Here is a 71089-nt window from a genome sequence, read left to right on the forward strand (position 1 = left end):
TGGGACATCATGTCTCACCAGTCTGGCATTTTTGAAGATGTAAACAAAAAGGTTGAAGGCAGAGCTGTAGACGTTGACTGTATGACTTTCAGCGAGGCATTTAATAAGATTCCCCATGGTAGGCTGCTCTGGAAAGTTAGATCGCCTAGAATCCTGTGATAGAAAATTGGCTTCATGGAAGGTACCAGAGGGTGAAAGTGTAAGGCTGACTTTCGAACTAGAGGCCTGTGACTATGGATGTACCTCAAGCATCCAAACAGCCTTTGCTGTTTGTGGTTTATATCAACCATTTGGATGAAAATGTACAAATCAGGATTATTAAATTTACAAATGACACTAAAGTGGGTGGTATTGTAGAGCGAAGCTGGCTATCAAAGATTTTGGGCAGTCATACCAGGGCAGGATCTTCACAGTGAATGGCAGGGCTGGAGTGATGTAGAGAAGAGTGATTGATGACTGCAGGTACATAGTTCATAGAAAGTGGAGTCACAGGTAGATAGGTAGTTAGGAAGGCTTTCGGCACATTCGTCTTCATCAGTCAGAGTATGGAGTAAAGAAGTTGGGATGTTATGTTACCATTTATAACATGTTGTTGAAGCCACATTTGGAATATTGTGTTCAGTTTTAGTCTTGCTATAGGAAAGATATTGTTAAGCTGGAAAGAGTGCAGAAAAGATTTACGAGAATATTGCCAGGACTTGAGGGCCTGAGCAAGAGGGAGAGGTTGGGCTGGGTATGACTTTATTCCTTGGAGCACACGAGGATGAGAGGTAATCTTATAGAAATGTGTAAGATTATGAGGGCGATAAATAGAGGAGGGGAATCAAGATTCAGAGGACATAGGTTTAATGTGAAGGAAAAGATTTAATCTTAATACGAGGCAATTTTCCCACAGAGAGGATGGTGGGTATATGGAATGAGCTGTCAGAAGTGGTAGTTGAGCCAGATATAATAACAGCATTTAAAATACATTGGAACAAGTACATAGACATGAAAGGTTTAGAGGGATAAGAGCCAAACACAGGCAGGTAGGACTAGTGTAGATGGGCCATCTTGGTCAGCATGGCAAAGTTGGGCAGAAGGGCCTGTTCCGCTGCTGTATGACTCTATGACTCTACGGGTGCCAGATAAAGATGAGTGAAATATAAAGCAAGAAGGATGGTATGGGTGGAAGGGGGCGAGAAAGGGGGAATTAGGGAGATAAAAGGAAAATTCCTTTTCGCCTCCAGAATTCATCACTTACTCCACCCATCTGCCAATCACCCCCCTCACCTGAATCCACCTACCATTTGCCAGACACTACAGCGCCTCCATCTCTCTTCCAGGTTGCTCCACCCTACCCCATCAGGATGGTCCTGACCTGAAATATTCTGGCCATTCCCTCCAGAGGCGCTGCTTCACCTGTTTAGTTCCTCCAGCACTTTGAGCTTTGTTCAACATTCCAGCATTTGTAGTTTCACATGTCTCCAAGGTTGTGAGAGAATTGGGACAGGAGAAGAATTGTCAAAGTACACTGTTGGTTGCAGTGGTCTTCTCAACAGGCACATTATATGCAGCAGTATAAAGGTAAGCTTTGGAAGAAATGTAAAGCACCCGGGTACATTGTCCCAACTACAAAGCTGCATGATAATTCCTTTGACACCCTTGAACTGAAAAACAGCTTAAATTGGAAATTAGCTGAGGAAAATGTACCATTTTTAGCCAGTAAAATTTCCTGCCATAAGGGAGAGCAAGACAATTGGATTCTGATGATCAGACCTAGACTGCCATCTGCTGGGAATTGTCTTAACTACTCAAGACCGATTACCTTGAAAAGAGTCAATATGAACCAAACAGACGTTACTGAATCTTGATCAGAGGCGGAAAACATGACTGTTTTTTTCGTTCCCTTGGTACCCATAAACTAACAAACAATCTAAGTTTTTTTACACTCTCATCTAGCTGAGATGACAGAGAACAGGTCAAACAGGTTTTCATCCATCCTGGAAGTGTGGTGAGTAATTCTCAATGTCAATCACTATCCTGAGATCTGTTCTAAGAAGACTATGTACATAGATAATGATTCTGCATGATGTTCTCTTCTTGGCTTGACACTCAGGTACAGCAGGCAGTGAAGAACGCTAATGGCATGTTGGCGTTCATAACAAGAGGATTTGAGTATAGGAGCAAAGAGGTCCTTCTGCAGTTGTAAAGGGCCCTGGTGAGACCACACCTGGAGTATTGTGTGCAGTTTTGGGCTCCAAATTTGAGGAAGGACATTCTTGCTATTGAGGGAGTGCAGCGTAATTTCACGAAGTTAATTCCCGGGATGGCGGGACTGTCATATCTTGAAAGAATGAAGCAACTGGGGTTGTATACACTAGAATTTAGGATGAGAGGGGATCTTATTGGAACATATAAGATTATTAAGAGATTGGACACGCTGGAGGCAGGAAACATGGTCCCAATGTTGGGGGAGTCCAGAACCAGGGGCCACAGATCAAGAATAAGGGGCAGGCCATTTAGAACGGAGACGAGGAAAAACTTTTTAACACATAGTTGTGAATTTGTGGAATTCTCTGCCTCAGAAGGTAGTGGAGGCCGATTCTCTGGATGCTTTCAAGAGTTAGATAGAGCTCTTAAAGATAGCGGAGTCAAGGGATATGGGGAGAAGGCAGGAACGGGGTATTGATTGTGGATGATAAACCATGATCACAGTGAATGGCGGTGCTGGCTCGAAGGGCCGAATGGCCTACTCCTGCACCTATTGTCTATTGTTGTCTGTGGCAATGAATTCCACAGATTCGCCGCCCTCTGGCTAAAATAATTCCTCATCTCCATTCTAAAGGCAAGTCCTTTTCAGATCCCGGTATCAGAGCGTTGGAAGCAAGAGCCAGAGGAGGCCATTCTAGCCTCCCCCCCCCCCCCCCACACCCCCCCCCCACACATACATCCCTTCCCCGCACCGTACACCATCTCTCGATCCCCTCAATGTTCAGGAGGGGCCTCCACATTGACAGACAATCCGCCATTAGCTCCCCGGTTTTGTGCTCAGCCCCCGCGGTAGGGTAAAGACGGTCCACGGTCGTCCGCCACTGAGGTGCCCGTGATGCAATCAGAAGTGAAGCATGGCTATAAAAACAATTTTATTCAATGACCATAAGAACAGCAGAGGGGGTGTCACAAAGTGGACCACAGTAATCAAAGTGTGGAATCTGCGAGTTCCACAAGCAGCAGCCGGAGCTGGAGACCAGAGCCTGGAGACCAGAGCCTGGAGACCAGAGCCTGGAGACCAGAGCCTGGAGACCAGAGCCTGGAGACCGGTGCTGATCACAGGAGCGAGTATGTTGGGGGAGAAACAAGCAGCAGGAAAGTCAATCTTCAACAGCGAGAAGCGGCAATGCGTTGCAGTTGGGCATCAGGCAGGACGGGTCTGTACTGAGGGAGGGGAGGACGCAGTGCTACACCGTCCCGGGAATGCCAGCGGCTCCCTGGTCCATATCTAGCCTAGGGAAGGACGGGGTAGAGTCCGGCCCCGACACCTGGGACAAGAGGGGTGGGGAAAGGCTCTGGATTCTGAGATGTTTGGCCGGTCGTTCTCCACTGACTTGTGGAGAATTTTCCCCATGGGGCTGGAGCTCGGCCACGGGGTACACTGCAGAACATCCGAGAGGGTGGACTACCAGCTGGGCGCTGAGCAGTGGCGCCGCGGGCCGACGGTGGGGGCCTGATGGACAGGGGAGGGCGCGGCTGGTGTCGTCTCACTGCCGAGCGGGCTGGCTACAGGCTGCCGAGAGGAACCCTGACCAGAGGCTTGGAACTGCGAGGGGATACAGCATTCCTACCACCCCCCCCCCCCCCTCTCCTCCTCCTCCTCATAGGTTCGGACTCGCTGCATTAGTTGGAATGAGGACATGGAGGGGGATTGAGGCGAGGTCAGAGGGTGGTCTACACTGTGGCAGACAGAGAGGGCGGGACCACCCGCTCCTCACTCACACAAGCAGCCACTGCCAAAGCCATAGTTCTGGCGCCGGGAGTGGGGGGGGGGGGGGGGGGTGGAGTGCTGATCACTGCACAGGACAATAGAGGGACAACAGAGTGGGCGCACACTCTCTCTGCGGACGGCGGTCAGAAGCGGGCCGATAAACCCTGACGTGCAAGAGAAGGGGGCGAGAGGGCAGGGAGCTCCGACTGTCCCTGGGGCGGGAGGTGTATGTGTGTGTCAGTGTGTCTGTCTGTGTCAGCATGCGTCTGTCAGTCCATGTGTGTCTGTGCACCTATGTATGTGTTTGCGTGTGCCTGTCTGCGTATGGGTCTGTGCCTGTCTGTGTATGTGTCTGGGTATGTGTTTGCGTGTCTGTCTGGGTATGTGTTCGCGTGTGTCTGTACGTGTGCGTCTGTGCCTGTCTGGGTATGTTTGCGTGTCTGTATGGGTATGTGTTTGCGTGTCTGTCTGACTGCATGTGCGTCTGTGCCTGCCTGCTTATGTGTTTTTGTGTCTGTCTGTCAGTGCGTCCGTGCCTGCCTAGGTGTCTGTGTATGTACGTCTGCTTGTCTGTATGTGTGACCCAGACCTGCCATATCCGTGATGTGGCAGTGAGTAGCCGGTGCTGCCACCTCACCGGTCAGTGGAAGACCGTCTGCTGCCACTGCTTGTCCCGCAGGAAGGGCCAGAGGCAGCGCCTCACACCCGCTCGGAACGCCGTCCTCTGTCCCAGCCCCATCCTCTCCAGACGCGAGCAGTCCAGGCAGCAATCCCGTGGCCGCGCCGTGCCCTGGGCTGGGGGCTCTGTCGCCTGGGGGCGGCAAGGGGGTGTGGGAGGTAAGGAGGGAAGGAGAGAGGTGGAGGGGAAGGGAGAGAGGGGAAGGGGAATGAGAGAGGGGGGACATAGGAGAGATGAATGGTCCATTAGAAATGAAAGCCTCAGGCAGCGGCTCAGTATCGCATGACACTGGGGTGAGAATGGGATGTCACCACCCCTCTCCTTCCTAAAACCACCACCAGGCAACCCATAAAGCAAGTGTGGCAACCGAATGGAAAGACGGAAGGAATTAGTGTAGGAAGAAAGTACAGATGCTGCTTTAAACCGAAGATAGACACAAAAATGCTGGTATAACTCAGCAGGTCAGGCAGCATCTCTGGAGAAAAGGAATGGGTGACGTTTGAGGTCGGAATCCTTCTTCAGACACTGTCTGAAGAAACATCACCTATTCCTTTTCTCCATAGATGCTGCCTAATCTGCTAAGTTACTCTAGCACTTTGTGTGTATCTTCGGTATAAACCTGCCTTTGCAGTTCCTTCCTACACACCCCATTCATGGTCGGGACAATTGACAATACTTTCCTCAAACATGTGCCCCACGCACCCTTTCCATGTCCCGCACCATTCTAAACTGGAAAGGAGATTTACAAGGATGTTGTTGGGTTTGGAGGCTTTCAGCCGTAAGAAGCGGATGCAGGGGCTGGGGTCTTTTTCCCTGGAGCCCATGAGACTGAGAGGTGTATAAAATCAATAGGAGAATAGATGCGGAGAAGGCAGGAGAATGGGGTTGGGAGGGGAAAGATAGATCAGCCATGATTGAATGGCAGAGTAGACTTGTTTGGCCAAATAGCCTAATTCTGCTCCTATAACATATGGACTTAAGGTTCATAGCTAGTCTTTTTCCCCAGGGGTAGGGAAGTCCAAAGCTAGATGGGCAGGTTTAGGGTGATGGGAAGAAAGATATAATAGGGACCTGAGGGGAAATTTTGTCATATGTCATTTTGTGGTGGGTATATGAAATGAGCTGCCAGAGGAGGTAGTTGAGGCAGATACAGTAACAACATTTAAAAGATATTTGGACAGGTACATAGATAGGAATGGTTAAGAGGGAATGTAATAATAAAACTGTAGATGCTGGTTGATAACAAAATGCTGGAGTAACTTAACGGCTCAGGCAGCATCCCTGGAGAATGTCTGATGAAGGATTCTGACCCCAAATGTTGCCTATCCATGTTCTCCAGAGATGCTGCCTGACCCGCTGAGTTCCTCCAGCATTTTGTGTCTATGTAAGGTCTAGAGGGATATAGACCAAACACAGGCAGGTGGGACTAGGGTAGATGGGGCATCTTGGTCAGCATGGAGGAATTGGGCTGAAAGGCCTGATTCTATGCTGTACAATTCCATAAGACAGGTACATGGATAGGAAAGGTTTAGAGGGATAAGGGCCAAACGTGGGCAGGTGGGACTAGTGTAAATGGGGCATGTTGGGCCTGTTTTTGGTGGTGTGTGACTCTATGACGCATCACGGCACTGCACGGGTGCAACACAGCAAGGTTTCCAGCGGGGAACACTGCAGGATGCGACACCAAACAACACCCACATACACTTACCGGGCGCAGGTGGGCATTGGGGAGTCTGAAGACGTCTGCCATGGTGCAAGCCATCTGGTACTTGGTCATCTGCTCAGTGCCAGACCAGTGGAAAACCCCACTGACCGAAGAGTCCTGTAGGGAGGTATTCCGCATCAGCAGAGGGACCGCACAGTAAAGCAAAGTAAGATTCCACCAATTGGCAACAGCTATAAATAGTTTACAGTCAACTCTTCTTCCTCTGCCCCTCTCTGCCCCTCTCTCCCCCACTCCCACCCTCCTCCCCTCCCTCTCCCCTGGGTGGGGGAGCGGGGGTAGGGGCCCTACTCACCCACAGATGGTGCTCGGACAGCTGCCAACACACCAGGGCATGTGGGTGGGGGTTGGGTGATGGGGTGGGGAGGGGTGAGTGATGGTATGGGGAGGGGAAGTGAATGATGGGGTGGGGTGGAAAGGGGTGGGAGGTGTGAGTGATGGAGAGGGGGACACTGACCTGTAGCCACCGCTCGGACAGCTGCCGGCACACCAGGGCCACATCGGCCACGTGGGTGGGGTAACGTTGCTGGCAGTGGTCTATGCTGGCCGTCCGCTCGTACCCCTGCACTGGCCCGAAGAGGACGGTCACGGCACTCTCGCCCAGCTCCTCCACCGGCCCGTACAGCACTGGCACTCGCAGCACCGCCGCACCTGCGGCAGGGAGAACGACAGTGAACCCCAGGAAAACGTACCCCAGTCTCCCCCAGACCCAGGCACCCCACGCTCTCCCCCAGCACCAGCAACACTGCCGGGCCGGGGCAGGCAGATTGGGAATGACCCCTGAGGCTCACCTACCCCATGCCTACCGACCCCAGTCCCACTCGCCCCAGGTCTCCCCCAGCTCCCCCGCCAGCCCGTCCAGCACTGGGACTCACAGCACCACTGCACCCGCAGAGGGGCAACACACTCCCTGACACACATACCCCACAATCTCCCCAGACCCATGCACCCCCCTCACAGCACTCCCCACATGGCAACCCACCCATAACCCCTGGGGGTCAGGACCCACTGCTACCGATAGTACTGCATAAGGCACTCCCATTTTGTTTGCTCGCCACCCTCCCCACACTGCACCACCCCCCTTCCACTGCAACACCCCCACCACTCCACTACACCTCCAATGCCCCTCCCCTGCACATTGGTAGCAGGGACCACGAGCCTCAGTTAGTGATGAACACTGCATAGGGCACTCCCCCCATTGCATGCACTTCTCCCCCCTACCCCACAGCGGTGCTGACAGCCAGGTCTGTCAGCTAATGATGAACACTGCACAAGACATTCCACTCACCCCACCCCCCCCCCTTCACAGCCCTCACCCTCCCACCACCCCCCCTCCCTCAACTGCTCCCCCTCCCCCCACTGCCCTCCCCCTCCTACCACTGCACCCCCCCCCCACTGCCCTCCCTCTCCCACCACCCTCCACTGCACCCCCCCCACTGCCCTCCCCCTCCCACCACCCTCCCTCCACAGTGGTGAGTGATGCCGAGTGCTTATGGTAACCACTGCACAAGACAGCTCTGCTCCTGCCTCACCGGGGTGATTGTGCAAAACCTCCCTCTCCCCTTCCAGCTTGGTTTTGCCGTAGAGGTTGAGGGGGTTCGGAGTGTCGCCTTCCCGGTAGGGAGGGTGTGATCCATCGAATATATAATCTGTGCTCAGGTATATCATGAAGGCTCCGATTTCAGCTGAAGGGACCAGAAAAATGCTTTAGTTAAAGTAACTATTTTTGACTAATTGGTTCTATTAACATAAACATTTGGTTTTAGAGTCAGAGTCTACTTCATCTGTAGTTCATGTTGCTTAGAGAGTGCAGCCAATATAATCCCTCCCACCGTGTCCACGTCGACCATCGATCACCCGTTCACACACGTTCTATCTTATTCCACTTTCCCATCCACTCCCCACACTCAATGCATTCACAACCCTCTGTGTAACAAAAATCTTGCTTTGTAAATCTCTTAAAACTTTCCACCTTTCACCTTAAAATCTATACTCCCCGGTATTTGACAATTTCATCCAAGGAAAAGACCCTATCTACCCTATCTATGCCTTTCATATTTTATATACATCCATCAGGTCTGCGCTCAACCTCATCAGAAAACAATTCAAGTTTGTCAAACCACTCCTTGTAGCTAAAACCCTCTAATCCAGGCATCATTCTGGTGAACCTCCTCTGCACCCTTTTCCAAAGCCTCCACATCCTGTAGTGGGACAACCTGAACTGCACACAATACTCCAAATGCACCCTAATCAAAGTCCTATAAAGTTGCGTCATGTCTTCCTGACTCTTATATTCAATGCCCTGACCAATGAAGATAAGCATACAGTACGCCTTCTTTACCGCTCTGTCTACTGGTGTTGCCACTTTCAGGGAGCTGTGGACTGTCACCGCCAAATGAGGATTTGTACATCATCAGAACAAGTTCCCAGTCAGTCAGTGGCTGACCAGTCAACATGGAGTAGCCGAGGCCACGAGCTGTACTACCTGCTTCCCTGGCGAGGCATCCCGAGCTGCTGACGTTCAGCTGCCTGGCGTAATCGGGCCGGTTTTCCACCACGTCCGGTCTTCGCTCTGCTGCGCAGTGAACGATAACCTGCGGCTGGAACCGATCAACACAAGAGGCCATGTCAGTGTCCAGACTGTCCCTTGTATACCCCCTGAAGTTGACCCTTCATGTTTAACTCTTATTTTATTCTTCAGGGAAAGTATTCAAGAGAATGAAGAGGGTCCCAACGCAAAACGTCACCTATCCATTCTCCCGAGATGCTGCCTGACCTACTGAGTTATTCCAGCACTATGTGTCTTTATTGGTAAACTAACATCTATATTCAAGAGACTTGCCCAGTAGCCTAGGCACACCATCCAGGAGCCGGGAGGTTATGATACAAGCTGGCCATTCGTGGGTCACGGTGCCAGGTTTGCTCCTGGGCCTGGCCAAGTTGGCCATTCATGCGTCACGGCACTAGGCAGAAGAGGGCTCCACCTGAGCCGACTGCCTGCCCCTTTTCTGGAGTTACATCCGTGCCCGGGTGTCCTTTGAAAAAGAACACAGGGTATCCACGGGCACCATGGGAGGTTTCCGAGACCACTGGGCACCTGATCCGCTGAGTTATCCAGCACTTTGTGTCTATCTTTGGTATAAACCAGCATCTGCAGTTCCTTGTTTCTGCGGCACTGCCACTATGCTTGCTGGTGTGAACTTCCTGTGGGCAAATTGGTCACTGCCTTCTCCAATCTACAACTGGCCCTGACGTGCTTCCTTATGTGAAATGCTTTGCAGAAACACACCCCTCTCCATGAGCTGAGAGAGCGGGCACATCCCCTGATCACCCACCAGCAGCCCTGCAGGAACAGACCAGTGCAATGGTGGAAGACTGGCCCTGTTCTGTACTTGCAGGTTCTGCACATGACGTGGGCTATCCCGCCATCCACAACAGCCTCTGCCCTTCTCTCTGTAAGCTCTCCAACTCCGCTCTGAGAGTCAGCACCCCCAAACAATGTCCACTCTCCCGAGCCCACAGACAGCAGGGATCTGCACCTTCCCTCCATCAGCCTCATGCACCTCTGTCCTCAGGACACCCAGCAGCCAGTAGAACCTCCAGGCCCCGCACCTTAACGTCTTGGATGATCCTCCGCACGGCCCCTGGGTCCAGCAGGTTCACTGTCTCGAACCGGGGCCGAGCCCTCCTGTACGCACAGCCCACTACATCCCAGTTGTTCTCCAGGAACTCCTTGTGCACGGCCCGGCCCAGTAGTCCGGAGGCTCCTGTGACCAGTACCCGCCGGTCAGGAATGTACACATCCTCCTTCAAAACAAGAATATGAAGGTCAGTCCCGGCTGCAAACAATGGGCAGGGGTGCTGTCGCCAGCAGTGACCCCCAGTCCCCACCAGCGAAATCCACCCCCAGCAAACATATCATCACAAGGGTGCGCGCACAAGATTTCAAACAGTGTATATACATTACACATGATCATAAGACATAGGAGCAGAATTAGGCCATTCAGCCCATCGCGTCTGCTCAGCCATTCCATCATAGAAACATAGAAATTAGTTTTAGGAGGAGGCCATTCGGCCCTTCGAGCCAGCACCGCCATTAATTGTGATCATGGCTGATCATCCACAATCAGTAATCTGTGCCCAACTTCTCCCCATATCCCTTGATTCCACTAGCCTTCAGAGCTCTATCTAACTCTTTTAAATTCATCTAGTGGATTTGGCCTCCACTGCCCTCTATGGCAGAGAATTCCACAAATTCACAACTCTCTGGGTGAAAAGGCTCCTTCTCACCTCAGTTTTAAATGGCCTCCCCTTTATTCTAAGACTGTGGGCCCTGGTTCTGGACTCCCACAACATTGGGAACATTTTTCCTGCATCTAGCTTGTCCAGTCCTTTTATAATTTTATATGTCTCTATAAGATCCCCTCTCATCCTTCTAAACTCCAGTGAATACAAGCCTAGTCTTTTCAATCTTTCCTCATATGACAGTCCCGCCATCCCATTGATCAATCTCGTGAACCTACGCTGCACTGCCTCAATTACAAGGATGTCCTTCCTCAAATTCGCAGACCAAAACTGTACACAATACTCCAGATGTGGTCTTACCAGGGCTCTGTGGGTTTCAGAGCCCACCACAGCACAGAGTCTGCCTTGTTGAAGGTACACAACGACCTGCTTCTCGCCATCGACACCAGCGACTGTGCAATCCTGCTCCTTCTCGACCTCAGCGCAGCGTTCGATACAGTGGACCACACCATCCTTATTGACCGTCTCCGGTACACGGTTGGCATTGATGGCACTGCCCTGAGCAGGTTCGCTTCGTACCTCAAAGATAGAAGTTTCGCCATCAACATAGGCAGTTATTCCTCTGCTCCAGCTAGCCTCTCCTGCGGAGTTTCACAAGGCTCCATCCTAGGCCCCATTCTCTTCTCTCTATACATGCTACCCCTTGGCCAAATCATTCAAAGACACGGCATTTCTTTCCACTGCTATGCCGATGACACTCAGCTTTACCTCCCCCTGAAACCCAACAACCAGTCAAATTTAAACAGCCTCTTACACTGCCTTGAGGACATAAAATGTTGGATTGCACAGAACTTCCTCCAATTAAATGAGAGCAAGTCTGAGGTCATCCTATTCGGCCCCCCCCCCGACTCCATCAAATCGATAACAGGCAGTCTTGGAAGTCTATCCTGCCTAGTCAAACCGCATGTCAAAAACCTCGGCATGATATTTGACTCTGCATTAAAATTTGATATGCAAGTCAACGCTGTGGTAAAAGCCAGCTTCTTCCAACTTCGAACCATAGCTAAAATCAAACCTTTCCTCCAATTCGACGACACAGAAAACATCATTCACGCTTTCATTTCCTCCCGCCTAGACTACTGCAACTCCCTATACACTGGGATCAGCCAATCTTCCCTGTCCCGCCTGCAACTGGTCCAAAACGCCGCAGCGAGACTCCTGACGGGTACCCGTAAAAGGGACCACATCACCCCGATTCTGGCCTCTCTCCACTGGCTCCCTGTACGGTACAGAATCAACTTCAAGCTCCTCCTATTCACGTATAAAGCCCTAAATGGACATTCCCCCCCCTACATCAAAAATCTTCTAACCCCCCTCTCTAACTCCAGGTCCCTCAGGTCGGCCGACTTGGGGCTACTCACTATCCCGCGGTCTAGGCTTAAGCTCAGGGGTGACCGCGCTTTTGCGGTTGCAGCTCCTAGACTGTGGAACAGCATCCCTCTCCCCATCAGAACTGCCCCCTCCATCGACTCCTTTAAGTCCAGACTCAAAACCTATTTCTACTCCCTAGCGTTTGAGGCTCATTGAGGAGGCGCTGTGAACTGTTTGCGTGCTACTGTATGTTTCATTTTTTTTCCATTGGAACCTAATCAGATGTACAGCACTTTGGTCAACGTGGGTTGTTTTTAAATGTGCTATACAAATAAAATTGACTTGACTTGACTTGACTATACAACTGCAGAAGAACCTCTTTACTTCTATACTGAAATCCTCTTGTTATGAAGGCCAACGTGCCATTAGCTTCCTTCACTGCCTGCTGTACCTGCACGCCAACTTTCAGTGACTGCTGTACAAAGATATCCAGGTCTCGCTGACCTAACCTGACACCATTGTGATAATAATCTACCTCCTTGTTTTTGTTGCTAAAATGGATAACCTCACATTTATCTATATTATACTGCATCTGCCATGCATCTGCCCACTCACTCAACCTGTCCAGGTCACCCTGCAACCTCCTAACATTCTCTTCGCAGTTCACACTGCCACCCAGCTTTGTGTCATCTTCAAACTTGCTAGTGTTACTTCTAATTCCTTCATCCAAATCATTAATATATATGGTAAACAGTTGCGGCCCCAACACCGAGCCTTGCGGCACTCCACTCGCCACTGCCTGCCATAATGAAAAGGACCCGTTTACTCCTACTCTTTGCTTCCTGTCTGCCAACCAATTCTCTATCCATGTCAACACCCTACCCCCAATACCACGTGCTCTAATTTTGCTCACCAATCTCCCGTGTGGGACCTTCTCAAAGGTTTTCTGAAAGTCTAGATACACTACATCCACTGGCTCCCCTTCATCCATTTTACTTGACACATCCTCAAAAAATTCCAGAAGATTAGTCAAGCATGATTTCCATTTCATAAATTCACGCTGACTTGGACTTATCCTTTTACTGCTATCCAAGCCTTATCAAACATTCCTAGTCACAGAGTGATACAGTGTGGAAACAGGCCCTTCGGCCCAACTTGCCCACACTGGCCAACATGTCCCAGGTACACAAGTCCCACCTGTCCGCATTTGGCCCATATCCCTCCAAACCTGTCCTATCGCTGTACCGGTCTAACTGTTTCTTAAACGTTGCAATAGTCCCTAACTCATCTACCTTCTCTGGCAGCTCGTTCCAAACACCTACCACCCTTTGAATGAAACAGTTACCCCCTCAGATTCCTATTAAACATTTTCCTCTACACCTTAAACCTATGTCCTCTGGTCCTCGATTCCTCTATTCCATGCAAGAGACTCTGTGCATCTACCTGATCTATTCCTCTCATGATTTTGTACACCTCTACAAGATCACCCCTCATCTTACTGCGCTCCAAGGAAAAGTCGCCACCTACTCAACCTCTCCATATAGCTCAGACCCTCGAGTCCTGGCAACATCCTTATAAATCTTCTCTGTACCCTTTCCAGCTTGATAACATCTTTCCTGTAACATGGTGCCCAGAACTGAACACAATACTCTAAATGCGGCTTCACCAACGTCTTGTATAACTGCAATATGACCTCCCAACTTCTATACTCAGTACTCTGATTGATGAAGGCTAATGTGCCAAAAGCCTTTCTGACCACCCTATCGACCTGTGACTCCACCTTCAAGGAACTATGTACCTGCACTCCTAGATCCCTCTGCTCTACAACACTCCCCAGAGCCCTACCATTCACCGTATAGACTTCACAAAATGCAACATATCACGTTTCAATGTGTTAAATTCCATCAACTATTCCCCAGCCCACCTGCCCAACCGATCAAGATCCTGCTGCAATTTTTCACAACCATCTTCACTACCTGCAATGCCACTCACTTTTGTATCATCTGCAAATGTGCTAATCTTGCCATGTACGTTCTCAGCCAAATCATTAATATAGATGACAAACATCCAGCACGGAACCCTGAGGCATACCACTAGCCACAGGTCTCCAGCCCGAGAAGGAACCTTCCACCATCCCCTCTGCTTCCTTACATGAAGCCAATTTTCTATACATTCAGCTAACTCTCCTTGGATCCCATGCGATCTAACCTTCCAGAGCCGCCTACCATGTGGAACCTTGTCGAATGCTTTGTTGAAGTCCATATCTACATATACAGATATATACACATCTACAGCTCTGCCTTCATCAACCTTTTTGGTCACATCTTCAAAAAACTCAGATTCGTGAGACAAAACCATGCCCCATACGATAACCCAATTATACCCCACATCTGCAACCTCTGAGTTCATGTTCATAAGTCATGGAGCAGAATGAGGCCATTTGGCCCATAAAGTACTCTGCCATTCAATCATGGCTGATCTATCTTTCCTTCTCAACTCCATTCTCCTGCCTTCTCCCCATAACCCCTGACACCGTTACTAATCTACGAGTTCACCCAGCTGATCGTACGTTGCTCCAAAATCTAGCATGCAGTTTCCCAAGTCTGGATTGAAAAATCTCCTGCAGCCCGTCTATAAGTATCCCAGCACGAGGGGGATGGATTACTTGTCCCAGAGGAGGAGAGCAATGCCAACAACAAGCGAGTAGGTCTCATGGTTAAAGTAATTGCAAGATATCCTGCCCCAGCACAATCACCACTGCTCCAGGATGCAGAGTGAGACTGTGCCACACTCCAGTGGCCAAAACAAGCTATCCCTGAGCCAGAGGCAGAGCTGGATATAGGTTCCAGAGACTGGGCATTTTCGGTAAAATATTTACATTTAATTCTGTACCCATCAATGGTAAACATTACCAGATGCTGCAGTGGGTGCGAATAAACTGCTTGACACATCTAATACAGTGACTACTGTTTAGACTTTAGAGATACAGCGTGTGAAATAGGCCCTTCACCCCACCATGTCCGAGCCGACCAGCGAGCAACCCATACATTAATACAATATTACACATTAGGGTCCATTTAAAATTTCACCAAAGTCAATGAACCTACAAACCTGCATGCCTTTGGGTTGTGGGAGGAAAGGGGAGCACCCGGTCACAGGGAAAACGTACAAACATCGGACAGACAACACCATAGTCAGGGCAGAACCCAAGTCTCTGGCATTATATCCATTGTACGTAAACAGATTCAGATGTGTGTGAGAGTAAACTGCTTGCCACTCTTATAATACAGTGACTACTTGTGTGAGGTACTTCAATGTGCCCATTCCTGCCAGACAGTGAGGTCCTGACCCTCTTGAAGTGGGGGTACGGTGGGAGTTGAGCTATGGGAGTGGTGGGCAAATGCCGTGGGGAGATGGTTGAAGAGGGAGCAATGGGCAAAGTTTCCAAAACTTAACAGCTAAACTACTTCAGTGCCGCCCCTCCCACAGTGCGGCGCTCCCTCACCGCCCCTCCCATAATGCGGCGCTCCCTCACCGCCCCTCCCACAGTGCGGCGCTCCCTCAGTATTGCCCCTCCCACAGTGCGGCGCTCCCTCACCACCCACCCCACTTTGCGGCGCTCCCTCAGTATTGCCCCTCCCACAATGCGGCGTTCCCTCAATATTGCCCCTGCCACAATGCGGCGCTCCCTCAGTACTGCCCCTCCCACAATGCGGCGCTCCCTAAGGACGGATCTGTCCTCCCGGCCTAGCCCCAGCCAGGGCGGGGCCGTCCAAAGGCGTGTCGGGGCCGCCGGGGATCTGGGCCCACTGCCGCGGAGGCCGGGATTCGGGGACGGGGGCATCGCGTACCTCGATCAGCCGCACCGAGCCCGGGCTGAAGTGAATGGTCAACTCCTTCTCCTTGCCCACCATGGCCGGGCTCCGCTGCCGCCGCTCGGCTCGGCCCGCCCCTCACGTCCTGATTGACGTGGCGTCGCACCAATCAAGTATTCGCTTTGCCAGCCGCCTCTTCTTATTCGTCTGTGATCGGCACCTTGGCGATGGACCGGCCAATCATATCAACGGACGTGACAGGACCCCGCCTTCTGAGCTACGTCAGAGGCCGCCAGATTGACATCGCGCTGTAGCCCCGTCCCTGAGTGACGGGCGCTCCTCCAATCAGCTTCTCTCTGCAGCCTTGCCCCTCCTGCCGGAAGCGGAGGATTCTCTGTTGCTGCGGGAACCCGGGCAGGGGATCAGTGCTGAAGCGGCCGGGCGGTGAACCTGTGTCAAGACAGAGTGCATGGCGGGGAGCCAGGACTCAGTTGCCCATGGCTGCATCCAGTTGTGGGGGGAGATGATGGGCAGTGGGAGCCTGATATTTTTCAATGTTTTTCAAAAAATCATAGAGCACGAAAACAGGCCCTTCGGCCCAACTAGTCCCGACGAAGAGATGCCCCATCCGAGCTAGATCCATTAGTGCCAAGAGAGAATCGAGACTGTTTAAATGTCAATATATACCGAAATGGCCAAGAATGTGTAATAAATGCCAGGTTAATCAGCAGTCCTTGCACATAGATATGGAGGCAGTGTCTACAAGAAGATGGGGAGTTTTCGAAATACCCAAAGGCCAACTGACCCTTTGGTTTGGTTTAGAGATGGTTTGAGGTACAGTGAAAAGCTTTTGTTGTGTGTGATCCAGTCAGCAGAAAGACAATACACCCATCAAGTCTATGCCAACCACTATCACTCCCTACACAGAGGCCAATTTGCAAACTTGCACGTCTTTGGAATGTGGGAGGAAATGAAGCACTGGGAGGAAATGCACAGTCACATGAGGAACATGCAAACTCCATTCAGACAGCACCCAAGGTCAGGCTTGAACCTGGGTCTCTGGCGCTGTGAGGCAGCCGCTCTACCAGCTGCGTCACTGCCTCCTCTTGCTTCTGATGCAAGTAAATATAGTCAGGTTGGGCTGAGTTCCTGTTCATACCCCTGCATTTTCCAGCCTGGATAATATCAGCAATACAGGAACCACCACACTTTACAAAAATACTCCAGCCAGTTCCCCATGGATTTCAGTTTTTTCTCAGGGGCAATTATTTGCCCAACAACCAACTCTGGTGGGTCACAAAGGAGGTGACAGAAATCCTTTCTAAATAAAATCCCAACTGCCAAGGCCCCATTGTGCTTCTAAAACAAAGAACCTGTTGTGTATTCAGTGTAAAAAGATGACCAAATAGACCAAGAATATACTTACAGTTGTGACATCTCATATGATAATTATTGACTGTCGACAGCTCAGGACTGAACCGCATTCTGGAAGTGCCAAGGAAAATGTTGAGGAATAGAGGGACAAGTCCCAGGATTCCTTAAGGTGGCAGGACAAGCACACAGGATTTACTATCCATTTTTAGCAGGACAGAGTACAAGAGAACAGAATCCTTGGAATAACATTAAAACAAACAGAACTGCTGGAAGAACTTAGCCAGTCATGTATAGGACATGAGCAGTATCACACAGGAATAGGCCCTTCAGCCCACAATGTCTGTGCCATAAAGAAAATCAGCTCTATCTGAAATTATGAAACACCTTTAACACTCATAAAAGCACCTTTATTCATATTTTAAGTCTTGATTTCAGCCATCAGTGTTGCTAATTAATTCTATTTGTTTTAGTACTACAGGGTTCAGAAGTAATTCTTGTAAGAAATGTATATATCTCCACGGAGAAAATGTCCAGCAGGAACCTTAATCTAGGATAGCCTCATTTTTGTACAGGGTACCATTCTGATTACTGGCATATAGTAATCTTACATATGTTACAATGTTATATATTCATAGTAAATCATCAAAACCGTGAACATTTCCGATAATTGAACCTCACATTCCAAGCCATACCCAAGAAGCATGTGTATGCACACAGACTGTAATTAAATGGATTACACAGTAAACCATGACTAGGTATTAACTCCAAATTACCATCATGAAGCTGGCTGTATTGAATCAAGGATTATCCACTGAACAAAAATCCAGAGGGGCTTTCTTGAAAATGTTGACACTTGAACATGATTGAGAATGACAAGAGCAAGTGCTTCACACAAGTACCCACTCCAAGCCTCAACATAAAGCAGTTGTTCCTCACACAATATAGGATTGCGAAAGGACCAACATCTTGCTGACTGTTGAGTACAGATCTTGGACTTCAAGGTGAAGTGTGCACATACACTGGATGCCTCAGTCTGTGCATCAATGATAATCGCTTGACTGTTCTGAAGAAATGATGCATTTACCACACCATCTCAGAACTGCTAAATGGTTAGGTTTACAATTTAGTATTCAACCCCAAATGCAGCTTAGTATTAATTTAGATGAATCCTTTGTACAAGTACTTATGAATCATGAATGTTGAGAGAGACGAGAAATAACTTCTAAACAGGGTTCGTATACTTGGAACAGCAAAAAATTCAGGGACTTCAAGGTCCAAAAATCCCATTTTCAAGGACAAAAATCCATCAAACATTCGGGTTTTTTCCAATTTTTCCCTGTATCGTTAACAAAATATTGTTTTCAAAACTGTTAATTTGGTGTATACATGGTTAATTAATAAAAACTACGATGATTTTGAAGGTATTTTTGCTTTACGCGGCGAGTTCCCCTCAACTCTCCCCAACTCTTTAACTTGTCCCGGAGCAGTGGAACCGCAGCTGTAGCGGCGGGGACTGGAGGCAGAAGCTGCCGGCGGAGGTTCACCGGAGAGCAGATCGCCACTGACCCAGAGCCGGGACAAGGCAAGAGATCGCAGCGCCCCCTCGCAAACAACAAACCTGGAGGAGCCAGCGCTGCCGTCGCAGCTGCGGCTTGCCTGCAGTCCGTCTGTCTTTTGTGGTTTTTTTTGTTTTTGTCTGAATTGTAGTTTTAATATGGTGTAGGGTTTGTATGTTATGTTTGGGGGTGGGAGGGAACGGGAACTGTAAAATTCTCTCTCCCGAACGGAGACGCGACCTTTGTTTCTGTGTCGTGTCTCCGTTCCCGTTGTGGCCTACCACCGGCCATGCACCTGGGACGACCTGGGGCTCTGGTTCGCAGAGCCCGCGGCCCGGACTCACCAACTGCGGCGCTGGCCGCCTTCGGATGCTGCGGGAGCGGCTGCGACTCGTCTCCGGAGGCTCCGGCGCGGGCCGCGTGGACGTCGGAAGCCCGCAGACCCCTGGGTGGGGGCCGACATCGGGACCTCCGGCAGCGGCAGCGTGTTCACCCGCCCCGAATCGCGGGGCTTGGGTCGGCCCGCCGCGGACCTTTCACCGTCTGGCGCGGCCTGGAATAGGCCGCGGGATTTTCACCGCCCAGCGGGGGCTTCAATGTCGGGAGCCCCGACCGTCCCGACGTGGCAACTCCAACAGCCTGACCGCGGGAGAAGACGGCAGGGGAAGAGAAAAGACATTCTGGCCTTCCATCACAGTGAGAAGGGACTGGAGGAGACTCACTGTGATGGATGTTTCTTTTTGTTTGGTGTTAGTTGTGATTGTATGTGTTATTGCATTTTTATTGATTAATCTTATTGGTCTTATTGTTCAACTGCGGGTAATGTTTCATTTCACTACACATTTATGTGTATGTGACAAATAAACGACTATTGACAAGGAAACTTCCCTCCTCGCCGCCACCACTGCCGCCGCTCACCCCAGGGATGTGAGGGTCCCGAACAACAACACATGTTTGTTCTTATTTCGCTGCGCTAGAGGGAGACGGGGCCGGGAAAGAGAGTGGAAGAGCGGTGCAGGTCTCGCTGGCGCTGGGAGAGAGGGAGGGAGGGGGGGTAGAGAGAGACAGAGAGAGGGGGGTAGAGAGAGAGACAGAGAGAGGGGGGTAGAGAGAGAGAGGGAGAGTGGGGTAGGGAGAGAGGGGGGGAAGAGAGAGAGAGAGAGAGAGGGGGCAGAGAGAGAGAGAGTCGGGGGCAGAGAGAGAGAGAGAGTCGGGGGCAGAGAGAGAGAGAGTCGGGGGCAGAGAGAGAGAGAGAGAGTCGGGGGCAGAGAGAGAGAGAGTCGGGGGCAGAGAGAGAGAGAGTCGGGGGCAGAGAGAGAGAGAGAGAGTCGGGGGCAGAGAGAGAGAGAGAGAGCCGGGGTAGGGAGAGAGTGAGTCGGGGGTAGAGAGAGAGTCGGGGGTAGAGAGAGAGTCGGGGGTAGAGAGAGAGTCGGGGGTAGAGAGAGAGAGTCGGGGGTAGAGAGAGAGAGTCGGGGGTAGAGAGAGAGAGAGTCGGGGGTAGAGAGAGAGAGAGTCGGGGGTAGAGAGAGAGAGAGTCGGGGGTAGAGAGAGAGAGAGTCGGGGATAGAGAGAGAGAGAGTCGGGGGTAGAGAGAGAGAGAGTCGGGGGTAGAGAGAGAGTCGGGGGTAGAGAGAGAGAGAGTCGGGGGTAGAGAGAGAGAGTCGGGGGTAGAGAGAGAGTCGGGGGTAGAGAGAGAGTCGGGGGTAGAGAGAGAGAGAGTCGGGGGTAGAGAGAGAGAGAGTCGGGGGTAGAGAGAGAGAGTCGGGGGTAGAGAGACTCGGGGTAGAGAGAGAGTCGGGGGTAGAGAGAGAGAGTCGGGGTAGAGAGAGAGAGTCGGGGTAGAGAGAGAGAGTCGGGGTAGAGAGAGAGAGTCGGGGTAGAGAGAGAGAGTCGGGGGGTAGAGAGAGAGTCGGGGGTAGAGAGAGACTCGGGGGTAGAGAGAGACTCGGGGGTAGAGAGAGACTCGGGGGTAGAGAGAGACTCGGGGGTAGAGAGAGAGTCGGGGGTAAAGAGAGAGTCGGGGTTAGAGGGAGCAGCGGGTGAGAGGAGAGGGGGTCAGAGGGTCCGGTGAGGGAGCGCCACCACTTGTGGGGGGTTGCTCTCTCCCCCCTCTCTCTCCCAGCGCCAGCGAGATATGAGCCGCTCCTCCACTCTCTTCCCCGGCCCCGACTCCCTCTGACGCAGCTAAATAAGAACAGACACAAGTGTTGTAGTTGTTGTTCAGAAGCCCCGGGGTGAGCGGCGGCGGCGAGGAGGGAATAATAGGCGACAAAGACAAACATGTCTAACATTTCCCGACTTTTAATAAAAATACACATTATAAACGATTAGAAAATGCCACATTACTCTGCATGAATTAATACGTTTATCACAAAAAGTGAATTTTCAATGACTTAAGGACCGATGATAAATCCAAGGAGTTTCAAGGCCTTGGAAAACAGAGTTTCAAATTCAAGGACTTAAGGACCAAACAAGCCTGTCTAACTTTTAAATCAGCTGCTATCTTTGTCAACATCATTTTGCAAGTAATTCCTTCGAAATATTTTGGAAAACCAGAACCATTATTTTCCCCCAGACATTCACAACTGACCAGAAACCCTACAGAAATATTTACAATACATCACACCTACATTCGGTCTTTTACAAACCAGAGTATGATTATAATAAAGTTAATTCTGAATTAATGTAATCCAAAGGGAATTTATAAAGAGAAGTTAAAATTCAAGGCTCAACTCGTATGGAAAAATAAATCTGGGGAGCAAATCTTTTCCTGTGGTGCATAATGATTATCCATTTGTGGTCTCCTTCAACACAAGCCATTACCAGCATCTTAGTCCACTTGAATCCTCAACCTGAATACTTGGAATCAGACCTCGGGTCATCAGATGTGCAGTGTTCAAGGTACATTTATGTTCCCTACAAAATCAAAATCCATGCATTAGATTCTGTTCAGTCATCCAAGTATTCATCTTGAAACTTTACAAAAAAAGGGTCAATGCATGTTGATAGCATTTTGCCAAAATTTATTACAATCCCCCGATTGCCTATGAATTGACGGTGAGCCTCCATGATAGACCACAGCAGCCAGCTTCAGGCCAGAACCCACGTATTCTCACAATCCCCATATCCATCAGACACATGGAATTGCAGGTGCTGAATCTTGCATATAGAACACAAAGTACTGGAGTAACTCAACGGATCTGGCAGCATCTCTGGAGGACTTGGATTGCTATTGTTCCAGGTCTTCTTCAGTCTGAAGAGTCCAGACCTGAAACATTACCCATCCATGTCCTCCACAGATACTGCCTGACTCGCTAAGTTACTCCAGCATTGTATTTTACCCATACCAATCTGCCAGCTTTCAATAGCTGCACCCAAACATAATCTCAACTAGCTAGCCCTCAAGAACTTCTGCAAACGATCACCTGAAACGCATCCCTGATGACGGGTCTGCAGAATTGGTACATAATGCTCCATGATTCAGGAAAGTAAAATGCAATCAAATTCATCAGCACTGCAGAATCACCCCCAAGTGAGTTACCTTCTCTCAGTGGCGTGGTTGGAACCAGATTTTCCTTTGCTGTATGTTTGAAAGCTTTAGCAGGATCGAACCGACTGATGCCTTGGCCATGAGGTTCTTGGTTTTTCTTCTCAGCCTTCTCCCTGGATAGTTGGCTTCGTAATTTAGTCATCTCCTGTATAGGTGACCAGAGCAAACACTAATGCCCAAACTCTGCACCTTTTGCCACTAAATGTTTACATAAAGTTAACCTCACTAAAATATCATCCAGGACTTCCATACAGGAAACGTGCAAAATTTCCAGGAAACCATAGCTAGGTCAGTGCGCAAGTGCATTTATCAGACCCAGGACTAATTGCATCAGTTAATAAATACACTGCTGCTACAATAAGTGTGGCTAAAGTGGTTTGTCATTGTCGTACCTGTACTTAGCCTTCAGGTAGTGGTTAGGTTTGTGAGGGTTTGTACTCAGGCCTAGATGACAATAGTACTAGGGTGAAGGCCTGCCAAGGCTTCAGACCCCATACCTCTAGTGCCACAATAGGACACTCACTGCACGTTCTCCCTGTGCAATGTGGATTTCCTCCGGGTGCTCCGGTTTCCTACCTCATCCCAAAGACATGCAGGTTTGTATGTTAATTGGCCTCTGTAAATTGTACAGAGCCGGTCAGCGGTCATAGGGAGAATGTGCAAACTCCACCCAGACAGCATACGAGGTCAGGGTCAAACTCCGGGTCTCTGGCTCTGCGAAGCAGCGGATCTACCAGCTTTGCTGTCCGTCTGGTTCTGAAGTAGGGCAGACTGCTTCCACTGGGACTGGTGATGCCATAGGCTCTATCGAGTGAGAAGCACAAGCCGGACACAAACAGCCCAACAGTTACTTTGATTCAAGTAATTTTACTGCTGCTTAGGTGGTCAGATCAGAGAACTGGACTGCAGCTTTGTGTTGGGTTAGCTTATCACAGCTGAAGAAACGAGTTTTGACACACTTATTCTTATCCTTAGTGAGGTTTGATTTGGCTTGGACCCCCTCAGTCAAACATCTTCAGGATGATGCTACTCTGGCCCAGACAACATTAGTACTAGGGTGAAGGCCTACCAATGCTCAGACCCCCATCACTCTACAATGCCGCAAAAACAAAAAGCAACTATGTTTAGTACGAGAAATATTTTGGTTCAACTGGCCCTCTGAATCAGAAGACCCCTCCATATGGAGACAGGATGATGTAGAGGAAAGCTGACCCTGCTTCAGCTGTTACCTGCTTTAGCTGCACATTCTCCTGCTTCAGCTTCATCACGTGCTTTATCTTTTGTTTCTGGTTTTGATGGCCCAGCAGCTTGGCATAATCTGTGCTCAGTTTATTCAGCTCTTCCTGGGTTGCCCCACGCTCACTCAGGAGGGCATTCTTCTCCCTTTCAAACGAGTCCAGTTGGTCCTGCTCACATTGAATGTCATTAGTCTTCACAGTTTGCCAAGTTAGTTATATCAACTAAGTGTCCTTTTAAGATTTAAACACAACCACTCTCTGCACAACCAGTCAGTGATATATCTTGTTGTATACCTCTGACTCCATGTTATGCGTGATCAAGCTAAAGATGCCACACATGTAGCAACAGAAACCAAAACAATGTGCAATGATCACCTCCAGATGGAAGAGAACAGTACAGCACAAGAACCACCACTGATAATGATACCTATCTAAAGTAATCCCTTCTGGCTGCACATGATCCATATCCCTCCATTGCCTGCATATCCATATGCCCTTCTAAGAGCCTCCCAAATCTACTATTACATCTGCTTCCACTACCATTCCTGGTAATGCATTACTGTGTTAAAAAAAAAACTTACCCGACACATCTCCTTTAAACTTTTCCCCTGACTTTAAAACGATGCCCTCTAGTAATTAACATTTTCATATGTAAGAAAGATACTGACTGTCTATTTTTCCCATGCCTTTCATAATGTTAGAAACTTCTATTACATTTCCCTTCAGCTTCTGGATGCACCAGAGAAAAACAAGGAAGTTTGTTCAACTTTAGCCATAAGATGTTTGCCAAGATTAGAATTTGATGATGATCATGTACCTGGAAAGGCTTGACCTTGTTGTGTAATTCTTCATAAAGAGCTTGCCACTTCTGTACTTCAGCTTTTAGTTCTGCAAGAACATGCTCCTCCACAGCTACATCCCTGCAACAAGAACCATCTTTTGGAAAAGGAACTTGATGTTCTCTACTATACAGAAGGAGGCCATTATTTGGAGGAATAGTAGACTATGGCACAGCTGCTGCCATACAACTCCAGCGACCCCAGGTTTTATCCTGACTTCCAGTGTTATCTGTGCTGAGTTTGCATGCTCTCCCTCTGGCCGCATGGGCTTTCCTCGGGTGCTCCAGTTTCCACCCACATCCCAACGGTCAGTTTAGTTTAATATTGTCACCTGTGCAGTGAAAAGCTTTTGTTTGCATGCTTTCCAGTCAAAGACAAGAGTATACATGATTACAATTAAGCCATCCACAATGCACAGGTAAAGGGCACAACATTACTACAATACAAGTCCGATTAGAGATGGTTCATTTAGAGATAGCAAGATATGCTGGTTGGTTGGTGAATTTGCTGCTGGTGCTTGTGGTGATAGGAAAATCAACAGGTTAATGGGCATTATAGAGAAATATGTTTCAGGAAAGTAAGTGACTGGGCATGGTGTGGGATACCTCACAGATAGCATAGATCCAATGGGCTAAGCAACATCCTTGTGTCATAAGGGGAACAAAATGAGAAGTCACAAATATTGTATTGTTGATAATCTCTGAATCATTGTTTGCTTAACTAGCAAGTAGCAGAATACTAAATTAGTGACTACCCCTAATTAGTAGTTTGTGTCTAAACTAATGAAACCACAGCATCTATTCTTCAAGCAATTTTGTGTCTATATCATTAATTTATTTGAGTCGGGACCCTTATTCAGACTGATGATGGGGAGAAAGCTGGTCAGCTTGCTCAAAATTCCAACATCTGCACTCTCTCATGTCTCAATTTTGTACTCCTTGTCCTTGTAATCTATATACTAAAACTCGCTTGTTCCTGAACTACAGCCAAAACGGTACACGATAGTGCGACAATTGTAGGCCCACCTTACTCACCGTCATCCCTTTGGTGCTAATGGAAGAAGTTTCATTGAAATCGGTGTTATCTTTTTTAAGTTATTCACATTTTAAAGTTTAAATCTATCTCCTAGGGAGAGCGCGAGGGAGGGGGCGTATGGAGGGAGGGGGATGGAGCGGGAGGGAGGGAGGATACGGTTGAGGGGGATGGAGTGGGGGGAAGGGGGGACGAAGGGAGGCGAGAGGGGGGTGGAGGGAGGGGGAGTGGAGAGAGGGGGAGGCGGGAGAGGGGAGAGGGGAGTGGAGAGGGGGAGGAGAGGGTGTTGCACCAATGCATGAGAGGTTACGTTGCACTTGGTCTAGTAGTTACTATAAGCTCCAAGTAAAGCCAACTTCATCAGTTTAATTTCGTTCATTGTCAAGTGCACCAAGGTATGGTGAAAAGTTTTTGTAGTGTGCTATCCAGTCAGCAGAAAGACAATACATGATTGCAATCGAGCCATTTACAGGGGGTGAATATATTTAATAAGGGAATAACTTTGAGTGCTAGGTAAAGCCAGCAAAGTCCAATCAAGGATAATCAGAGGGTCACCAAAGAAGTAGAGAGTAGTTCAGCACTGCTTGCTGGTTATGGTAGGATGATTCAGTTGGCCAATAACTGCTGGGAAGAAACTGTCCCTGAATCTGGAGGTGTACGTTTTCACACTTCTATACCTTTTGTCTGATGGAAGACGGGAGAAGAGGGAGTGGCTGGGGTGTGATTTGTTCTTGATTATGCTGGTGGCCTTGCCGAGGCAGTGTGAGGTACAAATGGAGTCAATAAAAGGGAGGCTGGTTTGTGTGATGGTCTGGGCCACACCCACAATTCGCTGCAATTTCTTGAGGTCTTGGCTAGAGCTGTTCCGAAACCAAGCTATGATACATCCTGATAAGCCTTCTAAGGAAGTGGAGGCGTTGTTGCTTCAATATGGGTGGTGCAGGAGAGGTTTGTTGGTAAGTAAAACCAACTTCATACCTTCACTAATCCATTGCCTTCTAATATGAACTGTCCATCCTCTTAATTCCTAATAAGAAAGGAGCTAATAAAATTATCCAGGCAGCATCTGTGGGGAGAAATGAACAAACAAAATCATGGGTTGGGACCCTTCTCCGGTCTGAAGAAGAGTCATCTGTCCATTTCCCTCCTCAGCTGCTCTCTGACCCACTGAGTTCCTCCAGCACTCTGTCTTACAGTAAATTAGTCAAGCCTGGACAAACCAGTAAACCATTCACATTGGAATCATAGCAGACTGCAGATAAAACAAAGCAATTCCTTTCATATGTCAGAGATCCCAGCATATTAAAAATACGAGCTGCCTTTACCTTTGTTTCTCGACTTGGCATGCCAGAGCCTGTTCCAACTTTCTTTCCAACTCATTTACTTTCAGGTTATAAGTTTCCTCCAACTTTTGAAGTTCAGGTTTCTTCTGAGCCAACTTCATCTGGACTTCCAGCAGCATTCTTTACAATGAGTGAGGAAGAACACAATCCCATTAATAAAAAGGAGAATCTCAAAAAAGAGAGTTGTGCTTTTAATTCTTTAATGAATACAAAAGTAAAGCACAAATTTGGAGCAAGTTTCATTTACTATTAATATTTATCACTGTATTGTGAAGTTACTTGCAAAACAGTTGATAAACATTAACTGCAAATGAAAATGCAAACCCCTCAGAGCTACATGATTTTAATGAGAACAAGTAGACCCCTCAAGCCTGCTCCACCATTTAACATCGGGCCGCAGTTCTCCACTATCATTGCCTCATTCTTTCTCCTTAAAAACCTGGAACAATTTAATCTTCACAATCCTTTGGGTAGAGAATTCCAGGGATTCACCATCCTCTGAGAAGTTGAAATTTTAAAAATATTTTGACTTTAGAGTAATTCGGAGGTGGTCGAGTGGAGAAGGAATAGTGATGGAATTAATTAGTGCTTTGATAGGGATTCTGACAGGAAATCCATGTAGGATTTTGTGGAGATTTGTACTCGCAAAGCGCATTGACTTCATGGAGAATTCCTACATGTATTAGGATGTTTCTTTTGCATTTTTGTTACATACCCCTTCCTGAAAAACAAGCTTCGCAATGAATTTCAGACTTCCTCCTGGATTTACATGACACTATTTCAATTAAGTGCTGAATTGACTGATCAAGATAATTTCTAATGCTTTCAAATACTACACATGGACCAAAAGCTCAGACAATTATGCCACTTGTAATAGAGCAGCAAAGAAATAAGAAATGTTGTTTTGAGAAGGGAATGAATCAAGTAGTTTTTAATTGTGCAAGGCAAAATTGGTTCAATGACATACATGTGAGGTTTTTGCCACAAATTATGATCTGATATCAGAATTTGTAGAAGCTATTTACTATTAATGGACTAGTGCTAAATTGGTGCTATGCGGAACCCCTTTAGGGAGCTGCATCAATACGATGTGGGCAACAGCCATCCACATACCTTGCATATTCCTCTTTTGCCTTGTCTTTAGAGAGTCGGCTCTCTGCCAGCTGCTGCTGCTGTTCCTTGGTCTGGTTCTGGAACTCCGCAAGCTCGTTGGCCAATGCAGTGTTACTCTCCTGTCGAGATTTCAGCTCCACAGTTACAGAGAGTCTGTAACTAAAGCAGTTTTGGACAATTAACATGTTACAGAGGGAAGACTGCAACTTTGTGACATACTCTTCAAATTAATAGTAGAGGATGTTCACCTCCAAACAGACAAAAAAGCATTTATGACATTGGGAGGAAAGTGGTTTAAATGATACAATAGCAATGTACAATTGACTGGAAGCATACTACAAATGCTGGAAACATACTACAAACATAGGAAATCCTCAAATAATCAGGCAGCTTCTGTGTAGAGAACTCTGAAGTAGATATGTTTTAAATCAAAGGTTATCATCCTGAAATATATTCCTTTCTCTGTCTAACAGTCAGATCTTTCTGGGCCATGGGGAGTCATAACCAACATTTATGTATGGAACTAATGTCATGGTGCAAAAGGGCAAACCCCATGAGGTATGGTGTCACATTGGGTTATTTGAGACCATTAGCACATTTTGTTGATATATTATTAGCACATGATCAAGCATACCTTTCAAATTGTGCTTCAACGTCTCCCAATTTCCGCAGTGATTTTCTCTGTTCCTCGCGTAACTCATTTACCGCTTTGTTGTGAATCTCATTGATCTTCCCCAGTTCTGCAATTTTCCTATCGAAAGCAAAGAAAACTCAAACAGTAAACTCCAAATTGACAGGTACACACAATCAAAGTACAACCAAAGGAAACTGGAGCAGTTTAGAATCAACGTGCTAAAGTCAGGATTCACAGTCAATATAGGAGAGTTGCAAGTAATGTTGGCGTTATAAGAACTACCTACAAGCACATTATCTTGGCTTTAGGAAGTTGTACAATCAGTGGAAATATATGATTTATAATGACTTTACAGGAATTGTGTTTCAATTAACTCACCTAACCAAAATAAACCCTCAGACCCTCTCCCTTACACTGGACTTAAGAGCTTTGTTCCCATAATAAAATAGTGGCTTGGCCCTTTCGTGTTTCCCTTCATTCAGCAAAGAATGGCACATAGGAAGCATACTGACCCATCCACCTCTTCCTGCAACTTATCCAGCTGTCTTGTTTTGATTTCATTCTCCTCCTCCAGCTGCATAGCCAACTTCTCTACGTCCACCTCCTTCAGCTGCAACTGTTCCAGTTCATCCAATGCACCTTCCAGCTCTTCCTCCAACACCAGTTTCTCCTTACTCATATCATCATGGGTGGCATAAAGTTGCTGATATATGGAAACTGAAAATTCCTGCAGAACAAAGTACAAGGTTCAAGTCAATATTCAAGTACAGAGTAATCAGGACAAGTTGACCATCCGAGATTGACAAAGCAACAATAGGAGATACAGGACCAGAAGTTGGTACCAGAGAATGTGGCTGCTGTTTCCATGGCAGATAGCGATGGCCTATAGGATATGACACCTATGGTACTTCTCCAATGGTTTTAAATACCTGGAGTATTTCTCCACAAACCTTTCAAGTAGCAAGGTCTGGAGCTTAATGTGCAAACATAAATTCTCAACTTTTACAACCCTCTATATTATTTTAAATTAAGGTCTTCGTACGGAAAACGGATGCTTGTATAGCAAGCAAGCCACTTGCCTCATCGCCACTCTATCAACCCGCGTTGCCACTTTTAGTGCAACCCATGTTGCACTAGGAATGGTGAGTGAACAGAGGAACCTTGGAGGTTCATCCATATGGATTTGAACCTCCCTCGCTATTCACTCACCATTACCAGCACCCTACCATTTATTGTATATTTGGCCATTGTACTTAAATTAAATTCCACCAGCCAATGCTCTACCCAATGTTCCATGATAACCAGGTAAAAGGGCAAAGCCACACATGTTCCAACAGGGAAAACTTCCCTAACAGAACACCAACAGTTCTTTTAAACTAGTGTTCATTTTACAGCAAAGGGAGAACTCATGTGAAAAATAAAACCTTTCCAGGAACAAGAAATAAAGAAATCTTTCACCACAGCTAATCCAATCACAAACAATCAGCCTGTTAACCTGCCTTCACACTATTCAAGATGTTGGTCCATCCCATCCACCCTTCCCTTATGGAGTCATTGCCATCAATGAGCAAGAGCTCTTGGCTGGCTCACACTTTCCTCAGTATCCTGCACAAAGCAACAGATATACTGATTAAAAGAAAGCGGAGCCAAATATAATTTTGACTGCAGGATTTCAGAAAAACCATGAAAACAAACTACAGTGGTAAATTTCATAAGTAGATATATAATTTTCCAGTTTTTTGTTTTATACCTTTTCTTGTGTGATGGAGAAAAGTTGATCTTGTTTCTGCTGCAGGTCTTGCTCTGTTTTGTCCAGCTTTTCCTTCAGGAGAGCCAGTTCTCTCGTTAAACTTTGCTCCAGCTCATGACATTCTGCCTCTACTCTTTCTGCAAAGAACAAAACTTAATTGTTAAGTTGCATATTCTTAAGTTTAAATCCTTTACGAAAACGTGTTCACCTACTAGACTCAGTCATCGTCATACTGGCCGTTTGGCCCAACTCGTCTATACCAACCAAAGTTGCCCACATCCCCCTAAATCTTTCCTATTCATGTACTTATCCAAGTGTCTTTTGAATACTGTTGTAGCGTATATATCAACTACCTCCTCTGGTAGCGCGCTTAAAATATCCACCACCCTCTATTTAACATTAACGTGTAGACAGCAATTAACAGTAGATACAGACCAGCTGCCACAACATCTACGGAATCACGTCTGGTCCTATCTTAAGACAGACTCTATTGGCTCATGCTTGAGGTACTACCCATCCAGTATCAGTGCAGTGGCAGTGCTGGCCATCATTGGGCCAAATATCTTTTGACCACTTCTTTCTCCATGTGTAAAGTGTCAAGTAGAATTAACTGTCTGGCCAATCAAATAATTCAGATGCAGCAATAATTATAACACCAAGCAGTCCTCAAGACAAGCAACCAAGTTCATTCATCAGTATATACACATCACTATTAAACTGTGCAACACAAACTTCTATGATCAAAAAATAAATGGAATGATTCCTGTTATAAATTTCCAGAAAAATAATCTTAAGTACAAATGAAATTCCATTTTAATAGATACGTTTCTTTTTTAAGTCACTAACCAATTATCAGTTAAGGGGCCACTTTCAAGTTTTCATTGCAAGAGAATTATCAGACTTCTCAAAATGGGGTGGCTTCTATGTTAGTGCTCACCAGTAACACATTAGACACGATTAGAAACTGCATCACACTGGCTAGGACTAGTTGACCCTCAATGGCCAGACGTACCTTTCTCCTGTTCAAGATGCTGCCACTTTGTATTTACTTCTTGTATCTGCTCACAGTGAATCGCCTCCCTCTCTTTTAGACAGCTTTGGAGGTTCAAGGTTTCTCTTTCCTTCTCAATAAGCTGCTCTGCTGACAGGCTGATTTCTTCTTTAGCCCCATCAAACTGTATCTTTATTTGGCTGAAAGGGAAATTTTGTTTCTTTAATACACGTTATACTGTAGCATATCCAAGTCTAAATTAAGAAAATAACTGCAGATGCTGGTACAAATCGAAGGTATTTATTTCACAAAATGTTGGAGTAACTCAGCAGGTCAGGCAGCATCTCAGGAGAGAAGGAATGGGTGACATTTCCAGTCGAGACCCTTCTTCAGACTGATGTCAGGAGGGGCGGGACAAAGGAAGGATATAGGTAGAGACAGGAAGATAGAGGGAGAACTGGGAAGGGGAAGAGAGGGACAGAGGAACTATCTAAAGTTGGAGAAGTCAATGTTCATACCGCTGGGCTGCAAGCTGCCCAAGTGAAATATGAGGTGCTGTTCCTCCAATTTTCAGTGGGCCTCACTATGGCACTGGAGGAGACCCATGACAGAAAGGTCAGACTGGGAGTGGGAGGGGGAGTTGAAGTGCTCAGCCACCGGGTGATCAGGTTGCTGATCGGGAGCACCCACAAGCCTTGTTGTTTCAGAGGTGCTCTGACCCAGTCGTTTGGCCATAACAATTTGGCCCTTGTCAAAGTCGCTCTGGTCTTTACTCCTGCCCATTTCTCCTGCATCCAACACATCAACTTCAAGAACTGACTGTTCACTTGCTGCCTAATATTTCCCACCCCTTGACAGGTGCCATTGTAATAAGATAACCAATGTTATCAACTTCACCTGTCAGTGGTTATAATATTTTGGCCTATTGGTGTATATCATTGATATGTGCACCTTAATTATGAATTGCTATTAGATTATCAAGACTGATAATTTAACATTAATTTCAGATCACAGTACAAAATAATCAAAATTTACATCCGCTTGAACATGCACCAATACCCAAGTACCTGAGTTCTTCCAAACAGCAGGAGAGTTTCAGTTCAGTTTCAACTTTGGCTTCCTCCATTTTCAGTTTGTGCTGCTCAATTAAAGCTCTGGGCAATGTTAAAGTAATACAATAGTAGTTAAAGCCAAGCCATATCGACAAGTCAAACACACAACTCAAACTGCAGCGATTCACTCTTCCCCAAGACAAGCAATGCAAATTTCACACCTTTTAGTTTAAAATGTAAAGAAATTGTAGTTCTATACGATTCCATGACTACTCTCACCATGGACTTTCCCCAAAGGCACCCATTCTTATTGGATTAAGTGCATAAACTTCAATAGTTCTTTGACCATTCCACCAATACCATTACTATCCTGCATAATCCCATCTCCATTCCATAATGTGAATATCAGGTTACAGACAAGGAATAGTAAGAACCTTTGCTGATGCTTCAACTGAAAATAAAGGCAAGCTGGGCACTAAACTGTCCAATTCAAGTTAGGACTGTGTTGAGAGCAAACCAGTCGCATTCTGTATGTTCAGCCTTCATACAGGGCCATCAAGACACAGAATAAAAGACAGGCTTGAATACAACAGATCACTGTCAGTGATCAGGTAGCTTCCATAAAAAACATCTATGTACATACAGTTTTTCCTGAAGATCAGCAATGTCATCTGTGGATTGCTTCAGAAGATCTTGCATGCCCTCGAAGTCTTTCTCAGCCTGTTGTTGCTTGATTGTTGAAGCCTGAAATTGAAGTTATTCATTTACAACGTAAACATGCCTGGGACCACTGCTATCAACACGTAGTAAAAGGCCAGGATTTTCTGATCAAGCATACAATAGAAATTAACTTCATCCTGTTACAGAATGGCCATAACCAGTCAGATAGAGTGCTTGATCAGAGAATGAAGATGATAAACAATAGTTGCTTTGACCTCCTGCTTTTGAACATGGAGTCAATGGAGTTCCCAACCAAAGCAAAGGACGCAGATTAAATTTGGCCAATGAAACTGGGCACAAGGCAGTATGGATAAGAGAATTCTAATAACTTCAGATGGCTGTCTGCAATTCCGCCAAGATACTCAAAGCTTTATAGGGCTGTGTACTGATATTGTCATTATAACAAGAGTTTGCTTAGTTACAACTTACTTTCTCAGTTACAGGATCCTCTTAAGTTATATGCTGTCTAATCCTTGAATAGGACAACTATAGTTATCAAATCTTACCAAGCATTTTTCTTCCATGTCAGTGGACATCAGCTGTAATTTATTCTCATATTCACCGACGTTAGATCTCAATTTTAGTTGAAGATCCTACAAGGAGATCACAGAATTACAAAATGGCCACAATACGGTTGCCATCAGGAATACCAAGTATTAACAATGCAAAAGAAATGCAAATGCAAAAAAAATGCATTAAAAGAAAGCTTGCTAACTCCCTCCCGTACCCATTCCCTGCACATCTCATTCCCTTTGGAATGTTATAATAACCATGTGCTGAATTTTCTCAATTTTGGATCTTTTACCAATTGCTTTCATTCTATGACCCGTGGTTGGCGACACTCATGATTTTGTTGATTCAATAAAGCATTGACGGAGCGCACGGTCCAGGGGGATGGATAAACCGTCCTTCAAACAAACCAACAGGCCATCTCCAGTTCAAACGCAAATGTTAAATAGTAACCCTGCCCGCTACATACATGGAAAACACAGACAACCCCAAGACTCAATGCACAACTTATAGCTGATTGATTTCCAACTGTCAAAACTGACATTCGACCATAAATATTACCAACTCAGATTCCATTAAAAGCAGTTACATAAGAAAATAGAGACAAACAGTCAGACTTATGCAACTTGAAAGCAGGCCCTTTGGTCCAACTCGTCCAAAAACAACCAAAGCATCTACCAAAGCTAGTCCAATTTGTCTGCTTGTAGCCATAAACCTCTCCTATACATGAGCATGTACAAAAGTATTTCAAGCTTTGCAGAATTACCTGAATTTTTTCATTGGCTTTCTCCAAATAATCTTGCAGGACTGTATTCTCTTGGCGCAATTCCTCAGTTAGAGCTATACAAAAAGAAAGCACATAACAGCACAACATGGGAACAGGCTCTTGGTACTACAAAGTCTGCATGATGCTAATCTAGAACACCTTCACTCAGTCCGCATTAACAAACCTGATCTCCCGGTGGCTGAGCACTTCAACTCCCCCTCCCAATCTGACCTTTCTGTCATGGGCCTCCTCCAGTGTCATAGTGAGGCCCACCGCAAATTGGAGGAACAGCACCTCATATTTCGCTTGGGCAGCTTACAGCCCAGCGGTATGAACATTAACTTCTCTAACTTCAGATAGCTCCTCTGTCCCTCTCTTTCCCTCCCCCTTCCCAGTTCTCCCACTGTCTTCCTGTCTCCACCTATATCCCTTCTTTGTCCCACCCCCCTCCGACATCAGTCTGAAGAAGGGTCTCGACCCGAAACGTCACCCATTCCTCCTCTCCAGAGACGCTGCCTGACCCACTGAGTTTGACCCAGCATTTTGTGATACCTTCAATCTGGACCATTGCTCTATCTGCTTCCACCACACCCACTGGCAGCACATTTCAGGCAACAGCCACCCCTGAACAAAAAATGCCTCACAAATCTTTAAACTTTTTCTGTCTCACTTTAAACCCATGTCCTTTAATATATGCCATTTCCACCCTGGGACAAAGACTGAGCAACCGTATAAGGTTACTTACATAGGTTTTATATATTCTCATGTTGCCACCGTAGCCTCCAGCACGCCATAGAAAACAATCCAACACCCACCAACATCAGATTTACTCCAGTCAACATTCTAGTGAATCTCTTCCATACTCTCTCTAAAGCCTCAATATCCTTTTTGTGATGGCCATGATACTCCAAATGTGGGCTAACAACAATTTTACACAACTGTAATATAACTTGGCAACTTTTATAAAGCCCCAAGCATTCCATATGCCTTCTTTACTATCTTTACACTGTATCACCATTTTCTGGCAGCCATGGACTTGCACCCCAAGATCCTTCTGTACATCAATGCTCCCAAAAGACCTGCCATCAACTATATACTTTGCTCATGTATTTGACCTCCAAAAATGCAACACCTTCCACGTGTGTACTTAACGACATTTGTCATTTCTCCATCCACGTTTCCAACGTATCTATATTTTGCTATATTCTTGACAACCTTCTTTCCTATTCACTACTCCCCCATTTATTTGGGCTATCTTAATAATCAGAACACTTAAGGATAGTTATCCACCTTTATGCTCCCCCCCCCCCTTCCCCACCCCACCAAGAGACCCAACACCACCATCTTTTTAATATAGACATAGAACAGAACAGCACAGGAACAGGCCAGTCAGTCTACAATATGTAGAACATGATGCCAAGTTAAACTAAGCCCTTCTGTCTGCACATGATCTATAATTGTATGTTTATTGTCATGTGTATTAAGGTAGAGTTAAAGACCTGCTTTATATGCTGTCTAATCAGATCATTAAGAGCAACAGATAGATGCAAAAAAAAAAGAGAAAGGAAAAAAAGAGAAATGCAACATTTCTATTTGCACAAAAGTAAATTAAAATGGCCCATAAAAGCTAGTCTAGCCTTTCCAGCAAACACCAGCACAGAAAATATTTAGTTTCTTTTATTTTAGCGCAAGCATATAACTTTTCATACATCAAACTGGCAAAGTAAAATGCCTTCCTTAAGGCCGTTTCAATCAGTAATGTTTTTCAATCATTTACCATGGAACTTGTCCATTTCCTTTTCCAGATCTTCATTATGGAATTTTGTTGCCTGGTGCATCTCTTCTGTTGGAACAATGTATACTTAATCAACAGGAACATGCAGAATTATAATAAAACTAGAAACTAAGATTTTAATCACAGTATCAAACCTGTTCTTCCCTTACTTACAGGAATGGATGTAATTGCTGCCAAAGCCAAGAATGCTTTGACAACCCCAATTAAACTACCCTTGCATTCCTTTTGATTTCCAAAGGCAAATTTGTGCCCCTTCCAAAACAGTTCCATTTTCTAAATTCAGTTTGAGGTGTGTGGACAAAGACTTTGCAATTTTAAGTCTGCCTATGATAAGGAAGACCAGTTCAAAACTCCGGCTAAAGGCCCTTTACAATGGCGCAAGAACCCACGGGCTCTTACAGGTCCTTGCCACTAAAGTACAAACTTTACATATATCAAACAATGTAAAATTACACATGATTGAGTACTTGCCCATTGATCGGTTTCTTTCTTGCAATGCAGCCATTGTGGCTTTGGAAGCTTCCAGGTCAGCTTGCAAGAGTTTCACTTGACTTTCCAAACTAATCTGAAGGTAGTTAATCTCCTATAACATTGGATTTGAGCAGGTATAACACGGCAAAGTTTATATCACATGATACATCAAGTAATAGAACAATAGCTGGAACATCAAACAGGGAAGGGTAGACCATTCCAAAGATGTGGACATTGTGCATCGTTACTCCTTAGTGCTGGGACCCACGAAGATGCAATATTTGCCACACCCAATTTTGTTGTGATCTATTCAAAATGAGTGCCCAATACATATATTAATCACAATTTTACTTAATCAATTAAACAATCTATAATACATTACTTCTGAGAGAAAATGGACCTCAGAAAGTCAACTGCACTGATTTATTTAGCTGAAGCAAAAAAAATGGAAACTGCAAATAATGGCTAAAATCAGCAGCTCAAGTACTTTTTTATTAAAATGTGGTGACTGATTTCTACTTATGTCCTTTTCTCAGGTGAGCTGCAAACTCCGACCACTTGAGGCAAAAGTTTTTCTGCCCTCTCATCTTATTTTGTCGCTCACCTTACAGCCAAAAAAACAAACTTCAATTAATCCAAGCTTCATATCATATATCATATCATATATATACAGCGCGGAAACAGGCCTTTTCGGCCCACCAATCTAGTCAATGTACAAAATGTGAAGTGAGCAAATCGGTGAATAAAAATCTGAAAGTTTTATGCAGTTTAAATACAAATCTAGCTATGAAATGTGAGTTGTTGCTCATTATTCCAGAAGGTCCAGGCGTTTCAGGTTGCACAGTTGAATGCTGGACTTTTAGTTATTGGCATTGCATCGCATTCCCTCACCAACACATTGTGTACAAGGTTGGGGACGAACGATTTCACAGCTAATGGCACTCAAGAATGAATTTGCAGGACTCTGGATGGAGCAGGAGAATTGGACATTTGACTTTCAGCTTGGAACAGGCAGACTCGATGGACAAAAATCTTCTTCATATTCCTTAACAATTCTAAGTTACATCTTAATATTTATTATTTTTTCAACCTATAACCGATCTTGGGCTTGGTCATTAATTTGATAAAAACAATACAGGCAAGAATTTTAAAGAAAATATAATAAATCTGCCTGATAGGGTATTTCAACTGCATAAGATTTTACTGATCCCCTTTAAAGCCAAGTGAAATAAATTCTCGATAATTTGTGGAGTGGTGTTAGTATGTTCCCAGATAAATCATACCTTCAATACTTCTTCCTCCTGAAGAATTAGAAAATAGATGTACAAAACGTATTATACTTTGTGCTGCTTTGTAAGAGTTCAGTGCACTATCTGCCTTCTGAATTCAGTAAGAATTTTGAGAGGGTTTGTGGGATCAGAGGGCCACCGTCTGTCTCAGTTCATTCAGTGCAGAAGTAGCCACCGAGAGGTGAGGAAATGAGCTTCAATGACAGCTCACTCGCATCCATCAACAATGAAATATATCACACCAATTAGATTTTTAATGAAAAAAGGGGGTGCGGAGAAGCACAGGCAGCTCCCTCAAAGAAACGGTACATTATTGTGCCTGCTGTATATGCCAGCCATTGGCTGTTTTATGCCTCCAGTATCGAAAATGATCCCAGTAATGCGTAGGTTAACCTAAGATGAGGGTTTGTCGGCACTGGGCTTATACTCGCTGGAGTTTAGAAGAATGAGGGGGGAACCTCATTGAAACATACAGAATAGTGAAAGGCTTGATGTCGAAATAGAATCGATGTGGAGAGGATGTTTCCACTAGTGGGAGAGTCTAGGACAAGTCATAGCCTCAGAATTAAAGGACATCCTTTTAGGAAGGAGATGAAGATAAATTTCTTTAGTCAGTGGGTGGTGAATCTGTGGAATTCTTTGCCATAAAAGGTTGTGGAGGCCAAGTCAGTGGATATATTTTAGGCAAAGATAGATTCTTGATTAGTACAGGTGTCAGAGGGTATGGGGAGAAGACAGGAGAATGGAGTTAGGAGGGAGAGAGATCAGCCATGATTGAATGGCAGAGTGAACTTGATGGGCCAAAGGGCCTAATTCTACTCCGATTCCTTATGACCTTATGAGAGTAGGAAAAAGACTCCCATTTCCTTGGTGCAAAGTATTTTTGATTTCATTCCTCCAGAGCAAATAAAGTGGCAATACCTTATCCTTGGCATCAGTCTTGTTCTTCACTTCAATCAACTCCAAGCACAGGGCATTAATCTTCTTCTTGGTACTATCATCAGAACACTGAAAGAAAAGAGACCGCCAAACATTTACACTAGCTGCGCTTACACTTAAAACATGTACAGCAATGTCAACCTGTCATCACTGGTGATGCACATTAAATAAGCAGCATTGATCAACTCCACTGTACTCCATTTGTGTCAGTCTCCCTTTGAATAGTTGCGACTGAAGTGTCAAACACCAATATCAAAAGCAGCGACATTTAATAATTTACCAGTAGTGACACATACATAGGTTTAAAGGTTCAGCTCTACCTGGGGCCAAAAATAGGTTTACAATTGCAGATGGATCACAACACAATACCTTTTATAAGCAAGCTGTGTGGAGCTTTCTCATAATATGCATATTGCATATCAAGCAATCTTAGTGCTCATGTACCAGATATAATGTTCCTGAACAACAACTGAACGTGAAAGTACAATGAACTACAGATAACCAGTACATAGAGTAGTCATAATCTCATGAATGGAAGTGCAAGAGCAAAGAAAATCAGTACTTTAAATCCAGTCAAGAAAAAGAATCAATGATACTAACAACAATACCTTTGCCTTGAGTAACTCATTGGCTTTATGAACCTCCGAAAGCTGTCTTTCCAAGGTAGCAACATTTGATGTCAGGGACGATTTTTCCCTCACAGCTGCAGCCAGTTTGCTTTCAACCTTTTTCAGCTCTTCTTCCAGGGCATGAAGCCTTTTATCCTGTTCCCCTCGCTGTTGCAGCAGGCACCGGATCTGCATTGGACAAGTTTAATTACTAAGATTTATATTGTATTAAAAAGCACTGCATTAATACAATTTTTAAAAAGTACAATCCGACTTGGAGCTGATCTTCCACCCAAAATAGTAATTGCAAGAGATGCCCAACCCCAGCTTCTGGGGAGAACAAGAAAAGGCACTTGAAACAACCATAGCACCCGCTGCAGCGTTCTAAAGACTAAGGAGATATCTGCAAATACCCACATCAGGGCATTCGACAAAAGATTTTGACCTTAAACATTAACTCCACTCTCTTCACAGATGCATCTGACTTGTGAACATTCTCAGCAGTTACCTGTTTCAGATTTTCAGCCTTCACATTAAATCTTTCTGTTCAATTTCTAATATAGAATAAAGTCTCAAACTTTGACATCAGCTACAATGATTTAACATTTAACCGCAATTCCATCTCATATACCGACAACGCAGCCGCCAAACAGCTTCATCCCATGCACAGGAAATAACAAACCCCTTCCAAGAAGTTACAAAACTGTGCAAAAGTCTACTTGCCTCTTGTTCCAACATTTTCTGTTTCTTATATTCTAGAGCCAAGGTTGCATCCATTTGACCAACGGGCTAGATAGAATTAAAAAAACAGTACGATTATTAAAAGTAATAGAACATCTGGGCCTTAAAAACAGGAGACCAGTACAACAAGAAAGTGCCTTGACTCCCACCCACCCACACATAGACAAGATACAAAATCTCCTACTCCTATGCAGAAGATCCTCAGACCAAACTCATCAGGAGGCACAGTGAAGGGCCTTGAAGCTTTTCCATTACTGGAAGCAAAAATATCATTGATCATATCAAGGATTCTCTGGCATTAACCTACATTAGGTGCTGTCTGGGTACAGCTCAGACAACATGAGCCCAAACCTTGAAGAAATGGAAAAGCAGTAGCAATGGGTGATTTTAGTTATCCCGCAATGACATTTGCATGAATAACCTATCCAATGGCCTCTAGCTGCATGCTACCAAAGTGAGCTGGCTATTTTGACAGTTTCTCAATCACACGAAGAGATAGCACGCATTTCACCTATCCCAATGTCAACTAAAGCTTACACAGATGGCGTTACTCATCATTATAAGCTCCTCCTTCGCGCGCAACAACATCAACTGTCGGTTAAAGATTTTTTGAGCATCATTGCCAAACAAAGTGTTCATTTGGAGCACAAAGCTCATTGGTCATCAGGCCAAACAGAACAGAAAACAATCCTCTGGCAGCACATTCTTCACAAGATAACATGCATTAAGGCAGCAGAGGTGCAGCCACAACATGACACGAGAACAGCACTGTATGACCAATTTAAATGAGATTCTACAAAATGGAAAAAAAGTGCATTTTGTTTAAAAATCTAATGGTCATGTCGTGTTCAAAAATACAAAAAATTGTGATGTCCAAGGCTAGAAAGCCATCTAAATTTAAGTAAGTCAAATAAAACCATTTTACTAACTGCAGTCCCGTTGGGATTCTTCCTGGAGCTTGCCGGTGATATCAGTCCTATCTCAACATCAACATTAACTTGGTCTCCTGCATCTAGAAACAGCAATGAAACTCAGTCAGACTTAATACTTCAGGGAAATGCAACAACAAATTTTGATGAACAGTCACATTTATTTTCTTATTTCATCAATCGTGAAAGATTTATCATGCCTGCCATCGCTCGTAGCTACTATTATATGATGGTTGCGACAGGATACCTCTAATTCAGACGCTGATACTGACAGACCATATCCAAGTGGCCTTAAACCAGACTCGATTGTTCAAATGTCTCTGACCAATCAGAAAAAAAGTGCAAGCTATTTTGCCCACCATATCTGGCATGCAATGACAGTAAATGATCAATTCATTCTGTAAGGAAATATATCACGGATCATTCTAAAATTGAACTATTGCATAAATACTTGGAAACATATCAGCGATGCAATACTCCATAATTAATTGAAATAATTGCAAACAGGTGGATGATATTTTGTAACACCTAATTGTTTTAAGCAGCTTTGTAATTTAATGTTATTTATAAATGTCAGATCAGCGCACCAACACCTCTATTTCCTAATGAGGCTTAGGAAGAACGGCATGTCACCAACAACCCCCACCATCTTCGACAGATGCGCCATAGAAAGCATTTTATCGGAATGCATCAGAGCTTGGTTTGAGAACAGCTCTATCCAAAACCGCAAGAAATTGCAACGAATTATCGATACAGTCCAGGCCATCACACAAACCAACCTCGCTTCCATTGACTCCATTTATACCTCCTGCTGCCTCGGCAATGCCAGCAGCATAATTAAGGACGAGTTACACCCTGGCCACTCCCTCTTCGCACCTCTCCCATCAGGCAAATAGTATAGAAGTGTGAAAACACACACCTCCAGATTCAGGAGGTTTCTTCCAGCTGTTATCAGGCAACTGAACCATCCCACTGTGGCAGCATAGCAGTAGAGTTTCTGCCTTTCAGAGCAAGCAGCACCGAACACCCGGTTTCGATCCAGAATGCGGGTGCTGTACGGAGTTTGTATGTTCTCACCGTGACCTATGTGGATTTTTTCCAAGATCTTCGGTTTCCTCCCACACTCCAAAGACATATAGGTATGTAGGTAAATTGGCTTGGAATAAGTGTAAATTGTCCCTAGTATGTGTAGGGTTGTGTTAATGTGCGGGGATCGCTGGGTTGAAGGGGCTATTTGCACGCTCTATCTCTGAAACTAAAAAAACTAAAACTATCGCAACCAGAGAGCAGTCCTGAACTACTATTAACTTCATCGAGGACCCCTCGGACTATCTTTCATTAGACTTTATCGGCATTACCTTGTACTAAACACCCTTATCGTGCTGCTGTACGCTGTAAAAGGCTCAACTGTAATTATGTATTGTCTTTCCGTTGGCTGGTTAGCACATAACTAAAGCTTTTCACTGTACTTCGGTACAGGTAACAATAAATTAAACTGAACTGAAAATAGATCCCCCATAGATTCCCAAGGGAACACACAGCAGCAGATTCTAGACAGGCACTGCAATCCCAAATCTGGTAGAAAGCTCGGTTGATTGATGTCATTAAAAATGAATTCATGTAAATGGTTGGTCGATGGTTGGCACAGGCTTTGTGGGCCTGTCTCTGTGCTGTTTCTCTCCTCGACTCCACAAGAGTAGTGTCAGACAATAACTTGATCTAAATCCAATTTGTTCAGGGATGTAATCTGTACTGACAAGAATGCAACAATTAGGGCGGCACAGTGGCAGAGCAGTTGAGTTACTGCTCCAGACCTGTTCGATTCTGACCACGGGCGCTGTTTGTTTGGAGTTTGTATGTTTTCCCTGCATGGGTACACTTTGATTCATTCCATTTGGTCACTCAACATTATGCAAGGCATTGATTGGGGTCGCGCAATTAAAGATGAATTTGTTTCTTGTTATTTTATTTATTTTTCATCCTTTCACTTAATTCAAGTGGGATTTGGGGTTTCTGTGAATAGATTAGTTTCAACATTTTCGCATTTAAGCAGATCTATTCTGATGTATAAATATTTCGATAAATAAAAAGACTTCCCACTCGTCACTTTAATTTTATGGATCTTGTGGTGTTTTATACTGTCGGCAGACCCTTCTGGGATAAAGTTTCATCGTATACCCTCTTACCGTGTTGATACCGTCACGACTATACCTCCCTTACCAACAGTCGACACACTCATGATCACTCACCAACCCAGTACTAAATACACACCTTTTTGTTTTCTAAATCGGTTTGCTTTCTCAAAAGATACTGGACCCTTGGACCCTTCCGCCTGTTTAATGTCATAATGGCCCGGTGCAGGGGCACAACCTGAAAAAGGGGAAAAACATCAGAGCTGCATCAGACAGGATCAAACAAATAAGTAACCGTGGACGTGGGGCTCAAGAGCAGCGTGCAAGGTCAGGGGGTCGGGTTAGAACCAGCGTGAGGGGGGGGTTGGAGTGGAGAAGCCAGAGGGTCACGGGGGGTAAAGGTACCGACGACCTCGGGCCTCACCCACTCTCTCGTTGAAACGTTTGAGCGGCGCCCTGGGGAAGGACATGATGCCGGGTCTCCGGTCGGTGCTGGTGTTGCCGGGTCTCCGGTCGGTGTGGTGCCGCCTGTCGGTGCCGGGTCTCCGGTCGGTGTGGTGCTGCCTGTCGGTGCCGCGTCTCCGGTCGGTGTGGTGCCGCCTGTCGGTGCCGGGTCTCCGGTCGGTGCGGTGGTGCCTGTCGGTGCGGTCTCCGGTCGGTGCGGTGGTGCCGGGTCTCCGGTCGGTGTGGTGCCGCCTGTCGGTGCCGGGTCTCCGGTCGGTGTGGTGCTGCCTGTCGGTGCCGCGTCTCCGGTCGGTGCGTTGCCGCCTGTCGGTGCCGGGTGTCCGGTCGGTGCGGTGGTGCCGGGTCTCTGGTCGGTGTGGTGCCGCCTGTCGGTGCCGGGTGTCACGGTCGGTGTGGTGGTGGTGGTGGTGGTGGTGCCGGGTCGCTCCTCACTTCTCCAACCGCCGTCTGTTTGAATGCCGCTCACGTGGTACAACCGTCCACCGGGCGGCTCCGCTGGTGATCACGTGCTTTCTCATGGCCCCGCCCCCCCCCATGCAGTGTGGAAACCAGTCAGTATCTATGCTGGAAACAGGCCCTTCAGCCCAACTCGCCCACAACAGTGGTGCCTGTTCAGTGAGGAAGCTAGATTAGAGGATGCAAAGGGAATCCTAAAAAACAAGAATCACTGATGCTACAGCATCCCTATCACCTTGGTTCTTGGTCCTCCGAAATATTCCAAATGGTATTTAATCTAGAGGTAAGGAGTGAAGGAACCTTCCAGCCAGTATTGGTGTAATCAGCCATCTCTGTACATGTCGCAATGCTTTAGACTGGATGTTCTGGTCTTATTCAGCACAGAGGGACGAATAAAAAGAACCATATATCTAAGCTGGCATTGACACAAAGGTTAGCGGTGTAGTCAATGTGAACAGGAGAGTGAAGTTACAGTCATTGATGGACGAAGTGCATGTGAAATATAGCCAGATAGTTTTCAATACAGGTAATCGTGAGGGTCATCTCATTTGGACCTAATGCAGGCAGTTTGATTTAAATGGCATAAAGCTAACCACTGGATAATCACAGACATTCAGCAATGAATAAATACAAATAATAATTGTAAAGGCAAATGGAATATTAACATTTGTAAGTAGACAGCTGGAAGCAAAGGGAAGGTTTGCTACAGCTGAGGAGAGATGCAGTTGGACAGTGCTGTGTTTTATTCACCCACAGGATGTTGAGGCCATCATTCATTGTTATTCCAATTGCCCTTGAACTGAGCGCATTTCTGAGCCTGGAATCGAATGTTTCCCCGGGTAGGATCAGCTTTCCTTCGAAAAATGGTGCCTGTTATGGGCAGTGTACCTTCCTGCGTCTGGCACTGCAAGTTTTGTTCCCTTTTTGTTTAAAAGTGTGAGGTGCAATTGATTTGAGCTTTAACATTTATACACACTAAAATCTTTATCATTTCAATACTTGCATTGTTCATGAAATTCATTGTCTCCCCACCCTCTGCCTCCCTTTCCAGGTAAATAAAAAGTATTTGATAAATGAAAGCCCTGGATAAAAGGATGTGGAGAGGATTTTTCACGAGTGGGTGAGTCTAGGACCAGAGGGCACAGCCTCAGAATAAAAGGGCATACTTTAGAAAGGAGATAAGGAGGAATTTCTTTAGTGAGAGAATGGTCAATCTGTCAGTTACATTGCCAGACAGCCAAGTCATCGGGTATTTTTAAATCGCAGATTGACAGGTTCTTGATTAGTAAGGTGTCAAAAGTTATGAGGAGATGGCAGGAGAATGGGGTTGAGAGGGAAAGATAGTTCAGCCATGGTTGAAAGGCAGAGTAAGACTCGATGGGCTGAATGGCGTAATTCTGCTTCTCTCGTCATCATTTTTTATAGACAATAGATAATAGGTGCAGGAGTAGGCCATTCGGCCCTTCAAGCCAGCATCACCATGTGATCATGGCTGATCATTCTCAATCAGTACCCTGTTCCTGACTTCTCCCCATACCCCCTGACTCCGCTATCCTTAACAGCTCTATCTAGTTCTCTCTTGAATGCATTCAGAGACTTGGCCTCCACTGCCTTCTGAGGCAGTGAATTCCACAGATTTACAACTCTCTGACTGAAAAAGTTTTTCCTCATCTCTGTTCTAAATGGCCTACCCCTTATTCTTAAACTGTGGCCCCTGGTTCTGGACTCCCCCAACATTGGAAACATGTTTCCTGCCTCTAACGTGTCCAACCCCTTAATAATCTTATATGTTTCGTTAAGATCCCCTCTTATCCTTCTAAATTCCAGTGTATACAAGCCTAGCCGCTCCAATCTTTCAACATACGACAGTCCCGCCATTCCGGAAATTAACCTAGTAAACCTACGCTGCACGCCCTCAATAGCAAGAATATCCTTCTTCAAATTTGGAGACCAAAACTGCACACAGTACTCCAGGTGCGGTCTCACTAGGGCCCTATACAACTGCAGAAGGACTTCTTTGCTCCTATACAATTACCTCTGTCATATGTCCCGCCCCCAGTACCAGCTTAGTTGGGTCCCCTGCTAAGTGCGAAGAATTCGCTAAATTTTTCACCAACAAAGTTGAGAACATTAGAATGAACATTTCCCCTCCCACCCGTGACCTAGCTGTCTCACTAGTCTGTTCATCTAAATTGGACTGCTTCCAACCCGTCACTCTATCCTCCCTTGCAAAGCTTGTCTCCGCTATGAAACCTGCAACCGGCCCCCTTGATCCTGCCCCCACTGCCCTTCTGAAGGATGTCATTGCAATAGCCGGTCCCAGCATCCTCTCTATTATCAACAGTTCTCTGGCCACTGGCACTGTTCCAACCAGTTTCAAGCACGCGGCGGTCCAGCCCCTACTGAAAAAACCTAACCTAGACCCCACCTTGCCTAGCAACTACAGACCCATTTCCAAACTGCCATTCCTGTCAAAAGTCCTTGAAAAGGCAATTCTAAACCAATTAGTGCCCTACCTGCACCAATACACCATCCTGGAAAGTTTCCAGTCAGGTTTCAGAGCCCACCACAGCACAGAGTCTGCCTTGTTGAAGGTACACAATGACCTGCTTCTCGCCATCGACACCGGCGACTGTGCAATCCTGCTCCTTCTCGACCTTAGCGCAGCGTTCGATAAAGTGGACCACACCATCCTTATTGACCGTCTCCGGTACGCAGTTGGCATTGATGGCACTGCCCTGAGCTGGTTCGCTTCGTACCTCAAAGATAGGAGTTTCGCCATCAACATAGGCAGTTATTCCTCTGCTCCAGCTAGCCTCTCCTGCGGAGTTCCACAAGGCTCCATCCTAGGCCCCATTCTCGTCTCTCTATACATGCTCCCCCTTGGCCAAATCATTCAAAGGCACGGCATTTCTTTCCACTGCTATGCCGATGACACTCAGCTTTACCTCCCCCTGAAACCCAACAACCAGTCAAATTTAAACAGCCTCTTACACTGCCTTGAGGACATAAAATGTTGGATGGCACAGAACTTCCTCCAATTAAATGAGAGCAAGTCTGAGGTCATCCTATTCGCCCCCCCCCCCCCCCCCCCCGACTCCATCAAATCGATAACAGGCAGTCTTGGAAGTCTATCCTGCCTAGTCAAACCGCATGTCAAAAACCTCGGCATGATATTTGACTCTGCATTAAAATTTGATAAGCAAGTCAACGCTGTGGTAAAAGCCAGCTTCTTCCAACTTCGAACATTAGCTAAAATCAAACCTTTCCTCCAATTCGACGACACAGAAAAAATCATTCACGCTTTCATTTCCTCCCGCCTAGACGACTGCAACTCCCTATACACTGGGATCAGCCAATCTTCCCTGTCCCGCCTGCAACTGGTCCAAAACGCCGCAGCGAGACTCCTGACGGGTACCCGTAAAAGGGACCACATCACCCCGATTCTGGCCTCTCTCCACTGGCTCCCTGTACGGTACAGAATCAACTTCAAGCTCCTCCTATTCACGTATAAAGCCCTAAATGGACATTCCCCCCCCTACATCAAAAATCTTTTAACCCCCCTCTCTAACTCCAGGTCCCTCAGGTCGGCCGACTTGGGGCTACTCACTATCCCGCGGTCTAGGCTTAAGCTCAGGGGTGACCGCGCTTTTGCGGTTGCAGCTCCTAGACTGTGGAACAGCATCCCTCTCCCCATCAGAACTGCCCCCTCCATCGACTCCTTTAAGTCCAGGCTCAAAACCTATTTCTACTCCCTAGCGTTTGAGGCTCATTGAGGAGGCGCTGTGAACTGTTTGCGTGCTACTGTATGTTTCATTTTTTTCCTTAGTACCTAATCAGATGTACAGCACTTTGGTCAACGTGGGTTGTTTTTAAATGTGCTATACAAATAAAATTGACTTGACTTGACTTGACTATACTCAACTCCTCTTGTTATGAAGGCCAACATTCCATTGGGTTTCTTCACTGCCTGCTGTACCTGCATGCTTCCTTTCAGTGACTGATGCACTAGAACAAGATCTTGTTGTACATCCCCTTTTCCTAACTTGATACAATTCAGATAATATTCTGCCTTCCTATTCTTACCACCAAAGTGGATAACCTCACACTTATCCACATTAAACTGCATCTGCCATGCATCTGCCCACGCACACAACCTGTCCAAGTCACCCTGCAACCTCATAGCATCTTCCTCACAGCTCACACTACCACCCAGCTTTGTATCATCTGCAAATTTGCTAATGGTACTTTTAATCCATTCACCCAAGTCATTAATGTATATTGTAAATAGCTGCGGTCCCAGCACCAAGCCTTGCGGTACCCCACTAGTCACTGCCTGCCATTCTGAACGGGACCCATTTATCCCCACTCTTTGCTTTCTGTCTGTCAACCTATTTTCTATCCATGTCAGTACCCTACACCCAATACCACGTGCTCTAATTTTACCCACTAATATACCTATGTGGGACCTTGTCGAAGGCTTTCTGAAAGTCGAGGTACACCACATCCACCGGCTCTCCCCTGTCAATTTTCCTAGTTACATCCTCAAAAAATTCCAGTAGATTAGTGAAGCATGATTTCCCCTTCGTAAATCCATGCTGGCTCGGAACGATCCTGTTACTGCTATCCAAATGCTCCGCAATTTCATCTTTTATAATTGACTCCAGCATCTTCCCCACCACTGATGTCAGACTAACTGGTCTATAATTTCCCGTTTTCTCTCTCCCTCCTTTCTTAAAAAGTGGGATAACATTAGCTACCCTCCAATCCACAGGAACTGATCCTGAATCTATAGAACATTGGAAAATGATCACCAATGCGTCCACAATTTCTAGAGCCACCTCCTTAAGTACCCTGGGATGCAGACCATCAGGCCCTGGGGATTTATCAGCCTTCAGTCCCATCAGTCTACCCAACACCATTTCCTGCCTAATGTGAATCTCTGGGATCACATGTGTCACCCTAGGATCTCTGACCACTATAACATCTGGGAGATTGTTTGTATCTTCCTTAGTGAAGACAGATCCAAAGTACCGGTTCAACTCGTCTGCCATTTCCTTGTTCCCCATAATAAATTCCCCTGCTTCTGACTTCAAGGGACCCACATTTGCCTTGACTATTTTTTTTCTCTTCACATGCCTAAAAAAGCTTTTACTATCCTCCTTTATATTATTGGCTAGCTTACCCTCATACCTCATCTTTTCTCCCCGTATTGCCTTTTTAGTTATCTTCTGTTGCTCTTTAAAAGATTCCCAATCCTCTGGCTTCCCACTCTTCTTTGCTATGATATACTTCTTCCCTTTTATTTTTATGCTGTCCTTGACTGCCCTTGTCAGCCACGTTTGCCTCTTACTCCCATTAGAATCTTTCCTCCTCTTTGAGATAAATTGATCCTGCAACTTCTGCATTGTACCCAGGAATACCTGCCATTGCTGTTCCACTGTCTTCCTTGCTAGGGCCTCCTTCCTGTCAAATCTGGCCAGCTCCTGCCTCATGCCTCTGTAATCCCCTTTGCTATACTGTAATACTGACACTTCCGATTTTCCCTTCTCCCTCTCAATTTGTAGAGTAAAACTTATATTGTGATCACTGCATCCTAATGGCTCTTTTACCTTGAGTCCCCTTATCAGATCAGGTTCATTGCACAACACTAATTCCAGAATTGCCTTCTCCCTGGTAGGCTCCCATACAAGCTGTTCTAAGAATCCATCTCGGAGGCACTCCACAAACTCTCTTTCCTGGGCTCCATTACTAACCTGATTTTCCCAGTCTACCTGCATGTTGAAATCTCCCATAACCACCGTAGCATTACATTTGCGACATGCCAATTTTAGCTCTTGATTCAACTTACACCCTTCGTCGAGGCTACTGTTTGGGGGCCTTATTCTTCCGCATGTCTCCATATCATCTTGTGGTTTTTCTTAACTTTACCTCCAATCATTTCATGCACCATCTTCACCTTTAATTTGCCCTTCTGCATCTTATTTTGACATGTGGCACTGAATTTAAACTAGTCAGCATAATTATTTTAAACTTGTCACGGACAGATTTGTAATAGCTGGGGCAGTAAGTGACCTGAAGCTAAGAGTTCTGAATAACTGGGTGTAACTGGCAGAGTGCATGGTTGTCAGGGTATCGAAAAATGCAGGGACTGTCGAGACAATTACAGATGCTGTGATTTGGAGCAAAACACAAAGTGCTGAAGGAACCCAGCAGGTCAGGCAGAGAGGTTAATACAGGGCCTTAACCCAACAGGTCGACCATCCCTCTGCAACCATAGATGCTACCTGGCCGGCTGAGTTCCTCCAGCAGTTTGTGTTTTGTTCAGTGCAGTGTGTAACAGGCATGCTGTTCAAACATCGGGTCCCACTGAAAATGAATTGAGCTTCCCCACCTGCACTTCAGTGACAGTAAGGTGCAATGGCAGAGAATGTGAAATCAGTCACCTGTCAGTTACATTTTAACAATCAATTCAGTAATTGAAAGGTTTTTTAATTCTGCATCAGGTAGTACGGAGATGGTGTTTGGCCAAATCAACCCTTGCTGCTGAGTTGCAAGTGGACCTCCTTTTGACGATGGATTGACTACATGTACAAGTTTATTTAAGTGGGACTTTTTAAAAGATGGAAACAATATAATCACTTTCTCCTGTGGGGATTGAATGGGAGCAGATTGTTGTTTGTTGTGTGTGGAGTACTGCTGCTCTTTGCGTGTCATACAGCCCCAGGGGACTTAGTGCTCTCAGTACACAGAGTACAGCACACAGTGGACAAACTGGAAAAACCTCCATGTAGTGGAACAATTGTAAATAGCCATCTCATTGCACACGAGAAAACCTATCCCACGTAGCTACCATATCATTGTCCTCACTAACTTACCTACCTTATGTCCACAGCTCTCCCATCTCCATCTTCTACTTTAACCCCTTATCGCCTCACCTTCACCAACTCATCTTATACCCATTACCCCAACTTCACTGATGCTCTCTCTCTCTCTCTCCCAATATCTACATCCCCAGCCACCCACCTTCTCCCCAAACATTCTTGACGATCTTTCCACTTGCCCGACACTAGACTCAGACACCAGCTAGAGGATTCACAGGTGATGTCTGCATTGGTGGTGCTGTAGAATGAGCAGCCAACAGGTGCATGCGAAACCCAGGGACTGCAGATCTTGTGCTGTACCCAACACCCTCTGCATCGGAATCCAACAATCTCAGCACAGGCCAACCTTCAAACATCTAGAAGCAACTAAATCAATTCATTTTAAGGTAACAATATAGCAGGATAAGTTTTTAAGTTGTCAAAATTTTAATTATATCCTGTCAGAGACATTCATTGCTGCTGCTCCATTTGGAGCATGCTTCTGTTCAACAGAGTCAAATGTTAAATGCACTCAGCACTGAAGGGATCATTGTGCATTAACAGATACATGGAATTCATCTTCACAAAATAAAATCAGTAAAAAGATATTATAAAAATACATTTGAAATAGAAAAATACAAACCGGGTGACTGTCCCAATGTGGTGGCTCCTCCCAGTGCAGTCATTTACTAATGATGAAACATCTCTCTCTCCCTCGATTTACAAACACAGATCCAGCTTGCTGAAAATGGTACAACCCTTAAGCAGCAGGACCATATCCAGAGCCCACAGAAGCAGGAGTGACACCCAGAGCCTCGTCCTCAGGGCTTGGGAGAAACATTCAGAAAACCACCAAGGGTAACAACTGGCACGCCACAGAACGTAGGGTAATAACTGGAGGCCCACAAAACCAGGGGTAACATCCAGTACCTTGTGGGCAGCACTCAGGGTGTGGGAGTACCTTCAGGAGCCCCACAAAACCAAGGATAACATCTGGAACTCCACAGAAGTAGGGGTGACAATTGGAGACCCACAGAATCAAGACTAACATCTGGAACCCTACAGAACTAGAGATAACAACTGGAGGCCCAATGAAACATGAGTAACATCCAACACCTTGTGGACGTCAGTCTCTGGGCTTGTGAGTAGCATCTGGAGCCCCTTGTACCTGCGAGTCAGAGTGTCACGAGCCAGGGAGTAACACCCGGAGCCTCACAGATTAGTGAAGATTGAGCACCAATGAACTTGTCAATCACAGGCAGCACCACGCTCTGGGCTGGGACACACTGTGCAACTCAGTCACACGGCACTCCCTCACACATTTACATAAGTTCAGGAGCAAAATATGTGCCAATTCTCCCTGTACATATTTTCCATATTTTCTCACAACATAGAAGGCAGTTATTTCAGCCCATCAAAGCTATGCCAGTTTCATCGAGCAATCCCACTCTCCCTTCAGCTATTCTCCCTCCCCCCCACACACACGGAATTTGAAGCAAACCACAGTCCCCAAAACAGATGACCAGTCAAACAACTCTAAACCTGCAAGCAGTCAGAGGGTCTGATCACAAGTCAGCTTTGTGTGAATGGGAAGAGACTAGTAAATTTGATCAATTGCATGTTGTGCAGCAGAGAGAATTTTCACCCAGGACCAAGAGCTGCTGAGTTATAATGTTTAGAGTGCTCTGGTTACTGCCAGTTGGCCACATGTCTGACTGTATGACCAGATATGTTGGCAATTCTGACCAGAGAAGGGCTGATCTGGAGTAAAACTCCAGCATTAAACAAATTGAAACCCCACTCAACATGGATTCTGCCTTTGTGCAGATTGTGGATGTTCTGTAGGGGATGTATTGGGTCAGACCTAGTCTGGGTTGGATCAGCGGCTTCCAAATGCAACACAGGTTTCGGTTGGGCTCTGAATGCGATCCTATGGGCTGGTCCGATGTTTCATCCGTGAAACCCCGGGCTATTAATCGTAGGAAATAATCTTGCTTGTTTACGCAGAGCTGCGGCATCAAATCATTAGGTAGTTTCCCAGTCCACTCCAGTCTGGCTTTCATAGTTGCACTTAAACCTCTTTCACCCATAAATTACAAAGACCCGAGACCTATCCTCGGTGAACACGGCGTTGTCTGTGCTTTCTACTAGGATGTGTTTGTCATCCAGCTTTAGCATGGGAGTCACACACACCCTCTCCTGTGCCTTAAGGGCTGGCGGCAGGTTCTTGAGACTGAACTTTAGGTCTTTGAAGACGTGAAGCATGAAGACACCAAGAACAATGGTTCCAAAGCCAGCAATGGTGCCCACAATGTCCACTGCAGACATGCTGTACCACTCTTTAAACAGGATGACAGAGGTGGTGATAACCACTGTGGTGAAGAACACATAATAAATGGGGTAGACCACTGATGTGTTGAAGGTGTCCAGGGACTTGTTCAAGTAGTTGACCTGGGTGATGATTGAGGCCAGCAGGGAGAGGATGAGAATCCATGTTAGAGGGTGTCTGTACACTGGCAGGTTAGCGAAACACCCTCTGATGGCAATGTTGATCCCTTTCACAGAGGAGACGGAGAAGGCCCCAATGAGGGAGCAGATAGCGATGTAGACCAGGACGTTGGCGTGTCCATACCTGGGAGCAGCGTAGAAGATGAGGAGCAGCACTGCCATCAGTAAGAGGCACGCAAACACCAGGAACCCTGCAGCACAAAAACAACATCAATTGTATGGAGTACTGTAAAACCTACTCAATGACAGCCCTCCACACCAGCCCCACATTTTTCTTTGCCCTTTGCCAAGTAGATGATACAGGTCTTTCAAACTTGACAGGAATTTACTCTGCTTCCATTCATTGAGCCTTACAGCGCGGAATCTTCACCGGCTCCAGAGAACATGCAACAAGCAGATTAGTGTGGATAAAGTGTGGGTAATTATTGGATGAATCATCCAGGAACAGAGAGTTCAGAGCCCACCACAGGAGATGACAATCAAATTCAGTTTTCATAAAATCTTGAATGAAAATTAGGTTTCAGTATCAGTGTCTGCAAAGTTGTCAGACTGATATAAAACCAGTTGGTTCAATGATAACGTTTACAGGAGGAAGCCAGACCTTCCTCACTGTCTGCCAGTCCTGCGATTCCAGAACCACATCAGGGTGAGAGCCAGTGACACACTTGGGGGACGGTTCCCAACAAAACACAAAGTGCTGGAGGAACTCAGCAAGTCAGGCAACATCTGGGGAGGGAATGGACAGATGACGTTTCGAGTTGGGACCCCTCTGCAGACTGACAGTCCTCAGCAGTTTGTGGAGCTTGCTCTCAGCATGGTGAAGACTGGAAAGGCAATGTTGGCCATTTCCCCAAGGAATTAATAGTTTACCAAACAAGTGACACCATTGTCTGTTCCCAAACTGACCTGGATCTTTGAGTTTCTGCGCCATTTCTTCCAGGGTCTTCACTTCCTCCTCCTGCGGTGCGTGAATCACCATCACTGTCGAGCCCAGGATGCAGAGCACACATCCCAGCTTCCCCAGCAGGTTGAGGCACTCCTGTAGGAGGTAGGAAGACAGGATGGCACTGCAGTTGGGAGGGAGAAATGGAGAAAAGAGTAAGCTGAGCAAAGGTTCTTAACACAAATATCTGCTGGCCCAGCACGTGCGGGGAAGGGCGGGATGCAACATGTTACTGAGGAGGCAAAATGGGACGCGAGTAATCAAACTTACCTTCAGAGGTCAGGGTAACCCCAAGGGCACTCCTCTTCCCCTCACTCTGAGCCGATGACTGAGATTCATACAACATGGGAACAGGTCCTTTAACCCACCAAGTCTGTGCCAACCATCCAAGCATTCATTTACACCTATCCCACACATCCCATTTTATTCTTCCCATATTCCCATCAACTCCCCACCCCCACTAAGCTAACCTGCATATGAGGGGGCAATTTATACCAGCCGATTAACCCACTGACCTGCACATCTTTGGAATATGGGAGGAATCAGAGCACCCAGAGGACAGCCGGATGGTGATGAGGGGAATGTTACAAACACTACATACATAGCACCAGAGAACAGGATCAATCCCAGGTCATGGCTGCTGTGGGAAGCAGCTCTACCCGCTGCACCACTACCCTATCACTGCAGGTGTTCCTACACAGAGCCATTAGTTCACCTCTCCAAGAGAGCAGGAGAATAGCAAGGTCAATATATCACGCTCTCTCCATCCAAACCAATCCCATTCTGACAACTAAGAGACTGATGTGCACCATTTATCAAGATGTCTGGTGCCTATGTCATTCATGGTTCAAGGGTTGCTGGGTAGCTAGCATTTATCACACATCCCTTGCCTGTGAAAAGACTGACCCCCTCGGTTAGATGTGACGTCCCCAGGGCGGAATATCCTGCCAATGGTTATAGCAAGAAAATCTTTCAATTATAAATTGATAGTTAGACGACATGGAAACAGGCCCTTCAGCCTAACTTGTCCATGGCAACCAGGATGCCTACCTGAGCCAGTCCCATTTGCATGTGTTTGGCCCGCATCCCTCTAAACCTTTCCAATCCATATACCTGTACAAATGTCTTTTAAGCATCGTGATTGTACCTGTCTCTGCCACATCATCTGGCATATACCCAGTACCCTCTAAACAATTTACTCTTCAGGTCCCCTTTAATTCTTTCACCTTAAACTGTGCCTTCTAGTTTTCGGCTCCCCGACCTACGAAAAAGACTGTGACAGAAACTGCCATCAAGTCAATAAGAAACTAGTAAGCATTGGAAGAGTGGATGAGCTCTCAGGGTACAATGGCTGCCATTAAATGTGACACAATGCATTGTCAGGAGGGACAAAGTGGAGACACGGGATGATTTAATGATGGGGATGTGCAGCTAGTCGATGGTTTATTGATGGGGATGTGCAGCTAGTCGATGTTTTATTGTTGGGGATGTGCAGCTAGTCGATGGTTTATTGATGGGGATGAGCAGCTAGTCGATGGTTTATTGATGGGGATGTGCCGTTAGTCTATGGTTTATTAATGGGGATGTGCAGCGAGTCGATGGTTTATTGATGGGGATGTGCAGCTAGTCGATGGTTTATTGATGGGGATGTGCAGCTAGTCGATGGTTTATTGATGGGGATGTGCCGCTGGTTGGTCGGTAGTTTGATAATGAGGGTTTGCAGCTGGCCAATCAGTCGATGGTTTAAAGATGGGGATGTGCGGTCGGTCGGATGATGGTTTAAGGATGGGGATGTGTGGCCAGTCGGTCTATGGTTTAATGATGGGGGTGTGCAGCTGGTTGGTCTATGGTTTAATGATAAGGATGTGCTGTCGGTCAGTTGATGGTTTAATGATGAGGATGTGCCATTGATCAATGTTTAAAGAGCCAGGAGTGTGTGTTCCAGTACCTGATGAGGACACTAAGGGCTCCGAGAGGAGTGACCACTGTTGCAGGAGCGAAGGCGTACGCAGCAAAGTTCATCGCTTCTCCACCGCCCACTGGAAGAGAGAGACCAGACTGGGAATTAGGGCCAGATTTCGTATCCAGAGTTTGCACCTTTTAAAGGAAATCTTCCTGAATGTGAACATCGCTGGCAGATCCATGCATGCCCTGAGATGGTGATGGTGGGCACCTTGGTCAAACATGGTGCTCCTGGTGAAGACGCTGGGGAGGGAGCTCATGGGTTTACACCCAGCGACAGTGAAGGAAGGGTGGTATATTTCCCATTAGGTGGGCATGACTTATGGGAGCCCGCAGGGGGCGGGCTCATCCCATGCACCTGCTACCCTGGGCCATGTTGGTGGTCACAGGCCTATAGGAGGCTAGCCAATTATCTGCCGGTCATTATGTAGCTGGACATTGCAATGGTCAACTACCACTGGTAGTCACACACTACGTGGTATCGGGAATGGTGGATGAGGGTCACCTCAAATGGTCTGCTTTGTCTGTGATAACTTGTTTAGTTTAATGATAGAGGTGGAAACAGGCCCTTTGTACCACCAAGTCCACGCCGACCATCGATCACCTGGACACTAGTTCTCTATCCCAGTTTCACATTCTACACACTAGGGGCAATTTACAGAAGCCCATTAACCTACAAACCTGCACATTGTTGCGAGAGGAATGAGGCGCACCAGGAGGAAACCCACTCTGGCACAGGGAGAGCGTGCAAACCCCACACATACAGCAACCGGGGTCAGTATTAAACCACGGTCCCTGATGCTGTGAGGCAGCAGCTCGACCGCTGTAACACTGTGCCACCCCTGGCATGGCAGTGAAGCTGTACTCATCAGGCAATTGGAACATATCCCATTACTCTCTTGTCCTGGACAGTGGAAAGGCTTGAGAGGCAAGAGGTGAGTCACCTACTGAGGAATACTCAGCCCCTCACCTGCTGTTGAAGCCTCAGTATTACCCTTGAAAGACAGTGGCCATTGTCACACTGAATCCATAACTGCAGGACACATGCGAGCAGGAACAGAGTGTGAGAGCAGCACGGTGAAGCATTGGTAGAGTTGCTGCCTTAGTGCCAGAGACCCCGGTTTGATCTTGACTACAGGTGCTGTCTGTATGGAGTTTGTACGTTCTCTGTGACCGTGTGGGTTTCCTCTGGGTGCTCCGGTTTCCACCCACATCCCAAAGACGTGCAAGTTTGTAGGTTAATTGGCTTCTATAAAAAATTGTCCCTAGTGTGTAGGATAGTGCTAATGTAATGGTCAGCGTGGACTCAGTGGGCCGAAGGGCCTGCTTCCACACTGTAAACAGAGCCTTGTCTGGGTGTTGCATTTCCATTACAATGGTACACTTAAAACATTTAAATCACTTCAAAAGCAACAGGTTCCAACAGTATAATCATTGGAGGCTGGGAGACACTTAGAATTACATTACAAATCAGCTTTAATTTCAGTGAATGTAGAAACAGGTTTGAGCAGTTGAGTAACCTCTGTTCTGACGTGAAGCATAATGCGATTTATTTTCATGATCATACTGCCCCACCCTGCCCTGATCTATCCTGTACTGTAATATAAGAAAATAACTGCAGATGCTGGTACAAATCGAAGGTATTTATTCACAAAGTGCTGGAGTAACTCAGCAGGTCGGGCAGCATCTCGGGAGAGAAGGAATGGGTGACGTTTCAGGTCGAGACTTCTTCAGACTGATGTCAGGGGGGGCGGGACAAAGGAAGGATGTAGGTGGAGACAGGAAGATAGAGGGAGATCTGGGAAGGAGGAGGGGAAGAGAGGGACAGAGGAACTATCTAAAGTTGGAGAAGTCGATGTTCATACCACCGGGCTGCAAACTGCCCAGGCGAAATACGAGGTGTTTTTCCTCCAATTTCCGGTGGGCATCACTATGGCACTGGAGGAGGCCCATGACAGAAAGGTCAGACTGGGAATGGGAGGGGGAGTTGAAGTGCTCGGCCACCGGGAGATCAGTTTGGTTTGGAGCGCAGGTGTTCAGCGAAGCGATCGCCGAGCCTGCGCTTGGTTTCGCCGATGTAAATAAGTTGGCATCTAGAGCAGCGGATGCAATAGATGAGGTTGGAGGAGGTGCAGATGAACCTTTGTCTCACCTGGAAAGACTGTTTGGGTCCTTGGATGGAGTTGAGGGGGGAGGTAAAGGGACAGGTGTTGCATCTCGTGCGGTTGCAGGGGAAAGTGCCCGGGGTTGGGGTGGTTTGGATAGGAAGGGACGAGTGGACCAGGGAGTTGCGGAGGGAACGGTCTCTGCAGAACGCAGAGAGGGGAGGGGATGGGAAGATATGGCCAGTGGTGGGGTCCCGTTGTAGGTGACGGAAATGTTGGCGGATAATTTGTTGGATCCGCTGGCTGGTGGGGTGGAAGGTGAGAATGAGGGGGATTCTGTCCTTGTTGCGAGTGGGGGGAGGGGGAGCAAGAGCGGAGCTGCGGGATGTAGAAGAGACCCTAGTGAGAGCCTCATCTATAATGGAGGAGGGGAAGCCCCGTTTCCTGAAGAACGAGGACATCTCCGAAGCCCTAGTGTGAAACACCTCATCCCGGGCGCAGATGCGGCGTAGACGGAGGAATTGGGAGTAGGGGATAGACTTTTTGCAGGGGACCGGGTGGGAAGAAGTGTAGTCCAGATAGCTGTGTGAGTCAGTGGGTTTATAGTAAATAAATATCCTGTCCTGTCACTGACTTAATCGTAGCGACAGCCACTGACATCTCCCAGCCACTCCAGCTTGCATTTGGGCTGTGGAGGAATCAATGCCAGCAAAGTAAAAGTCTCAAGGGGGTTCTCAAGTGAACCCACAGCTCTGTATGATTAGCAGTAATAGAGGTAGGTGGAGCTCTGGTAGGTGGTTGCCATGGCTCTCAGCATCACTGGACAATGTGTCATCGTGTTTCAGCAACAGCCGAAGTTTCATCCACGTCATGTTTGGTAATGGTGATCCAGGCATTGTGGAAATAGTAGTGATGAGCTGGAAGTACACTTCCATTAAATACTTAATCTCCAACACAATGAGTACTGACAAAAAAACACAGGGAACAAACCGAGGCCTTCATGTGCTGCATTTGATAGGATCATGGTTGATCCCTCATTCTCAACACCATATTCTAGCATTTTGTATCTATCTTCAGTGTAAACCAGCTTCTGCAGTTCCTTCCTACACCATATTCTACCACTCCTCCCATATCCTTTGGTGCATAGAAGCACTAATATGAAGCAAATCACAGCTGCACAAGTCATAGAGTCATACAACGTGGAACCAGGCCATTGGATCCAACTTGTCTATGGGTGACCAAGATGCCTCATCTAAGTTAGTTCCATTTACCCACGTTTCATCATTCCTAAACCTTTCCTATCCATGTACCTGTTGAATGTTTTTGTATCTGCCTCAGCTACCTCCTCCGGCAGCTCGTTCTATATACCCACCTTCCTCTGTATGAAAAAGTTGCCTCCTCTGGTTCCTATTAACTATTTCTCCTCTCACGTCAAGCCTATGTTCTATGGTTCATGATTCCCCAACTCTGGGTAAATGACTGTACATTCATCTTATATTCCCCTTATAATCTTATAAGATCACCCCCTCAGTCTCCTGCGCTCCAAGGAATTAAGTCCTTGGTTACCCAACCTCTCGCTATACAAGCCCTCATGTCCTAGCAACATCCTCATAAATCTCTGCACTCTTTCCAGCTTAAAAACATCCTTCCTATAGCAAGGTCACGAAAGCCTCACTGACGTCTTATAGACATTGTACCAACATCCCAGAGAAAGTGGCGATTTAGACCATTGGCCCTGAACTTGCTCTCGTACCTGAACGCCTAAATTGTGGGAAAGAGCCGCAAATTCCTACCGTTCTACCAGGAAGAGCTCCCCAATTTCATCCCTGAAGGTCCTCTATCTTACATGTGGATTCTGTCTGCCAGTCCCAGAGTCCAAGTTGTCTATCTGTGCTATCCGTTTTTCCTTTCTTAACAAAGTGAATCCAACCACCGATGAAGTTTCCTCATTCTGGGGAGAACAGTTTGTGCAACCATTCGTCATGAGTACAGGTCTGACTCTAGTAAACCTACACCCCTCCCTCCAAGACCGTGTAGCCTTCCTGAGGAAAATGAATCAGAATTCAACGACAATGTTAAGAATATCTGGATGTGTAACAGCCTCAAATAGAAATTTCATATTGAATGTGTCAAGGGAAATGAGGAATAATAATGGTATTTCAGTTAAATTAAGGGAAGATTCAAAGTGTGTGTGTAAAACCATCGGGATTTAATCCAGGCAGAAAATATACTTGCAAAGGAAGTGTCAGGTAGGTTTGTTGCCTCAGTTAATCAAGAGAGCACACATCTCTGATGAAAGAACAGAAACTGCAGAGTGTTGCAGAGGTGAGTTGTAATGTTATCTTCCGTGACCATCATGGCTTTTGGATAATTCATTAAGTTTAAGATGAAGAAATGTCATGGGCTGGGTGTCACATAGTCCAGAAGGATGCTGAGCCTAACTGTATGTACCCTGCTCGTTCCCAAGATCCTGCTCTGAATGCTGGATCACCGCCTTCATCCCTGCATTCTACATAGTATAACACCTCATAGAACATGCTGCTAGTTTAATCATCAGGAAACAGCGTGCCTTCTCTGACATATTCAATGAATACTGTTAGAGATTATGAACACCACTATTAAATCAGCCTTTAGAAGAAAAGAGGGCCTTTATTTATGTAGCATCACGTGTGTCCTCGGGGGATATACAGCTGATGCTGTCATTGTTTTGAATATTTTCCGCTTACTTCCTGGCACTTGCTGTTCTCAAAGAGAATCAGGCCATCTCTGGTTTCAGCAAACACAGCCAACAGACTTCACCAAGTAAAAGGATTACTACTTACTGGTCAACAGGCCAGCCCACCACATCCAATCCTTCAAGTAGCCATGGCCACCTTCCCCTGCAACACACAACAAACACAGTCAACGCATTGTTTAACCCACCTCTGCTACTGGAGCTGAGGAAGGAATATCCAGAGAGTTGCTGTTCGGGTTAGGGAGATACCCTTGGGAGAGGGGCTTGTTGGACTGGGGGCGTGTACAGGGAGCTAGGGTCTGGATTAGGGTGTGTGTAGGCACGGAAGTGGCCAAGGGGCTGTCTGCTGAGTCCAACTGAGGGAAGGGGTCCTGGATCAATGTCTCCCACAGTGTGGATTCACAATGACAGACTCACCATTTCATTGCTCCTTGCTGAGACCCCACTTGCCATGAATCTCTTCTGGGCATGTTCATGCTGTGGCTCAGGAAGGGGGAGACTACTGTGGACCAGGGCCCTGTGACAGTGATTCCTAGATAGTTTTGCAACCCATGGTCCTCAGGACCATATACGATTCCCTAGTAGTTCACCCCATTCATCTCAGACTGATGAACCACTGAGGATCGTGGGGTGGGGGAGTATTGAAGAATGGAGACCACCTTACCTGCTCTGACACTGTCTATTTCAGCCACCCGTAGCAGCCCCTTCTTCTTCAGGATGACACTGATCCCAATGAGGAAGCTGGAGAAGGTGGCCAGGGCGAGGCCGATGTAAAAGTCAGCAGATCTCCACGAAGGCTGCAGAGCCAGAGTTGCATTCAGATCGTTCACCTGGACAATGTGGCACAGCTCATCACACGAAGCCGTCGAGCACACCAAGCTCACATATAAACCTTCGGAGAGAGCACAGCTGGTTCAGGAAGCAGGGCAGATGCAAACACTTATTTCAGAAGAAGCGTCTCGACCCGAAACCATTCCTTCTCTCCCGAGATGCTGCTTGACCTGCTGATTTACTCCAGCATTTTGTGAATAAATACCTCAGAATTTCTGATGGCCAGCCACCAATATTCCCTTCCCAACGGCAATTCCTTCAGCTATTCTTAATTAGTAAGGGTGTCAAAGGTTATGGGGAGAAGGCAGGAGAATGGGGTTGAGAGGGAAAGACAAATCAGCCATGATGAATGGCAGAGTAGCCCTATAGGCTGATTGGCCTAATTCTGCTTCTATGATTTATGAACTATTCCTAACAACAGCACAACCAATCCCTCTGCCCCAGGACTACTCTTCCCACACCACAACAGAGGTCTTTTGTCAGACTGCAATAGTTGCACTGCAACTGGTTCAACAGCTGTGTGGGGAGGGTTACTAATTCTTTCAGGAGGGGTTCAAATTAATTTTCTGCGACAACAGAACATTTGGTGAGAGGTGCATGTGGAAGGCAAACCAAGACTGTCAGTAGACAAAACTGACTTGGGCATGAAAGCCCTTGGGTGGAGTCCAAGAGTAATTTGCATCAGTTTTAACGCAAGGAGTCTAAAGCGGTTGAACAGTGTGATCAGCTCATATTATGAAAGGGATAGTAGATAGGATAGATAGTCAGAACCTTTTTCCCCAGGGTGGAAGTGTCCAACACTTGTGTGCATGGCTATAGCACGAGGGGGAAATATAATTGAGATGTGTGGGGAGTATGTTTTTTAAACAGATGGTGGTGAGGGCCTGGAATGCATTACCGGGGTGGTGGTGGAGGCAGCAAATACAATAGTGGTGCTTAAGAAGCTTTTAGATAGACACATGGAGTTGCAGGGAATGGAGGGATATGGATCACTTGCAGGCAGATGAGATCAGTTCCGTTAGGCATCATGTTAGACACAAACATTGTGAGGTGAAGCCCGTTCCTGCATTGTACTGTTCTATGTTCATTAGGATATGGTACTGTTGTTAACATAGTTGAAATAGTTGTTAACATTGTTGAAATAAAGGGCAACACTGGCAACTCAACATTGCTGATGGTTTCGTGGGAATGTACTAGAGGCTCCCAAACAGTCAACAGGAATTAGAGGACAAATATGCCAGGAGATTGCAAGCAGCTGCAAGAAATAGGGTAGGAAGGAACAGCAGATGCTGGATTAAATCGAAGATAGACACAAAATACTGAAGACCAAGGCGATCGTTTTGCTGAACACCTCCTCTCAGTCCGTCTAAACCTACCTGATCACCCGATTGCTAAACACTTAAACTCTCCCTCCCATTCCCACACTGACCTTTCCGAATTGGGCCTCCTCCATTGTCAGAGTGAGGCCCAGCGCAAATTGGAGGATCAGCACCTCATGTTGATTGGGCCCCAACAGTATGAACATTGACCTCTATAGCTTCAATAACCTTCGCTTTCCCTCTTTCCCTCTCTCTCTCCCTCCCCTTCCCAGTTCTCCAACCAGTCTTACTGTCTCCGACTACATTTAATTTCTGTTTGCTTTGTTGTTACCTTCTCCCAGCTAACAATGATCTATTCTACATTTTCGTTGATCTCCATTCGCTTTGTTCTGCTTTACCACCTTACACTTCCTTCTCTATGTATCCCCCTCTCCCCTAACATCAGTCTGAAGAAGGGTCTCGTCCCGAAATGTCACCTATTCCTTCTCTCCAGAGATGCTGCCTGACCCGCTGAGTTACTCCAGCATTTTGTGTCTTTCTTCGCAAGAAATAGGGTTCTCATGATAGCGAATTTTAACTTTCCCAATGCAGACTGGGACTGCCATAGTGCCAAGGGCTTAGACGGGATGGGATTTATCAAATTCATTCAGTTGTGCCGAAGGGCCTATTTCCATGTTGTACACGATGACTCTACAACATTTCATAGTAAGGAATCCTTAGGAATGATTAATATTGATGAAAGAAAATTGAATGCAGTTATGAGGAAGAATCCCTTTGCTGTGGATATAGTACAGCCCTCCTAACAGTCAGTAAGACACAGACATGTGTACAAATCAGAGTCATACAGCAATAAAACAGGCCCGTCAACACAACCTGCCCATCCAGACCAAGATATCCCATCTGCACTAGTCCCACCAGCTCAGATTTGGCCCATATCCCTCCAAATCTTTCCTATCCATGTACTTGTCCAGTGTCTTTTAAAGGTTGTCATAGTACCTGCCTCAACTACCTCCTCTGGCAGCTCGTTCTATATATTTATCATCCTCTCTGTGAAAATGTTGCCCCTCAGGTTCGGAGAACATAGCACAGTACAGCACAAAAATAGGCCCTTTGGCCCATAATGTCAGTGCTGAACATGATGCCGAGTCCATCTCCTGTTCTACCTCTATAACCCTCTAGACAGTAAGACACTCTGACAATGGAGGAGGCCCAGTTCAGAAAGGACCCGTTGGGTTATATATCCATGAGCCTGCCCAATAGTTTCTTAAACACCACTATCGTATCATGTTTGATGTTTCTGAAGAAGGGTCTCGACCTGAAAAGTCACCCATTTCTTCTCTCCAGAGATGCTGCCTGTCCCGCTGAGTTACTTTTGTGTCTACCTTTGGTGTAAAGCAGCTTCTGTAGTTCCTTCCCACACTATCGTATCAGCGTTGGATCTGCCTATTTTCATAGTTTCGACCTGGAACATTCGGCCGAAACCGATCCAAAATGTCACCTAACCATGTTCTCCAGCCATCTGATCCATTGAATTACTCGAGCACTTTGTGTCTTTTCCTGATAAACATACACTGAGAGTACCTGCCTGGAGGTAGGGCCAACAAGAGCCGAGGACCATCCTTCAGACATCCAAGGATGTTGTGGGCTGGGTGATGGGAGAACACAGGAACCCCTTGTAGAGAATATGTAGGAGGGTATTGAAAGAAATGAGGAGAGCAAGGGGAGGCACAAAATAGAACCGGGGTGGGGGTGGGGGGGAGTGCAGTAATATACTTCCAAAACCTTTGAGAGTATATTAAAAGCAGAGGGTGGTCAGGGAAAGAATGGAACCAAAGGGACAATTGATGTATGGAACCAGAGGACTTTTGGTAGGGCAGAGGGGTGGGGGCTGGGAAACAAGGGGTGACATGAACTTACATTAATACTTCTCATTGCATTCACTAAGGCCAAAATCATTCTGGTTGGAGAATTCAAGGAGACTGACTTTGAAATTCTAAAGCATCAGATTAAAAAGGAGGAGGGATTAGATGATTTAGTCAGTGCAAAGGTAAATAAATCCTCAGTAGATAGATCCCAGGCTGCAGTGGGAGGCAAGGGAGGAGATTTTCAATCCTTCACCAGCCACAGGTGGGGCACCAGATGACTGGAGGGCTGCAAATGTGGCTCCTTCATTGAAGAAGGATAGCAGGGGGAAGCCATGAAACAGCAGGCCAGTCTAACGTCAATGGGAAGGAAGTTGATAGGGGAAAAAACCTGAAATACAGGACTAATCTACTCTTGCAAGGACAGGGATTAATCAGATGTATCACAAAATGCTGGAGTAACTCAACAGGTCAGGTAGCATCTATGGAGAGAAGGAATGGGTGACGTTTCGGGGCGAGACCCTTCTTCAGACTGATGGAACCGGAGCTGGAAACCACGAGGTAGAAGATGGAGGCGCAGGCAAGTCCCAAGAAAACAGACATGGCTGTGGTAGCGAGTCTGGGTCAAAACGTGGTCGTGGAGTAGGAGGGCAGGAAGAATCACAGAGGGGGAGCAGCGAGAGAGCATGTTGCTAAACTCGTGTCAGAGAGAACTTCTTCAAAGTAGACATACCTTGAGGAGAATTCACAGTGGAGCGGTGATTAATCAGATAATTGCCAAGGCTTTGTTTGGGGAAATGCCCTGTCTGACCAGTTTAAAGAGATGACAAATTGTATTAATGAGGAAGGTGTGTTCGAGCCAAGGCACACTGGTCTAAACGGGCCTGGTACCAGATGGCAGGAGGTGCGATTAGTAGTTTTACAAATGACATGGAAACGGGTAGAGTTGTTGACAATGAGGAGATAATCTTGGGCTATAGGTTGATGTTGATCATCAACCTGTAGGGTGGGCCGAGCAAGAGCAAATGGAACTTAATCCTGATAAGTGTAGGGTGATGCACAGCCGGAGGACTAATCAGCTTAGGTCGTACCCCAAAAACAGAGGGACCTCGAGTGAATCCAAGGATCCCTGAAGGTGGCAGCACTGAGCCACCTATACCTGATGCAATGAAGTGAGGAATGACTGGATACGAAGAAAGGTATGTCCTTCATTTCACAGATTGCTGTTATCTCCAAATGCTTTCTGATGTAGATGTCATTATTATGCAGGATTGGGCAACCAATTTAACAACGCCCAAAGCAATAGCATTAAATGAAGATGACCCGAAATGTCACCTCCTTTTCTCCAGAGATGCTGCTTGACCCACTGAGTTACTCCAGCACTTTGTGTTTATCTTCTGCATTAAATAACCGTTGAGAACAAGACTTGGCTCTCAGGAATCCTGGACGTAAACTGCACAAAATCAGGCCCTTTACATCCATGCTGACCATCAAATATCCATCTATACTAGTTCTATTTACTAGCGTGCAATCTGTCGCCTTCTGTGCCTTGGCGATTCAAGTACTTATTGAGATACATGTTAAATGTTGTGAGTCTCCTCCCAGCCTCCACTACCACCGCAGGCAGTGTTCCACATTTCAGTCAGTGTAAAGGATGGTCTTAGACTACAGACTGATATCGATGTGTTGGTGAAATAGGCTGAGAAATGACAGATTAAGTTAGTTATAGAGCTGTACCGTTGCACGTACTATCACAACATTTAAGAAACTTTTAGACAGGTACATTGATAGGATAAGTATAGAGAGATTATGGGCCAAATGTAAGCAGGTAGAACTCGTGTAGATTGGGTATGTTGGTCAGTGTGGACAAGTTGGGCTGAAGGGCCTGTTTTCACGCTGTATGACTCTATGAATATAGACACAGCTCTTCAGCCTACCACGTCTGCACCGACTATCGTACCCTATCTACACTACATCCCACATCTGCATTAAAGACACAGCAGGATCAAGCTCCAAGTCTATAGCCCCCAGAGAGTGGCAACACAAGTGGGAAAGAAAGCATACAACATATGTGGGCTCACTCACATCTACGGGTGTACAACCGCCACGGGTGTACAACGGCAATGTAGCCCAGAAACCTCGGCTACCGATGGAGCAGAGGCCACGACCCGTCGAAACTAGTCTGGCCCAGCCCCTGATCCACAGCCCACAACCCGCCAGCCATCAGAGGGCCAGTGTACGGGGAGCTCCCCCGCCCGGCAGACACCCCCTGATCCGTGGGGTGGGGGCACGGTCTCCCAGCCCCACCATGTCCCAGACCGACTTGGACTGTCCCCTCCGACCCGAGTGGTCACAGCACGTCCACGTCGCGGGGCTGGAAACTGAACATGTCCTGAGCTAATTCTGCTGCCACCCTCGTCTACTGGACAAGGGAGGCTCCCACTGATTGTCACCGGAAACTTTCAGGACGGACGATGACAGTGATGTAATGTGAATGATGGACACGATAGAAAGACAGCGCCCCACACCGCGTACTACCTGCCGAGAAATGGGGAGCTCACCACCATCTCTCCCTCTCCCACCCCTCCTCTCTACCCCCCTCTCATCTCTATCCCCTTCCCCCCCCAACTAGTCTCCCCATTCCCGCTCCTCCGGAGAGACCGGTGAAGTATTTCAACGGCGGTGGGTCAGATGTAGCGCTTGAACTGGGGGGTCCCGGTGAATTGTAGCCGCAAAAAGACTTTCCCCCACTCACCGCCTCAAAGCTCCAGAAAATCCCACCGGGAGAACCAGACCCCGTCCCGCCGGACTCACCCCCCCCCCCCCCCGGTCCCATTGCCCGGTGCCGGTGCCGCCGGGCGCACTCACCTTCCGAGCAGTTGTACCGCTCCATGGCCGCCGCCTCCTCCCGCATCGTGCGGTTTTGCTGCCGCCGGCGGATGGGCAAACGTGGTCGCGGCTCCGGGAGCGGTCGTGTGGGACTCACTCCAGCACCTGCTTCTGGACTGGGACCTGCCCCGGCACCTGCTGCTGGACTGGGACCTGCCACCTGAGCAGAGTCCCACCTCTCCCCACCCGGCTGGCGCTTTGTCCGGTTACCTGAGCGATGTCCCGCCCTCTCCCCACCCACTGGACGCTGGGACCCACCCCCTGGACGCTGGGACCCACCCACTGGACGCTGGGACCCACCCACTGGACGCTGGGACCCACCCCCTGGACGCTGGGACCCACCCACTGGACTCTGGGACCCACCCACTGGACGCTGGGACCCACCCCCTGGACGCTGGGACCCACCCCACTGGACGCTGGGACCCACCCCCTGGGGTAGTGTCGTGTCCCTCCTCCGCCCCATCCCCCACCCCCCACCCAGCCTACATGGAGTCCGATCTCCCACAACTGGTTCTGTAACTCTCCCCCTCGCCCTGCTGAATACAATTAGCACATTTACAAGGCATTTGGGCAGATAGTGGAGAGAAACGGTTCAGTGGACCAAGGACCCAAATGGGACAAGACCAGTATGACAACTTGGACACCATGGACAAGGTGGGCCGAATGGCCTGTTTCCATCCGGATAATATGACAAATCGATTAGAGGATGAGGGGGTAGGGGGTGGGAAAGGGTGGCGGGAGAGTTGCTGTCTTGTGGAGAGGGTGGGAGGTGTGAGGATTTGGGTGGGTTTGGAGATGGGGTGGAGATATGAGCGGATGGGGTGGGCGGGTAGTGACGGCACCTCCCCAGAGGGTGAGAGGCAGTCCTTCCCTGAGTAGTCTGAAAGAGGGAGGGAGGTTGTACATGGGATGGTCCACATACTGGAAGGAAAATGGTGTTGGAACAGTGGGGCTCTGAAAGCACCGGAATAATGGGCTGAATGGTCGCCACTTGTGCTGAGTCAATCTGAGCTCGAATCCTCCCGGGATCCGTGGGTGAAGCAGGTGACCCAACCGTGAAGATTACATTCACCAAACACAGCAATCCTCTCCCAGCCAACACCTTTCCCAAACTGTAGACACAAGGAACTGCAGGTGAAGGTGTACAAAACAAGACACAAAAGTGCTGGAGTAACTCAGCCGGTTAGGCAGAATCTCCGGCGAAGATGGAGTGGTCTCCTTGGATCACCCATCCCATCCCTTCTCCGGGCACTTTCCCCTGCAACCGCAGGAGACACAACACCAGTTCCTGTACCACCTCCGTCACCTCCACCCAGGGCCCTCTGTATCCGCAGTGACCAGCGAAACTGGTTGTATGGAAATTCCCGGGGCTTGGGGAGGGGACTTTGAGATGTTGCCTGACCCACTGAGTTAGTCCAACACTAGTGCTGGGGTAACTCAGCGGGTCAGGCAGCATCTCTGAAGAGAAGGAATGGGTGACATTTCGGTTCTTCAGACTGATGTCCGGGGGATGGGGCGGGACAAAGATGGGATGTGGTAGGAGACAGGAAGACAGTGGGAGAACTGGGAAGAGGGAGGGAAGAGAGAGGGACAGAGGAACTATCTGAAGTTAGAGAAGTCAATGTTCATTCCGCTGGGGTGTAAACTGCCCAAGCGAAATATGAGATACAAATTGGAGGAACAGCACCTCATATTTCGCTTGGGCAGTTTACACTTGAAGAGGCACTGGGAATTCACAGTGTTAAAAAGACACAATCAGACACCACGGATAGAGGCCATTCGGCCCAATTAGTCTGAGCTATGGTGAGGTGCTGCACTGTAGGACGGGCGGTACTGAGGGAGCGCCGCACTGTGGGAGGAGAAGTACTGAGGGAGCGCCGCACTGTGGGAGGAGAGGTACTGAGGGGGCGCCGCACCCTGGGAGGAGCGGTACTGAGGGAGCGCCGCACTGTGGGGGGGGTACTGAGGGAGCGCCGCACTGTGGGAGGGGGGTACTGAGGGAGTGCCGCACTGTGGGAGGGGGGTACTGAGGGAGTGCCGCACTGTGGGGGGGGGGGGTACTGAGGGAGCGCCGCACTGTGGGGGGGGGGTACTGAGGGAGCGCCGCACTGTGGGGGGGGCGGTACTGAGGAAGCGCCGCACTGGGGGGGGGTACAGAGGGAGCGCCGCACTGTGTGTGGGGGGGTACTGAGGGAGCGCCGCACTGTGGGGGGGTACTGAGGGAGCGCCGCACTGGGGGGGGGGTACAGAGGGAGCGCCGCACTGTGTGTGGGGGGGGTACTGAGGGAGCGCCGCACTGTGGGGGGGACGGTACTGAGGGAGCGCTGCACTGGGGGGGTACAGAGGGAGCGCTGCACTGGGGGGGTACAGAGGGAGCGCCGCACTGTGGGGGGGGTACTGAGGGAGCGCCGCACTGTGGGGGGGGGGTACTGTGTGGGGGGGTACAGAGGGAGCGCCGCAACGTGGGAGGGGGGTACTGAGGGAGCGCCGCACTGTGGGAGGGGGTAGTACTGAGGGAGTGCCGCACTGAGTGTGGGGGGGGGGGAGCGCCGCATTGTGTGTGGGGGGGTACTGAGGGAGCGCCGCACTGTGGGGGGGGTACTGAGAGCGCCGCACTGGGGGGGGGGTACAGAGGGAGCGCCGCACTGTGTGTGTGGGGGGGGTACTGAGGGATCGCCGCACTGTGGGGGGGGGGCTGTGTGGGGGGTACTGAGGGAGCGCCACACTGTGGGAGGGGATAGTACTGAGGGAGCGCCGCACTGTGTGTGTGGGGGGGGGTACTGAGGGAGCGCCGCACTGTGTGTGTGGGGGGGGTACTGAGGGAGCGCCGCACTGTGTGTGGGGGGGGGTACTGAGGGAGCGCCGCACTGTGTGTGTGGGGGGGGGTACTGAGGGAGTGCCGCACTGTGGGGAGGGGGGGGTACTGAGGGAGCGCCGCGCTGTGGGAGGGGGGGTACAGTGTGGGGGAGATGAGGTTATCGTA

At 47.2% G+C, this 71089-nt stretch overlaps 3 protein-coding genes across 5 annotated transcripts; all 3 read right to left on the minus strand.

Annotated features, from left to right (window-relative positions):
• Positions 1-3132: 3132 nt before the first annotated feature.
• Positions 3133-15929, minus strand: mat2b (methionine adenosyltransferase 2 non-catalytic beta subunit methionine). Of its 3 annotated transcripts, XM_078411647.1 has the most exons (7): positions 15834-15929; positions 9979-10173; positions 8852-8966; positions 7899-8051; positions 6824-7017; positions 6352-6465; positions 3133-4775 (listed from the first exon to the last, which is right to left on the minus strand). In XM_078411647.1, exons 1-7 carry the CDS (start codon positions 15894-15896, stop codon positions 4605-4607), a joined length of 1005 nt encoding a protein of 334 aa, XP_078267773.1. In that variant the 5' UTR covers positions 15897-15929; the 3' UTR covers positions 3133-4604. The 3 variants fall into 3 exon arrangements, with proteins under 3 accessions (XP_078267773.1, XP_078267775.1, XP_078267774.1); XM_078411649.1 differs by lacking the exon at positions 7899-8051; XM_078411648.1 differs by lacking the exon at positions 6352-6465.
• Positions 15930-21226: 5297 nt separating this feature from the next.
• On the minus strand, positions 21227-43731 carry hmmr (hyaluronan-mediated motility receptor (RHAMM)). Its single transcript, XM_078411146.1, has 22 exons — positions 43594-43731; positions 43309-43407; positions 41038-41120; positions 40091-40156; positions 39368-39556; positions 38742-38828; positions 36532-36643; positions 36043-36108; positions 34266-34339; positions 33496-33582; positions 32913-33013; positions 32285-32371; positions 31239-31417; positions 30227-30363; positions 28989-29203; positions 28477-28593; positions 27843-28001; positions 26712-26849; positions 24333-24435; positions 23507-23683; positions 22269-22422; positions 21227-21643 (listed from the first exon to the last, which is right to left on the minus strand). The coding sequence occupies exons 1-22, from the start codon at positions 43637-43639 to the stop codon at positions 21624-21626; spliced, it is 2496 nt and encodes an 831-aa protein (XP_078267272.1). The 5' UTR covers positions 43640-43731; the 3' UTR covers positions 21227-21623.
• Positions 43732-52667: 8936 nt separating this feature from the next.
• Positions 52668-68110, minus strand: LOC144599877 (magnesium transporter NIPA2-like). The gene is made up of 6 exons (XM_078411147.1): positions 68086-68110; positions 61870-62097; positions 61294-61350; positions 56353-56443; positions 54368-54528; positions 52668-53652 (listed from the first exon to the last, which is right to left on the minus strand). Exons 1-6 carry the CDS (start codon positions 68108-68110, stop codon positions 53036-53038), a joined length of 1179 nt encoding a protein of 392 aa, XP_078267273.1. The 3' UTR covers positions 52668-53035.
• Between the last annotated feature and the right edge of the window lie 2979 nt (positions 68111-71089).

The sequence above is a fragment of the Rhinoraja longicauda genome, chromosome 14 (assembly GCF_053455715.1).
Source record: "Rhinoraja longicauda isolate Sanriku21f chromosome 14, sRhiLon1.1, whole genome shotgun sequence".
In the NCBI taxonomy this organism is placed as follows: Eukaryota; Metazoa; Chordata; class Chondrichthyes; order Rajiformes; family Arhynchobatidae; genus Rhinoraja; species Rhinoraja longicauda.

Bases quoted from the DNA above. Each gene is read 5' to 3' on its own strand.
- mat2b (XM_078411647.1), bottom strand. From the start codon at position 15,896: ATGGTGGGCAAGGAGAAGGAGTTGACCATTCACTTCAGCCCGGGCTCG. The intron at 7,018-7,898 runs GTGAGGCAGGAG...TCCCTGCCGCAG, and splicing joins GGTTTTGCACAATCACCCCG to GTGCGGCGGTGCTGCGAGTG. The intron at 6,466-6,823 runs GTCAGTGTCCCC...ACCTCCCTACAG, and splicing joins TGTCCGAGCGGTGGCTACAG to GACTCTTCGGTCAGTGGGGT.
- hmmr (XM_078411146.1), bottom strand. From the start codon at position 43,639: ATGTCCTTCCCCAGGGCGCCGCTCAAACGTTTCAACGAGAGAGTGG. The intron at 36,644-38,741 runs GTATTGCCACTT...CCAATGTTATAG, and splicing joins AGACTGATGCCAAGGATAAG to GAGATTAACTACCTTCAGAT. The intron at 26,850-27,842 runs GTATGTGGATGG...CTCATTGTAAAG, and splicing joins GCAAAAGAGGAATATGCAAG to AATGCTGCTGGAAGTCCAGA.
- LOC144599877 (XM_078411147.1), bottom strand. From the start codon at position 68,110: ATGGAGCGGTACAACTGCTCGGAAG. The intron at 62,098-68,085 runs GTGAGTGCGCCC...CTCTCTCCGAAG, and splicing joins GCGGTACAACTGCTCGGAAG to GTTTATATGTGAGCTTGGTG. The intron at 56,444-61,293 runs GTAAGTAGTAAT...TCTCTCTTCCAG, and splicing joins GTGGGCTGGCCTGTTGACCA to TGGGCGGTGGAGAAGCGATG.